This window comes from Lissotriton vulgaris, chromosome 4_1 (genome assembly GCF_964263255.1).
Source record: "Lissotriton vulgaris chromosome 4_1, aLisVul1.2, whole genome shotgun sequence".
Taxonomy (NCBI): Eukaryota; Metazoa; Chordata; class Amphibia; order Caudata; family Salamandridae; genus Lissotriton; species Lissotriton vulgaris.
The window spans coordinates 1,506,375,087-1,506,447,175 of record NC_141691.1 but is presented as its reverse complement, the minus strand read 5'-3'; positions in this window follow the sequence as shown (position 1 = coordinate 1,506,447,175).

The window sequence follows — 72,089 nt, the reverse complement described above, 5'->3', positions numbered from 1 at the left end:
GTTTCCACTTATTAAGTGTGTGGCATTCTGCAGCACACTTACAAGGTCAAAAGGCCTCAGAGATTGTTGTGGTAGGTATTGCCAGCTTGCAGATAAGTCTGTAATGTCTACAGCACAGTTACCTGTGCACATTACAATGTTGCTGTCACGCGGCCCATAAGGAAATTGTTGTTTTTCTCTAACTAGCATGAACACATTGCAGCTTGCCTGCTGCATTGCGCACATTACTACACATCTTTATTTTTTAAAATATTTTCTATTGGTGCTCTCACATGAGAGCTCATCACTGTGTTCATTCTCTGCATGTTCCTGGGATTTTGACTGAACATTATGTGCAAGGTCGAACAAAATGCCCCTTGTTATTATGTTCTGGCCAAGCCTTAGCCCTTAGACAAAACATAACAATGCAGTTGTTGTTTGGACAATGTACTCTAGTTTTTAGTGGGGTACACAAATAGAAACGCCACACTTTGAGTGGGCCTTTTCCAGAGAGAAGAGCAAGGCAAGGCTATGGTATGGGGTCTGCTGACAAAGCCCAGAGATCTTATATTATTTAATAATATTTTTTCTTAGCAAGGGGGGAGGTTAGACACTATAGTCTTTTCTCCATTGTCTTTCTATATTGACATCTCCCTTCATGATATTTGAACTAGCTGCTATGCTGAGTTTATTTGTACTATGCATTTTTCGGCTGGTCTGGCACAAATACTGCATTTTAGGGTATGGTACTTAAAATACATATTTTAAACTGTTGTGTGTCTCTGTCAGATCTTAGTGTGGACAAGTACAAGAGTGCGAGTGAAAGGGTGTGTTTTGTTACCGCAATTCCTGAGAGATATGGGAGTGTTGTGTTCTGGGGTGCCTAATCATTTGTCTCTCTGTGAGTGAGTAGACTCAGTCTTTATGCACCAGGGCCCTATATTCCTGCATATAATTCTGTGTTTGAGCAGAATCCCTGCAACAGTGCCTGACTTGGAGCTAGGCAGCAGTTCTTACACATGGAGGATGGATTTGCTAAATGATGCTACACATTTCAGTCCTTTCACCTTCATACAGCTCTGCCCTGCAAGGTGACTAGCTGTTTTACATTGGTCTAACATTTTTTAAATATGCTTCTAAGGATGCCAAAGTGTGACATTACAGTGGTATATCATAGTGCTTAGTAAGATTTAGAACAGTGTGTAGTAGCTCCATTTGTAATCTAATTGTACTGCACTTGTTTTTTAGGTGGACATTGCCCTTTTTCTAGAGGCAAAATAGAGGGCATTAGGGATCCTAATGGGGAAAGTAAGTGTCATGACAACATGGTTGTAGCTCTGTAACAAATGTGTGTGTGTGATTCATAATAGTAACAGTTTAATGTGCATGGCAAGTTATTCCTCAGCTAGAAACATATCACTTTGATTTATTAGGCAACTCAACACCAGGTATTCAGACATATTTTATTACAAGCAAGGAGCCCTGTTCACGTGACTAAAGTGTCAATATATGTGTTGGTAAATATTTCAGTTGTCCATAACTTGAAATATGGGGATGGTGTAACTCTACCAGAACCTGTGTGTCATACCAAACACAGACATTAGGCATAGTATCACCAGGTTAGTCATCACATTGCACTCATTGCACAACATATTGATGCAGGAAATGTACCAATAACATCCCAACTTTCGGAGTATCTTGATTACAACCTAAATGAAAAATTGACATGTGGTGGCGCAGGGGTGTGAGACAATTTGCTAATATACAACCATTCCCTTACTATAACTACTTACCTGAGGTACAGTTGTTGATATCCTGTCTCAGGTGTGTCTGACACTCCATCAGAGGTGCCATGTCAGATCTATGTGGAATGGAGTGACAGTGGCCCAATAAGACTGATGCTATGGAGGCGGCATGGATGTAGGGTGGCTAATGTATTGAATCAAAGTTTGCTACAAAACTATAGCTCTCAATCAGTCTTGTTCGCATAGTGGGGTATTTGTTCTCATGTTAGGGAACTTGTGCTGTGGCCTAGCAGATGTACCATTGCTGACAGCCTATATATCTCAGATGTTAATGTATTTATTTTGATAGAGAAAACAGAACAAGTGATGGACGGAAAGATGAACAAATCAGACATTCAAACCCAGTCACATATCTGGGTTTAATCCATCATTTTATGCCCACCACGCCACCCCAGTTTGGACCCAGCCACATCAGGATCAGTCTTGACCCTGCTCCCCATGGGAATAGTCAAGACTGAACCACTAGGCCAGATCCTCTAGGACCGAAAACAAATCTCCTGGGACCAGTTTTTAGGTATGAACCCTCATCAGCCAGGCTAGCGTGAATGGCACAGTGAGACCAGGATCCACATCAGGGCATACCCTTCCCATTTGTGGCAACAGGCCAGAGATCTTATATTATTTAATAATATTCTTTTTTAGCAAGGGGGGAGGTTAGGCACTATAATCTTTTCTCCATTGTCTTTCTATATTGACATCTCCCTTCATGATATTTGAACTAGCTGCTATGCTGTTTTTATTTGTGCTATGCATTTTTCGGCTGGTCTGGCACAAATACTGCATTTTAGGGTATGGTACTTAAAATACATATTTTAAACTGTTGTGTGTCTCTGTCAGATCTTAGTGTGGACAAGTACAAGAGTGCGAGTGAAAGGGTGCGTCGTGTTACCGCAATTCCTGAGGGATATGGGAGTGTTGTGTTCTGGGGTGCCTAATCATTTGTTTCTCTGTGAGTGAGTAGACTCAGTCTCTATGCACCAGGGCCCTATATTCCTGCATATAATTCTGTGTTTGTGCAGAATCCCTGCAACAGTGCCTGTGTTGAAGCTAGGCAGCAGTTCTTACACATGGAGGATGGATTTGCTAAATGATGCTACACATTTCTGTCCTTTCACCTTCATACAGCTCTGCCCTGCAAGCCAGGCTAGAGTGAATGGCACAGTGAGACCAGGACCCACATCTGGGCATACCCTTCCCATTTATGGCAACAGGCAAAAAGAAGAAATGATGGATGGAATGCTGAACAAATCAAACAATCACCTTGAGTCACTGATCTGGGTATAATCCATCTTTTTTGCTCACCACGCCACCCCACTTTGGAGTCAGCTATATGCAAATCAGTCTTGATCTTGCTCCCCATTGGAACCTTCCAGATCAAACTGCCAGGCCAGGTCCCAGGTCAGGTTCTGCCAGAAACAAGCATTCTGGGACGGGTTTCAAAGTATCACGGATCATTAGCCAGGCTAACTTAAATCCAGTAGCACAGTGAGCACAGGACCCTTATCTGGGCATACCCTTCCCACTTAGGGCAACAAAAGCAAAATGAACAAATGATAGACAGAATGTGGAACAAATCAAACATTCACCCCCAGTCACAGATCTGGGTTTAATTTATCATTTTTCAGCTCACCATGCAACCCCGGTTTGGACCCAGCCATATGCAAATCAGTCTTGATCCTGCTCCGATAGAAACAGTCCAGCCCACACTGCCAGGCCAGTTCTTCCCTGGAATAAAACAAGCATCCTGGAACTGATTTCAGGGTATCACCCCTCATCAGCCAGGCTAACTTGAATCCTGAAGCACAGTGATCACAGAACCCACATCTAGACATACCCTTCCAACTTAGGGCGACAAAAGAAAAAAAGAACAAATGATGGACATTATGTTGACTAAATTAAACCTTCACCCCCAGTCACAGATCTGGGCTTAATCCATCATTTTATTTGCTTACCATGCAACCTCTGTTCATCTGCAAATCAGTCTTGACCCCGCTCCCAATGGAAACAGTTCAACTCGAACTGCCAGCCCAGGTCCTTCCTGTCCCAGACACGAGTATGGTGTCTTTTTTCATGAGTGGGGTTCAGGTGAGCAGGGTCTGTGGGTGGCGTCGCTTGCGTTGGGAGCTGCAGCAGTGCAGAACTCTTGATTGTTGAAGTTTTACTAGATTATCTTAATCTTGAGGTGAAAGAAGGTGCTTAGTCTGTTGCAGAGGTCTTGGGAGGGTAGTACATCTGTTGTTTCGCTGCCGGGTTTGGTAAATTCTTTGATGATGGAGAAGAGTTCTTTGGAGTTGTGGACATTAGTTGAGATCCTGTCTTGGTGGAAATTCTTCTCTTTGGATTTCAAGAGTTGGTGGTGTGCTATGGTGGCTATTCTGTAGTCAGTGCATGATTCTGGAGTTTTGTTGTTCTTCCATGTCTTTTCGAGTCACTGACAGGAGCGTTTGGATTCTTGAACCAGCTTGCTTTCTTGATGTGTTGTCCTGTGTTTTCTTTTAAGGGTTGAGTCTACTAGCACAGTTTGTGATCCACTGGTGGAGGTTGTTGATTGACAATAGTAAGATAATGATATTCCCAGAATTTACTAGGGAGGGACAGAGACAGAGAGTCATCTTCCTGGCAGTAAAAACTCGCCTGTGGCAATTGGGAATAACCAATGCCATGCTTTTTCCAGCTCGGCTACAAGTGGTCACAACCTATGGGGTACAGTTCTTTGCCCCCAAACAAGAAGTGTGGGAGTGGAGAGAGCAGAATCTGCATGCAGAGTCCAGCGGGAGCTTCCCTAAGTGACAGCGACCATGGCATGGAACCCCAGGTCCGCAGGGCACTACTCCAACAAATGTGGAAATTCATACAAGCAAGTGGTGAGCACTGGAGACCGTTGCCTCCCTTCATGGGGACAAAATTAGCAACACCTCGATTTTGGCGGCTACGGGCAAAGAAGATGAAGTCCTGCACGCTGAATCTGAGGGGCGCTCAGTAGTTACTATATCTGAAATGCCAGTGGTGACGCAAAGAAATGCAGATTACGTGATATGACATGCACAAGTCCTGGTTTGGTAAACGGGGTGTACTCAGATGACTCTGCCTGGTTTAGCGCCCCAAGGGTTGTTTAATGCTTATTTTCTGTGGGCCGGGGTTCCCCACTACACATATGCTCTACATTAACTACTTTGTCAAAGCAGACTACTGATTGCATGTGTTGATGGTGGTGAGGCTTAGTGAAGGTGAGCTGCACTGCCTATCTTGCATTCCCCACCTCTAGTTCAGTGGGTGTACCCATTATAGATTTCTTTATTACATTGGTTTGGATGGGTGCTGTACTCAACTTGTCCTGGGGTTGGGGAGTTGCGAAAGTTTGATTTTGATTTGGTGGGGATTTTGTTATTTCTTGCACACCATAATAATACGATATATTGGAGGATGAATCAAGCCAGAAACTCTTCTTCATGCCTGGCTGCCGGACATGCTTCAATGTGCCCCCCCACACCTTCACAATGTTTGCTCATATGACATATATGATGATTTCATGGAAAGTGAGGGGCTATACAAACAATGTTTAAATGGTGAAAAGTTTTTTCATACTCAGCATAATGAGGGGTTCATGTAGTACTCCTCCAGGAGACCCATTTGGAGGTAAAAGAATTGGCACCCCTGAAAAAATTATGGTGAGGCCAGACCTACTACACACGCTACTCAAAATGTGCTAGTGGGACACTGGTGTGGGTCAGACGAGGGGTCTAATTTCAACTTACTGGGGACTGCATAGGTCTTGATGGAAGATACGTGCTACTTGCAGTTCGACTGGACAGGAGGGACATTTCCATACATAATATTTATGCCCCAAACATGGATCAGGTGGGGTTTCGCTCCAGAATTTCCAGAAAACTGTCTCCCTAACTGGCATGAGATGGTATTATAGTAGGATATTTCAACTGTTTAGCAGCCCCTAATGTGGACCACTCCAACCCACCCCTACATGACTCTCACATTTGGAAGACAGGCCGGGTCTTTGGCAAATGGCAAACAGATTTGGGTTTCATTCATTCCTGGCGAACTCACCACCTCTAGACCAAGGACTAATGTTTCATTTCTCCATGTATGATTCACATGTACAAATAGATAGATGCATTTCTTTGTACACCTGGTGTTCATAACTCAGTTCATATGGTAGAATAACTCACAGGACGCTCTATGACCATTACAGAGAACTTCTGCACTTATTCTGGTGGATTGCTCCACTCTGCTTTCCCACCTGGAAGTTAAAACCAGAATCCTTAAAAGACCCAATCTATAGAGACCTTATAGCCCAGGGTATTACTAATTACTTTGAGGACAACTTAGGCGCTGCAACTTCCTTGAGCATTGAATGGGACACTTTTAAGGTAACTCTGAGGAGCAGATGTATAGCTGAATCGGTGGTGATTCCTAAGACTTTTCTGAGGGAGGTGGAATTAGCTGAATCTGACCTGTGATCCCTGGAGATCAATAGACCAAATACCCTGGCTTTGCAACCCACTTCATTAGACGCATGGTAGAAGGTAGCTGAACACATAGAATGTGTTCGCTACTTTGATTTGAGGAATTATATGATTAAAGCTGATGCATAACGAGACTGTTCGGGACAACTCTTAGCATGGCTTGGACACCCTTCTAAACAGGATGTGGGTGCATTGTAGAACTTGTAACGGATCAAGGGATCAAGCTCCTAGGCAAATCGATATTAATTGGGAATTCTACACTTACTATCCTACTCTGTATGACAGTATAGCTCTTACCGAAGAATTTGAGCTTCGGGTCAATCTCTCCTGGCTGGAACTTCCTACACTGACCCCTGATGAAGCTGATATCCTGGGTGGTGACATTACGTTACCAGAAGTACGGGGGGCAATTAAGCATATGGCTCGGGGGAAAACTCCTGATGGGGACGGATTTCCTATAGCGTTTGATGCAGCATAAGCTGAAATATTGGCACCCATATGAGTGGATTTGTAAAAGGAAGCTTGGACTGCAAAATCCCTTCCAGTAAACACTGGGGAGGCCCTCGTAGTCCCACTGCTTAAGCCTGAGAAATCGCCCCAAAACAAAAGAGCTTATTGCCCCCTTTCAATATTGAATGTCAACTATAAAATACTCAGTAGGATCGTCTTCTAGATTCCTCCCCCCACATACCTAGACTAATACACCAAGACCAGGCGAGATTCATCTCAGGTAGGCAAATGGCAATTAATATCTGCCATCTACTGGCAATTCTGGAGGAAGACTCGCACACAACCTCACACTTTTGCAATGGACATTGAGAATACTTTCGATGGCCTTGAACCAGCCTTTCTGTACGAGGTCATTGTAGCCTTCCATCTGGCTAGGAAGTCCATGAATGTACTAAACTAATCTGCACAACCCCCGAGGCGAGTGTTAAGACTGGGAGATATATATCTGGGACTTATGATGTGAATTGCAGGACATGACAGGGATGCCTGTTGTCACAGCTTCTTTTTACTTTAGCTATGGAGCCCCTGGCTTGTTACACTAGGCGGAGACATGTATAGAGGGATACTAGCAAGCAGCAGAGAAAATCATATAGCACTGTACGCTGATTATACGCTGATGAGCTCCTAATGTTCCTTAAGGACAGGGTTGTTGATCTGATTGGTGCCCGACAGCTATTGCAACACTTAGGTAGACTCTCAGGCCTACGAGTGAACTGGCAGATGTTGTGGCTGTTACTCTCACACCTATAGAATTAGACACTCTGAAATAGGAACCTGCATGCATCCAAAATCTGGAAGTATGCATATTTCATGATTCTAAAGATTTATTGGCAATTTTAAACTTGTGATTAAATCACTGCAGCAGAGCATGAACTTCTGGAACACTCTCCCTGTCTCTGTGATAGGTAAAGTAGCATTGTTGAAAATGATAGCTGTACCTCAACTGCTCTATTATTTTATGGTCCTACCAATCAGAATCGCATAGCCACTATTTAAAGAACTTGAATCTATGCAGGTAGCATTCTTATAGAGCTCTGATCACAGACAGGTGGCTCTGTCCGTACTCCAGCATCTGACAGGGATGGGTGGCCTAGCGGTCCCAGGTCTAGCGGCATACTATATAGCTACTTGTTGGCAAAGTGGATAATCAGCAGTGGTAAATTTGCATCTACCACTGGCAATAATGCTACTAGCACAATACAGGGCTTGAAGTAGGTCTCAGAAAAATTATTCCCATGCTCAACCCTTGGTAGCTTGACTGCGAGCAGGCCCTCTTAACTTCACAGACAGGTATGGAAAGCATTTAAAAACACAAATTCAGTAAATAATAACAACACCAAAACAAAACAGAAATCCAATATAGGGAACCGGCTATATGATTTTTAAAAGATTTATCACTATATAGCACATAAAAACCAATAGGGCCTATTGGGACATCTGGTCATGCTAAAATGGGACAAAGTCAAAATGTTCAGGCCGACTGCGATGGAGCCTTGCATGGCTCCCCCTTGCAGTAGGTCTCGGTCAAAGTTTTTATCTTTGCCAGATTGCTTTTTGATGAGCTCCTGGTCAAACCTATCAAAGTCAGACCTCCTGATTTTTCCAGAAAGATAAACAGAGATCGAGGCTGGCTTGTGGTTGAAGGTGGGCGGCTTGAATCCCGCTGTTGGCCCCGGTCAACTTTTCTAAGTTCAGACTTAGAAACATTCACAGAGCCTTTTCTCTCAGGGTGCCTCAATGCTCTTCATCAGGCCGGATTAGGTGAGGGTTTGCCAGCTTGGGCTATGACCAACTCATGGTCAAAGTCTGGAAGTCGGACCTTCGGAGCGTTCAGTTGGTAGGCCCAATTACAGAGTTATTTTCTAAAGATGCTTCAAACTTCTTCAGACTTCTGGAACGTCTTCCTAAAATTCCCTTCAGGGTCCCAAAGTGTCCCAAACTCACTCCAAGGGTTTGGAAGTTCCGTGATGGGCCTTGTAAGTTTGGGACTTCAATTAAACAATCCACTTGGACAAAATCCTTACAAATCCACTGCTAGTACTCCATCCTGAGGATTCTTGGTGGTGATGGTCCAGGTGAGCTCTATTAACCTGTATCTTGTAAGGAGTCTACTCTTTAGTCCTTTTGTAGAAGGTTTGATCCACAGGGCTGTAGTTCCAGATTAGGCAGCAGGCACAGTCAGTCGGAGTGGAGGGCCTGATGGGTGCAAATCAAACTTCCAGCATGGACCCTTCTTCTTCATTTAGCTTCAAGCATCAGATTTAAGAGGCACTACCCCTCTCAGATACTTATTTATTGTTCTCTGGGGTCACACAGGAGGGCACTACTGTCTAATGAGGTGTAGGACAACACCCCAGAGCATGACCAGTTCCTCCAAAGTGTGGCACAAAAGTATCCCAGAAAGCACTAGTTCCCCAAATTACAATATGGCTGAGGTCTCAGCAGAGAGGCAAGAACTGGCTAAACCAACCTCCAGGATTGCTCATATCCATTTTCTCCCTCCACCTGGCATCTGCACATTCCTCCTTAAGCTGCCATCTGACTGGGTTCAAAGACTAGGGGTATAAAGAAACTGTCTTCTCCTGCCTGTCTTCTCCTTCATTTGAAGATCATTGTTCAGTACCCCTCCCCCTTGCTCTGACGTTCCTATGTAGAAGAGCCCTGTCCTACCAGAATGGCTCCTTCACCCCTGGGGCTTATCTCCTCATTAATGCAGCCTGGCGAATCCACTTAACTCTGAGCAATCAGGGCAGATCACTGGAAGGCTGAATTTTTGCTTACAGACCATAAAGTGTCATAACTTTGTGTTCGTATATTTTTAGAAAAATTCAGCTATATCATATTGTTTGATTTATCAATACCATTCTAGTGAGACCTTGAATGATATTTTTGGGGGTTTCCTGGCAGGAATTATTAATTAATAATTTCCTGCCATGTTAACCTCTGTGGCTGGAGATCTGCAATGGGAAACATGAACAGGGTTCTCTCTCCAACACCAGGGCTTATAACACATATTTTAAAAGGATTCTGCCTTTATCTACAGGCATCCCCCCACCCCTGTAACACAGAGGGAAGACTGTAGGAGTTCTAAATATGTAAGAATATTTCAGATCTTCACTTCACAGTGCTCCTAGCACATACATCGATTTAGGGAAGCACTTTTCTACAATGTGGGAAGTGAAATGTGCAATTTCATTAAACCCAAGGCATATACAACTTATTTTATAAGGGTCCTGCTTATAGATACCTCCCTCCCTCCACTGGGACACCTAGGGGAGACCCTGGGGGTACCTAATATGCTAAAATAGTGTAGTTTATTAATTTGTTAGTGCCCCAAACTCCAACTTCAAGATTAGGCACAATAAACATGTAACAAGCAGTTCTGCAACACAGGGCTGCTGTTAAACTGAACTCAGGCCTCAGCAGTGCACACATGCAAGTGCAGAACGGGTTGCTTGACTTTAAACTTCCATGCCCTATTATATACTACAGACTTAAAGGTGTTTTTTTTCCCCCTGATGTATCATGTACTAGGGCCTTACAGGGGATGTCATGCCAATCAAAGGGGTGCCCTTACCCATAGTTAACCCTAGTGCATGTGTGTGTTTTTTCACTGTAATATATTTGTGTTTTCAGCATAGCACTGGCCCTGGGCCTGGTTATGCACAGCCCAGGGATAATTACAACCAGTACCAGTCATGGGGGTCCCCAGGGCACAGGATGACTTTGCAATACCGCTCAGCTACAATGGTTCACTGAACAGCTTACAGGATGCCTGGGCACTGAGAAAGATGGCAGACATGCTCTACCCGGCACTATTAGATGGGTTGTACTACTGTTGCCCCTCCCATGTCCCAGGGTTCACGAGACAATGGAATTTGCTACTATAACACATTGTTGGCATGTATGCCTGCTCAGATCAAGAACAAAAAATGCCTTGCTCCTCAGAGGTCCGAATGCAAATTATGCATTCCCTTCCTCATGGGGGAGATTGGAGAGGAATAGATGAATGGGAGAAGGCAGGAGTGACAAACCTGGGACACCTCTACAGAAAAGGCATGCTTATTCTCTTTCAAAAATTCCAAACAACATATGATATGCACCCCAGACACGTCTTACTACATAGACCCCTCACAGCAGAGATTTGTACACATTGGAAATCGGGAGTGGTGGAGCCCCCATTACACCATAGCTGCAAGTAGATGTTAACATTTACTGGTACCTATAAGGCAGCTGGCTACCCTACACACAAGCTGGGAAGAGGACTTGCTGGTCTTCAAAGCGAAGAAAGACTGGGCACATATTTTAGAGACTCCACACGATCAATAGGAACGCCAGGTTTAAGCTCATTAATTTGTGTGTCTTTCATAAAGCATACCTTACCACTGCACGCCTTAATAGGTTTCTCCATTAGACAACAGCTAATGCACACGATGAGGGAGGAGGGAGTGGAGTTCCTTCATATGTTTTGGTCCTCCTCACACTTAAGCTCCTATTGATTAGACATTACCAAGACCCTGGTGACTCTGATCAACAGGGAGGTCCCCGGTGAGCTGGGCTTTTGTCAACAGAGTAATTTCCCAAAAACAGCTAAAACAAAAGTGATCAGTACATTTAAGGCATTCTTCCTAAGAGCGAAGTTACTCAACATTGAAAATCAGCATGGGCCCTGGGATGGCAGCAATGAGGCAAGAGTTGGTGAAGTGGACTGACTCTGAGGGGAGGGTCCTGTTCTGTGAGGCCCGACAGAGGTGGGGGATCCCTTGAGGCGGCCAGGGCCTTGAGATCCCAGCTGGAGAAATTCAAGCACCCACTTGATGCCATGTCCGATTTGACATCTGATATCCATGGATAATTTGTTACTTTGAGACACTGGTCATGACATAGGGTCCAAGGTGGCTACATAGCTGATAAAGTATTATGATACTGCACTGGAGACGAAGACTGCTATAAGTTTCACCTCACTGTCAGACATGTGTTTGCCTAAACCATCGCCTCCTGTGCACAAGAGGGGGAGTTATACATCATAACCACACATAACTGACCCACAAATTAATTGATGTTAACAAGCGTGATGATAATCTAGGTGCTGTAATCTTTTACTGGATGTACGTGTTTCTTTCTTTCTTATGACTTTCTTATGACTAAATAATATTTGTTTGCAAAAAAACAGTTCAGCCCTGTGACCGGCTGGCACAGTTTATGAGGAACACTTATGTAGGTGGGCACCTTGCACTGATCTAGACAACCCTTATGGTGATTTTAGTGTTCTTATATAACTTAGAAAGCGATCTGGTGGTTGTTGTGGAGAGCACCCTCCAGACTTAGTCCAGAAGGAGTGTAAAGCAGCTTATTTTACCAGAACATAATCTTATAAGTATAGAAGAAGTTAAAGAGAACCACACGGTGTATTTATAAAAATATGTATTTATCATAAGACACTTACTAACACATACAGATATGTACTAGCCAGAGATATACAGAATGCACACAATACTTTGCAATAGAAACAGGTATGTAGCACTGTCTTGACAGGGTTTTTGGCTCTATTTAGCAGTAGTATAGACTTTAATCTTGCTCACATCTAGGATATGTATTCCTAGCTTATGTTGGCCCTTTTAAGCCCTTTTTCCAGACCTAAAAGAGGATAGCTGCTTAATATGATGATAGATCCCTTATTCTTGACTCTAATCTGTCTATTGCCTATTGGCTTTGACATACTTGCTTATAGTAGAGGTTGGATCCTGTGGTCCTGACTTTATATTACACATTGGTATGGTTTATGTAGGTATTCTGACAGAGCTAAGGGGTATTTCATCCTTCTCAGGCCTATAAGCCTCAGAACTAGAAAGACTCCATCTTGATGGAGCTGAGAGGCTTGCAGAGTAAAGGTAATGTTTATAGTTAAAGTTGTTGTTCACTTGGAGAGAACCGGTCTGGGCCAGCGCTTATCGGTAGGCTGTATTATTCTCTGTGTGGAAGACTCAACAAAAGGCCGGCCGGCTGGGTGTGTGTCCTTGGCGCGGAGTGGTGCAGGGATCTGATGGGCGGCAGGCTGATGGCTGGAACTTTCCATGAGGAAACAGCATTCTATATCAGTGAAGTGCAGAGGCGGAGTCAGGGAATTGAGCTGGAGTGGTAGAAGAGAGAGGAGTTGTTGGAAGAGCAGAGAGAGAGAGAGCTGAGCTGAGCTGAAGTTGCAGTTAGTTGAATTGGAGAAGCAGAGAGTGTTGGTAGAGTTGGAGGAGTGGAACTGCAGGAGGAAAAGAGACAGAAAATGCTTGGAACAGAGAGAAGACAAACAGACAGTCAGTGAGCTGGAACTGAAGGAAGCAGTCAGAAGCAGTTACTTATCAGGAGGAGTTGTGAATAGCTGGAGTCTGAAGTAATGCCTTTTAGAATAGACTGAAGTAGAGGTTGGATTAACCTGTGGGAGCAGCTGGAGTTAATTGGACATTGGCACAGAAACCTTGAAACAGAGTGAACAAGCTAGTGGAATGAACGGTGATCAGAAATGCAGAAACCATTAGATTGAAGTTGGAATGTGGAGAGAGAGTCCATGGGGGAGAGAAATCCAGTGCAAAGTGATCAGCGCAGAGGTGTATCCAAGAGTGCAGGAGAGAGAGAGAGTCTGAGATGAGCCAAGACACAGACGAGAGAGGAGCCCAGATGACAGCTAGAACAAGACTCCACACTAATCAGGTGATATCAGCTCTGTCATATTAGTTTACTTTACACTTACATCTTAATCTTGTCTTTATTCCCTAGGCCATTCTATTGCTAATCCTTTTCCTTGCAGCGGTGTGTTCTATTTATAGTTTTTGTCAGTTACATGTGGATGTGTCTATTATAATACAGATCTGTGTATGTGTCTATATTGTTGTAATTAAAAGATAACCCCAGTTCTTAGTGAACTGACATGTGCCTTGTATTCTTGTTCAATCATGGTAACTGATCTTTCTCGCTGGAGCATTGTTTGCATGAACGGATGTGAAATCCCGATCAGGTAAGGAGTGATCAGGCAAATAGGAAGCGAGGGGACCTTTGATGCCAGGAGCAGAAGGCACATATTAGTAATTGGCTAACTCCTAATATTGTAGTAGCAAGCCCTTAGTGAATAGTGAGAGAGACTTCCCAACATATAGAGAGAAAACCATAGGTGTCCATAGGAAAGTGGTCGTCATTAGTATATGGCGTTAATGAGAACACTGGGGGGATACAGTGTGGAGGTTCGCTGGATTGTGGACCGTGTGCATAAGTGAGAGTGCATAAGTGAGAGCACTGGGGGGACACAGTGTGGAGGTTCGCCTGATTGTGGACCGTTTGGAAAATGAGAGCACTGGGGCTGCAGACCCATGTGTGTAGACACGCCAGATTGTGTGTCATATCTGCCCCAGGGTAGATTAGTCTGGGTCTGAGTGGCCGCGAGACTATAAGGTATGAGTGTGGTGTAGGGCATGGATATCCTTAGTAATCAGTGAGTATTCTTAGTATCCCTATAGATTTAGTGGTGTTTCTGATAATATGAGCTTGTATATTGCGAGTTCCCCATCCTCAGGTAGGTACCCAGGTGCCTGGATAGATGGTCCTGAGGAGGGATGTGGTTACGTTCTGGCTGGGTTAGAGGGGCCCCTAGGGGCTGATCCCATCTAAGCAGAAAATCCGGTCATTACATCTGGCGTAGTCGACTGTTTACGAATACTGTGTGTCCTGGCCATGTGCTTGGAGAGGTTCCCATGTGTTGTGAGGGAGTGCCCTGAACGCCTGTTCCATCTGGCATAGTCGACTGTTTACGAATCCTGTGTAACCTGGCCATGTGCTTGGAGAGGTTCCCATGTGTTGTGAGGGAGTGCCCTGATCGCCAGTTCCATCTGGTGTAGTCTTGCAGTTTATGTAGCCTGTGTGACCTATGGGCTTGAACAGTTGCTGTGTGAGGAGATTGCAGTACATCATGGCATTTGACTTACGCAGGGTGGAAGAAATGGTTTTCATTTTGGTGTTTGAACTGTCAGGGTTGAAGGATGACATTACATGAGGGAGCCAGTAACATCTTTGTGATGGTCCAATTGTACAAATGTGTGTAAAAAATGCTTTTAAATTGCCCATTTAATTGCTTGCTGCATCTGCTTATGCTGTGCTATGTGAAATGTGTTCAATGTAATATGATTTGTGGAGTTCTTTGTAAATAGCACCTTGTAAATATGGCTTGTGAATAGCGCCATGTAATTGTGGCTTGTGAGGAGCATGTTCTCATTCTGACTTGCTGTGTTCCTTGTGAATTGCGCCTTGCATATATTCCTTGTGTGGAGCATGTCATTTTTTGAACTTGTTGACTTTCATTGTAAATATGGCTTGTGAATAGCGCCATGTAATTCTGGCTTGTGAGGAGCATGTTCTCATTTTGCTTTGCTGTGTTCCTTGTGAATTGCGCCTTGGTTGTATTACTTGGGAAGAGCTTGTCTTGTAAATATGGCTTGTGAATAGCGCCATGTGGTCATGGCTTGGACAGGGCATGTTATCATTACGTTAGGCAGGAGAGAGCTGGATCTCTTTCGGGTGCTTTGGGATAACGTTTTGAAGATGTGCGTACGTGTTATGAGAAAACGTGGAGAGTTGTTATCTTGAATTTCCCATGTACTACGGTCATTGGGAATGATTTTGTTTGAGCTGCCAAAGTGTTAATATCTTGAATTGAGATGGCAGTATTTATTTTAACATGCTGTTTAACATGCATGGTTATTTGAGCTGACTATAAAAGTCAGTGAGTGTTTTGATGGTTGATGATTTGATTTGACTTTTCTTGGTTTCTGAGTCTGCCTATGTGCTTTGTCAGCTTCTTGATGGAAAGGTAACATCTTGTGCTGAGCGTAGGGCTCTGTTCAGTTAACATTCTTTTTGAATTGCGTCTACGAATTTGTGTGGGTTTGCCTTAGAGCTGATGTTTCATGTGTCTGACTCTTAGAGGTCGGTAAGTTATAAATCAACCAGTCGGAATGAGAGAAGGGTTTGCACGGAGAGAGCAGTGTTCTTTTAAATGTGCTACTTAATATGCATCCACAGACGTGTGGAGAATTATTTTTGAATGCACGATTTAAAATGAGTAAATGATTATAAAGATGGCCCAGTTAGAGTGCACGCTACGGGCTGTTTTCATTAATTATTTCTTTGAGGGTTTTCCACCTAGACCGGTGTTTTAGAATGATCACAGATTGTGAGTAGGTATTCTTGCCCAACAGTGCACAGTAACATGTGCTTTTAATTAGTGACAGGCAACCGTGTGCTTTTAAAACAAATGTGTTCTCATTATTATTTTTCCCTGATGCAAGCTGAACCTTTTTTTTTTCAAATGTAGTTGTTTTAATGTGCAGCAGACCGGCATACGTAAGTTAACCCACTCAGTTGGAAAATAAATGGCTGTTTAATAATATATGAATTTGGCCCTTTTACTAGGTTGAATTGAAAGGCTTGCACGATAAATTATGCTGCAATGCAAAATTACATGTTGCCCCTGGTTGGAAAAAATCAATGATGAAATGTGTTTGCATTTTATGTTGTTTTAATATTATTTCCCTTTCAACAGCTGCAAGTATATTGTGATTTCGTTTTTTATTTTTTGGATGGTAGTGTGTATAGTTAGGGTGGAGCAGGATATATTGTTCTATTTTGATTAAAAATGATAACTATGACACACTACCATCTTAATGCATTGCTATGTGTCCCTTATATTAGTTTAATTTGCATTTAGTTACAAGGCTCGCCTATGTACTTTGACAAGCTGTTGATAGAAAGGTATTACCTTGCACGGTAAAAGCAGTGTTCATTAAACATGCTGCCTGATATATATATGTGCAGAGAAATATTAAACCCAACAGTCCATGATAATTCGTTTTTTCAAATGCAAAATGCATAGTCTTGTGTGCAGAAGCAAATTGCCCCTTTCTGTGTGTTGATCTGCATGCTAAATAAATGCCCATGTTTCAAATGTCTTGCCCTCTAGTTGAATTAATTAGACAAAAGTGTTTTTTAGAAAGTGGAGCTTTTAAGTAGCAGTACACTGTACCAGAATTATTTTAAATTGCTTGCATATGACTGTGTTACAGATTACTTTGATTTTTACCACATTTGAATTTGCTTTCGTTAGTTAGAGAATCAGGCCTGGGAACAGCTTACAAAGAATGTGTTGTTCGACCTTGGCAGACCAGCTGGTTTGTAAAGGGGGGCTTTTTCCCTCTAGAGGCTCCGAACACTGCCTGTCTTGTTATGATTGGACAACATCCAATTTTGTTCCGCGGACGGAATGTTTATGTAAGGGGGGGGTCAACTCGCTCCTCCTGGCTGTCGGCGCAGACAGCTTCATTGCCTGCTGATAAGGGATCCTTGCACATGCAGAGTCGTTGGCAGACTCTTGGCCCTTGGAGTTAGTTAGATAGAGTAGCCTGGGTAGGCTTCCCTGATTAGAGACTAGAGATGCTTGGATCGAGTGCTTGGCAGTGCCTTCGCCTTGCAGTGAGATCAGCACTTGGCAGTGATTCAAATTACTTCACACTGTAGCCTGGCTCCTGCGTATTCTGAAGGGAGGGGCTGTCTCACAGAGGATTAGGGTATTACTAGGCCCTTCTGGCAGTGTATGTAAAAATTTGATTTTGCCCAAACAAATTTAAAAGTATATGATTTTAATTATTTCTTGACTTTAGACGAATGTTTTTAATTAATTAAGTTGTTTTTTTTTCGACAATGAAAAGCACTTGGGATGCTTTTTAAATGGAAAATTTTATCCTGCAAGATTAATGATACTTGTTTTCTTGTCCTAGGTTGCTGGGTTGTGGTGTTCGGTGTGTGCGTCGGCCCACCCCCCTCCCACTCCCTTTATTATTTTAGTTTTTTATTTTCATGTTTTTATGTTAGTTTATTATTTTTGGAAGATGGAACCAGACCAGACCAGACCGGATTGGTGGTGGATCAACGGTGGAGGACGTGCTTCCTTGGTACCGGATACAGATGAAGATGCAGGGTGGTGACCTACACTGATATCCCAAAAATTGACTGCCCCAAAAATTGACTGCCTGAACCCCAAATTTCCCCTGCGCCTTAAGTTGACCAATGTCAGTAGGCCTCATTTAGGCCCATTGTTATTCTTATCACTCAAACAAGGCCCTACACCAATAGATTTCATGAATTATCATTAGCTTAAGTTGACCATAGTAGGTAGGCCTCATTTAGGCCCTTTGTTGTTTTATCATTAGAAGTTGAAACACATTTAGTTCTTAAGTTGCTGTTTTTCATTCAACAAGTAAGTCCCTACATCACTAGATTTCACCAGTTATCACTAGAAGTTGAGGCACATTTAGTTTGAGGATGCTTTGGATAGTTTCTGTTCTTATCAGTTCACATCTTAGATATGTTTCAGCATTCAAGTCAAGGGTGCTTTGATTTGTTTTCAGTTAGTTGTTAGATTTGTATTCCCTACATTAACTTTCAGGTGGAATTTCTTTAAGTTGTCATTCATTTTAGAGAGTTTTTGGTTTTTGATTTGTTGATAGTTTGTGTTGATGTTTGTTTATATGGATGTTGTTGTTGTTAGATGTTCTCAAGATAAAGTCTAAGGGTGGAATGTCTTGACAGGGTTTTTGGCTCTATTTAGCAATAGTATAGACTTTAATCTTGCTCACATCTAGGATATGTATTCCTAGCTTATGTTGGCCCTTTTAAGCCCTTTTTCCAGACCTAGAAGAGGATAGCTGCTTAATATGATGATAGATCCCTTATTCTTGACTCTAATCTGTCTATTGCCTATTGGCTTTGACATACTTGCTTATAGTATAGGTTGGATCCTGTGGTCCTGACTTTATATTACACATTGGTATGGTTTATGTAGGTATTCTGACAGAGCTAAGGGGTATTTCATCCTTCTCAGGCCTATAAGGCTCAGAACTAGAGAGACTCCATCTTGATGGAGCTGAGAGGCTTGCAGAGTAAAGGTAATGTTTATAGTTAAAGCTGTTGTTCACTTGGAGAGAACCGGTCTGGGCCAGCCCTTATCGGTAGGCTGTATTATTCTCTGTGTGGAAGACACAACAAAAGGCCGGCCGGCTGGGTGTATGTCCTTGGCGCGGAGTGGTGCAGGGATCTGATGGGCGGCAGGCTGATGGCTGGAACTTTCCATGAGGAAACAGCATTCTATATCAGTGAAGTGCAGAGGCGGAGTCAGGGAATTAAGCTGGAGTGGTAGAAGAGAGAGGAGTTGTTGGTAGAGCAGAGAGAGAGAGAGCTGAGCTGAAGTTGCAGTTAGTTGAATTGGAGAAGCAGAGAGTGTTGGTAGAGTTGGAGGAGTGGAACTGCAGGAGGAAAAGAGACAGAAAATGCTTGGAACAGAGAGAAGACAAACAGACAGTCAGTGAGCTGGAACTGAAGGAAGCAGTCAGAAGCAGTTACTTATCAGGAGGAGTTGTGAATAGCTGGAGTCTGAAGTAATGCCTTTTAGAAGAGACTGAAGTAGAGGTTGGATTAACCTGTGGGAGCAGCTGGAGTTAATTGGACATTGGCACAGAAACCTTGAAACAGAGTGAACAAGCTAGTGGAATGAACGGTGATCAGAAATGCAGAAACCATTAGATTGAAGTTGGAATGTGGAGAGAGAGTCCGTGGGGGAGAGAAATCCAGTGCAAAGTGATCAGCGCAGAGGTGTATCCAAGAGTGCAGGAGAGAGAGAGAGTCTGAGATGAGCCAAGACACAGACGAGAGAGGAGCCCAGATGACAGCTAGAACAAGACTCCACACTAATCCGGTGATATCAGCTCTGTCATATTAGTTTACTTTACACTTACATCTTAATCTTGTCTTTATTCCCTAGGCCATTCTATTGCTAATCCTTTTCCTTGCAGCGGTGTGTTCTATTTATAGTTTTTGTCAGTTACATGTGGATGTGTCTATTATAATACAGATCTGTGTATGTGTCTATATTGTTGTAATTAAAAGATAACCCCAGTTCTTAGTGAACTGACATGTGCCTTGTATTCTTGTTCAATCATGGTAACTGATCTTTCTCGCTGGAGCATTGTTTGCATGAACGGATGTGAAATCCCGATCAGGTAAGGAGTGATCAGGCAAATAGGAAGCGAGGGGACCTTTGATGCCAGGAGCAGAAGGCACATATTAGTAATTGGCTAACTCCTAATATTGTAGTAGCAAGCCCTTAGTGAATAGTGAGAGAGACTTCCCAACATATAGAGAGAAAACCATAGGTGTCCATAGGAAAGTGGTCGTCATTAGTATATGGCGTTAATGAGAACACTGGGGGGATACAGTGTGGAGGTTCGCTGGATTGTGGACCGTGTGTATAAGTGAGAGCACTGGGGGGACACAGTGTGGAGGTTCGCCTGATTGTGGACCGTTTGGAAAATGAGAGCACTGGGGCTGCAGACCCATGTGTGTAGACACGCCAGATTGTGTGTCATATCTGCCCCAGGGTAGATTAGTCTGGGTCTGAGTGGCCGCGAGACTATAAGGTATGAGTGTGGTGTAGGGCATGGATATCCTTAGTAATCAGTGAGTATTCTTAGTATCCCTATAGATTTAGTGGTGTTTCTGATAATATGAGCTTGTATATTGCGAGTTCCCCATCCTCAGGTAGGTACCCAGGTGCCTGGATAGATGGTCCTGAGGAGGGATGTGGTTACGTTCTGGCTGGGTTAGAGGGGCCCCTAGGGGCTGATCCCATCTAAGCAGAAAATCCGGTCATTACAAGCACATAATACACAGAGGTCTCCAGTGGGAGACCGAACCATATACTAAAATAGTGGAATGCAAACTATGACTCCAGTCAAGACAATACTCAGAGGACTGAGCAGTGCCAGGGACCCAAGGAACCACCCAATGTGAGTATCTAGGAGCCCCACGGAGGTCATGTGCAGTATAGGAACACATCAGCCTTCTCAGTACAAATCAATGTGTAAGTCTCAGTGACAATTTTAAAGAAAGATGACCCTTCCCAGTGGACCCTGAATAAGCCCCATGGAAGAAAAAAGGTTGGAGAGCCACCCCACCCATGGATACCATTGGAACCAGTTTACCTGTACCAGGGAAGCCAGGTGCATAGGAGTGAATTGGTGTCAGAACTCAATGGGAGACTTCAGGAAGATACCGCTGCTGGAGAAGGTAAAAGTGTCCGGTGGAACTCAAAGGTGGATTCAAAGTGGAGAGTACCTGCAAGCAGCGGGGACATAGTCTAGGTCACTCAGGGGTGACCAAGGGATACAGGAGATGAATGCCCATCGATGTCAGGTGTTGCAAGAAGGATGCAGGTGACCTTGGAGCTGCAGTTGTGAGGACCAGGCAACGCCGTGAAAACTAGAAGCTGTTCACAAGCTGTCCCACGTTGGATGTCAAGAGTTGAAGGGCTGTGTTCGTCTGGAGCACGAACAAGCCTTGGCAACTGCAAACAACGGGGCAAGAAAAGAAGGTGCAGTGTCTTGACCAGCAAGTAGGGGAGTCAAGGCAGGCCCAAGCAATCAGGGAAGCCCAAAGAATTCAACGCTGACCCTCAACAGGACCCACAGACTGGAGGCACTGGAGTCGCAATAGGATCTCAAGCATATCACCAAAGAAGCAGGCCCACGGTGCAAGCAATGAGGTTTGGTCGAAGATTTTGATAATTGGAGATGCTTGAGGTTGAGGCTACTTGGAGCCTGAAGATCTTCATGGAAGGAAGCCAACATTGGGTCCTGCGGCTCCAATGAGCGATACATGCCTCAAACTTGGTGAGAGGACAGAACAGGCCTTGAAGGATGTGAAGAACAACCACCTATGTTGCTGAGCCTTTTGCAGTCCATGGGAGCCCCGGATCAGCAGACCGATCAGCTTAGTTGCGGTACCTGCAGATGCAAGGAAGTGACTCCTTCACTTCAAGAGAGATTACTTCAGGTGTCTTGGATGCCAACAGGCCTTGGAAGGTTTCCTGTATGGAGCACAGACATTGCAGCAGACAATCAGGGTGAATAGATCAGGAGCAGCAGGAGTCTTTCAGGTTGGGTAAATCCAGCGAAGATCAGAGTGCCCAGATGGTCGAAGTTGAAGTAATGTTTGAATTGAATCATGTCCAAGGACGAATCTAGGGGCACACCCTCAGGTAAGCCCTTGAGTACCCTAACAAAAGGTTTGGGACAATTCAGCGTTCTTCCCAGGGGAGGGGTTGGACTGTGGGGAGGATACTCCCTTGTACTTTGTCCAGTTTCGCGCCGGAACAGGAGCCAATGGCTCCCTATGCTGGATTGAACTAGAGAGCACCTAATGTGCCCTTCAAGTAGCCTAAGTGTTGCTGGACAGCACTTCCACCCAGCCCCAATACAATAAACCCTGTCTGAGAGGTGGTCACACCTCCCTGTGACAGGATACCTATTGTTCTGCCTTCCCCTGCTCGAGCTTGGCTCAGTAGCAGGAAGGCAGAATCATGTCTCTGGTCAGCAGCACCCATGTTGTGCTGTCTGGGACTAGAAGACTGGTACTGGGAGCACTGAGGGCCTAACGGAGGACCTTTGCTGTGCTTCGAATCATACCTCCCACACTGTTTACGATGTGGGCGAATACACCGTTTACGGTGTGGGGGTATGATTCTAACATTTTATACCAAACATGACAGGGTTTGTTACAGCCAGTTTCAAGATGGTCGTCGTATAATGACGCAGTGCTATGCTATCTGGCTGTCTCACTTACAACCCGGGAGAATGAACTTCAAAGGCTTTAGGGATGTCCTGCTCATGCAGGGGCACCCTCACACTTAGAACCAAGCACCCTGCTTTCAGGATTGAAAAGACCTGCTGCAGGGGTGGCCTACAGGTTTTAAGTGCAGTGACCCTAGATATAGGGAACCTATATCTGCAGTAAGTGGTGTTAAAACCAGCTTACACAGGCTGCAATGTCAGGCCTGTAGTGACAGTTTGAATGGTCTCCCATAGGTGGCATAATGTATGCTTCAGTCTATCGGGGACCCGGGGGTACCTATGCCCTGGTTACCTTAGTACCATATACTAGGGACTTATAAGAGTACCCCAGTATCCAATCTGGGATGTACCTAAGTACTTACTAAAACCATTTTAATGTGGGAAGCAGAGAGACTGAGGTCCTGATTAGCAATATCCCAGTCAGACTAGTCAGAAACAGCATAACACCAGGCAAAAAGTGGAGGTACCATAAAAGCAGATCCTACTTTCCTACAAGCCCTAACTGCCAGAACAGATGGATTTAACCAGGATCTGTGAATGGGGGTCAATGCTTGACAATGTTCAGCATTCCATCTATCATCTTTTTGTATTGCTATTTATTAAAAAGGGTGCAGAGTGGCAATATAATTTATGATGAACCTATGCAGCTCCATTAGGACTCACAGCATGGATACTAATGTACTACCCTAGGTTTGTCCAGCAGGACATATGCACTCGAATTGCCAAAATTTGATAGCTCAATGCCAGCCTCTTGGGCAGTTTCTAAACTATAGGTCATATTTCTCAATCTTTCATGTAGCGCTAGGTGGCAAGCCAACTTGCTATGCTCCGTGAAATGGAAAGTCGAGGAATGCACCGTAATTCCATTTGAGAGCACAATCCTGTCCTTAACCAATGGTGGCGTACTTTTGGTTGCCTAGCGCCAATGCAGGTTTTCTTGAATCATGAGAACTGCAAGGCTCTACTAAAGACTAGAGGAGGGAAGAATCTCCCTTGGGGTCAAGGAGTGACTCCCGTGCTTGGCAGGCACCAACAAAGCATTTGCCGGTCTGCATCTCCGAAGCTCCTGCCGGACTCCGAAGTATTTGCAGCCCAGGAAGAGAATTTCCAGTCTTCTCAAAGACCGACCCAAGTTTCCAGCAAAGCTGAGACCCGCAACCCTCACGAGTGATGTGGAACCGGAACCCCTGGACACCGTGCACATTTGCTAGTGCATTGAGTTCTCGACATCTCTTAAAGTTGTGCTTTGGGTTGCTTGTAGCACATGCCCAGAGCACCATCTGCCTTGAGGATTGTGGGCCTACACTCCACGAGTGTTCCATGAGCCCGCTTCTTGCATTTCCGCTTGAGGCTCCTTTGCAATCCCTGGTCTGTCAACTGGTCGGTTCCTACGAAGGAAACTCTGATTTTCCTTCAGCTTCCCTGGTTTCTCCAGATGGGCCCTGACTCCCCACTGCGTGGAGAGTCCCCTAGATCTTGTTGGCCCACACCAAAGCATTTCTTTGAATCCTGCATGGGTTGCTGATGCCAAGGCTTGTTGGATCCAATCTGGGCACCAATACCGCAGCACTCGACATCCTTTGTGCGACAGCTCGATTCCAGACCCTGGTTGTTGTCGACGCCTCCTGGCCCTCGTGGCTGAAGAGTCAAGCTTCACATCTTTCACCTGAAATCACCCGACATCTGTGGGCATTCGACTGTTGTGCCCCTGGTCACTGGTAAGTCAACCAACCTCTGTCCCCTCTGCTTTCACATTCTGCTCATCTTTGATCCATGCTTGTATCATACCAGACACTTTCCACTTGGACGGCAGCAGCACTTTGCAGCAGATCGCTATTGCAAATGACGACGAAACCCGACATCAAAAGACACCTATGCACCCGGCTTCCCTGGTGAGGTAACTCTGGTGCTCCTGTTGGTGTTGGCTATAGAACCCCTTAAGTCTAAAGGCGTTTGCTCAAAGTCCTCTCCTAAGTGTCCTTAATCTTTAAGTTTCCAACAGCGACTTTCCCCATAGAAGCTAACGCGTTTCGCAGCAGTGTTCTCAGACTGGAGGAGTCCCCCGTGAGTCCCCTGTGTCACTACCTTGGGTGGTTCCTTGTGGCCCCAGCGATTCTACATGCTCTAGTCCTTGTGTTAAGTCAAGTCGTGGTTCTTATACCACTTTCTTAATATATGGTTTGGAACGCCCTTTGGGCTCAACGTAGTTTGTGCTAATTTACTGTGTGATAATAAGTTTACCGTACGTACTTTTGCCTCTTAGCCTCATAAAGAGACTAGAGGGATGTGTTTAGAATAGATACATATACCTGGTGTGGTTCCCCTTTCATTTGCACATTCACAAGATTTGCTTTACATTCCTCCAAGACTTAGCCTGAAGGCTGCTCACCACAGCTACCACTAGGATAGCTTTCTTTAAAGGTTGTCTTTAACCTCCCACCAATAAGGGTTGTTTGGACTGGTGCAAGGTGCCCACTAGAATAGGGAACAACATATGTCAGGCCAACTTCTCACATTAGCCAACATATTAGTTGATAACTGGGCAAAATTTCCTAACAATTTAATCCCTAAGTTTGGAGCAGGTTCTGCTCCATACTCATTCTGTATCTGTCTCCATACATCTAGTGTTACTGCTATTGAAGAGATAACATGAGTGCTGGTATAGATAACAGCGAAAACTGTACCCCAAGAGGTACAATCCTCCATCTTGGGAGCTATCCACATCGGCAAACAGATTGCTAGCATTCTATGTTTATCTTCAAGACTTGTGGGTGGAAACACTGCCTCTAACTGTGTTATTTTCTGAGCTATCCAGAATGAATCTGCTTTCGTTTAGTGGGCATTTTACCCGTAGCCGCGTTTAGTGTCTGTGGAGTTATTTTAGTTGCAGACCCCTGTTTTGTCCTGCTGGTGTAGCGCTTGTTGGCTGAAGTGTGTGTTCTCATAATGAACTGTGTCAGATTTCTGTAGTAGAGTTTTATTATTTCTTTCTTTAGTGGACATAAGTCTGCTATGGTCATTGTGTCAATGTCTGGATTCAATAAGTCAGCCGATGGGAACTGTGAAGTGGTTCCATCTCTGCCAAGCGGAACGAGTCTTGCTTTGTCTGTTGTGTGTGGGAGGGCTTTTTTAAACCAGTTTATGTGTTCTTGGTAGGTGAGCGGAACTTCTATATCCTCCTATGGACAGTATTCATCTAGTATTTCATTTTCAGTGTAAAAATTAAATATGTTTGTACGTGCATCTTCCAGTGGGAATTTAACCCATGAATAGAATGCCTCTGTCCAGTATGACTCTAGTCCCTCAATCACAAATCTTACTGTCCCACCTCTAGCTGTGACTCCATAGTCTGCAAATTTTTAAATGTAAGGGTAGTTCTGACATTTTCTGAAATGTTAATGGTACCTTCCTGCTCCGCATCCTCCGCTGCATCTCCTTGTCGTTCTCTTCAACAGATATTGTTGAAAGAGTTTTAAGGAAACTTGAAATAAGGTTTTATGCACAATAGGAACTCTTTGTCCTTTTTCTTATTAATCGTCTTTATTGATTTTCAGCAGGTTACTCATATTTCAAACTTCACCAACTTTATTATGCAAAGCATCACAGTAACAATTACTAATTCAACTCTTGGTGGGGTACCAAGCAGTGTTGTATGCTAATTTCATTAAATGTAATTAGCATTTTGTGCATGCCATGGAATGTTATTTTACAAAAAACTGCAAACTACCTAAAATTATATGATCACATCTAATGTACGCTTGCATTGTGGTCTAGACCACATATGGACATGAGTAATTATTTATGTAAGGATGTATATGAGACAGAAGGGAGAGGAGGGGGTGCCTTGTATTCTACTTAAACGTGTATATATACACATCCCTGAGCTCATATTAGACTCAGCTATACCTGACATAAGGCATACCATACATGCAATGATGTGACAGCGTGCTGGGTCGGGTGTACGGAGCGAGGACCCGCCTCACACCCCGGTTGTATTTGATTAATTCAACCTGTCTTCTATGAACGACAGGTGATCCTGCAATTGCATAGTACTAGTCTGTGAGGGGGTACAAGGAGTATTGAGGGCATTTGCTGTATATTCTGCCACTAGTGCCCTGCTGAGATTCAAGAGCCGAGTATTTGTATTAGGACCAGTCTCGACTTACATGTCATAGCTATTCAATGTTTTGCCAAATCCAGGGCTAAATCTAGAAATGTATTAAGGTTTTTAGTGTGGCAGAGCGTTTAGTAATACCAAGTAGGAAGTGTGGGTCTTGAGCAGTTACTAACGTGTGCATCACTTCCGCTAATATTGCCGCTATTTCATTCCAATAAGTGCTAAGGTGAGGGCAAATCCAGACCATATGCAGGAATGTTGCTTCTGAGGCTAAACCACGAGGGCAGACATCAGTAGAGGTAGGGTACATGTGAGCCAGTCTATGTGGCCTTAAATATGTGTGATATATGTAATTGAATTGAGTATATTTCAGCCTAGCGTTTTTAGATATGATTTTAGGATAACGAATGCTCCATGAGTGTGGCCCATAGGCATTCCCAGGTAATTTGATTGAAGATCTTGTCGGCATCAAGCAGACCCAAACACATTGTAGCCCTGGCTTTTTTAAATATATATAAATCCACTATGTTTTTTATGAATTTACATGAGCTGTAGTATCCCTGCCTAATATGAACTCATGTTGCTGACTTGACACAAGTTCAGGCATCAATGGTGCTAATCGAGTTGCCAAGATATTAGAGAAGATTTCAGCGTCTGCATTTATGAGAGATATAGGGTGGTAAGATCCACACTCTTCTGGGGGTTTGTTCTTTTTCAGAAAGAAGACAATGTTTGTCATGTCCCATGAGTCAGGTAATTGCACGCTGGCACTTATATATTGGAAGACCTTACTCACTTGAGAGACAATACAGACCTTAAACATTTTATAAAATTCAGCTGGTATTGCATCATCGCCTGCTGCTTTGCCAAAGGGCATAGGGATTGCCTCTTGAATCTCCCTGTGTATAATCTCTTGTTGAAGAATGTTCGTCTGCTCCTCATTGAGCCTTGGGAGTTCACACCTCTCTACATACCCAGTGTACGTTTCAGCATCAAATATATCAGATTGACTGTATAGTTTTTGATAGAACTGGGCAAACTGTTCAACTATAAGGAGAGGTTGTGTATATAATACTCCTTTATCCCCTTTGGTAGGCTTTATGTTACTTTTGCATTTTTTTCGGTAAATTGATACGCTAAAATTTTCCTGACCTGTTTCCCGTATTCATATTGCAGAGAGCGATGTTTATTATATCTATCCGCGTTCTTTTCTTTTAGCACCCTCCCCAAAGCGGAACGCTTCTCAATCAGAGAGAGATAGGTTGGTGTTGCTATCTACGTTTGCATGTGGCCTCTCTGCCTAGCCTCTACAGCCACATCATATATCCAACATGAAGTTCATTTTCATTAAATTAACAAACAATGTTTTGCAGATAATTTCTCATTTTTCCTAATATACCCCATTACAATATCATATTTTTTAAACGCCACAACCTGCTCATTTTTTTTAAAGCATTCTTTAGTTGTTTACTTTTTTTCCTGAAACCTATGTTCGGTTATCTGTTAATAAGGCAGGCTTTCAAACTCAGAACAATTCTTAATAACTGTATTCAGGTGGATTGCTTATTTCAAATTCTAAAGTGTCAATTACTATTCATGATAAACCTAACTAATGCAAGTATTCAATTTGCGAATTGTTTTGAGCTTTTAAATTCCTAAAACGTATGTATTAAAATTCCACATTCTTCTTGTGCATGCCAATCACAGACTACATTCTTGCATCCCAGTTCTTTGCTTTTTCACTGTATTAGATGTAGCTATTATAGTCGTGTAACCTTTCTCATAATTAAATATGCGGTCATTCGCCCACTTCAATATTTTGATTACATTCTTGTACTACTAATTTTTCTGAATACTCTGCACAGTCATAAACACATTTCTAATTATTCTATATAATGCTGAAACCTACGGGACCGAATTACTAAGTAAGGGAATGCTTGTTGCAGACATCTTTTGTCATCTTGTGGTGGCAATGCGGTTTGTTGTTTTTGTGTTGTTTCTTTTGTGATGAATTAGCTCTTTCTGCATTTCTTGTGTTGGACTGTGGTTGATGTGTTGCATTTTGTTCAGACTATTTTGCTGTGAGGAAACATCCTTTACAACGCAACTTTTACCACCCAGTGCTTTTACAACGCAAACCATTACAACGCATTGCGCTGGGGTGCGCTCTAGGATAGGGAATAGATTAAATTTACTTTCCAACACCTTCCCTACTATCCACGGGGACTGGAGTTGGAATAGTAAATTAAACTATTCACTATCCAGCACCCCTCAACACTATGCGTTGTAAAGGGATGCGTTGTAAAAGTTGCGATGTAAAAGCATGCGTGGTAAAAGCATGTGTTGTAATGTCATACATCCTTTGCTGTGCCATTATGTTTTTAGCTTTTTGCTATGTTATTGTGTTGTGTTCTGTTACGCTCTTTAATTACTTAAAAAAAAATCATTAAATAATGCTACATTGTCTGACAACCACTTGAACAGTCTAAGGTAGTAGAATAGCATTGCTCCACCTCTTCAACTAATTAAGACATCAGTTGTTCGTTGATACGAAGTTAAAGCAGTGCTTGGCGCAGACATCTTTCATCAACATATATTTAACATGACCTTTCCTGAGGAAGTTAAGTTAGACAAGAATGTTTCTGAATATTTACTGAGTGGCATATTTTGTTGTGGTGGTAATGTGTTTAGTTGTTTTTGTGCTGCATTATTGTGAAGTTATGTTGTTCTGTTTTGTCATCTTGTGCCTGTTATGTTTTAATAGTTTTGTAATGTTGCTTGTGTATGATGTTATGTTATGCTCTGTTGTATTCTTTAAAAAGGTTAACACAATATGTAATATTTCTATCCCAAAGAAGCATGCCTTCAAAATGCACATGGCAATCAACTGATTACCACTGTATAAGGCGATAAAAGACGTTTGCTTCAGATCTTCAACTATTTGAGACATCTGAAAAATGTGCACAGAAGGTGTCTTTAATTATCACTTGCAGCGCTCACATCATGCGCTCTGACTCGATCTTTTCATCAGTCTCCTAATAATGTCTCTCCATGCATTGCTACATGATAGGACCCATATTTGGCCATAAGTTAGCCACGCAATATTTCATATTTAGTTTTGTCAATGCATCATAAATGTTACCTGCACAAATGTATTAATCTATTATTCTCATGTAAATAATTTATACCAGGATCATTTTCTAAGCTATACTACACTTTGAAATATAAAAGATCGGCGTCAAATCACTTAGTTTGCCTGCCACTTCTTAGTTTTTATTTTTTAGTCCTCATTGTCCAGGTTTACAAAACATAATTATCCGACCTCCGTGGTTTCCCTTGAGATGGCACCATCCGGTGATCTTTTGTTTTTTTAGGCCCAGGATGCTACACTCTACACCTTACTTTGTATACCCTAACATAGGTGGCTAGTTTCTCTAGACCATCTGTAAAGCCACAACCAGAGTATTTATCAATACGTTATAGAGGCCTAATCATTGGATCATTATATAAATGAATTTTCCCAGTTCTCATAGGGGAGCCAGAACTCGTTTTGTATACTTTTACATGCTCTATCTAACCGATTAATATATTTTATTGAGGCCAACCATTCTATTTTTGTTGGGGAATTGTTTTTGCCCAATTTTTAAATATTTCCCTACGGGCAAGCAATATTAGATACAATATCAATTTTTTTGTATTTTTTTAACAAGGTTTCATGATTTCCCAGGATCCCAAAGAAAACCATTGGTTTGCTTACCTGGAGCGTTTCTCCAAGTATTAAAAGTAGTGTCTTACTCACATCCAGCCAGAACCCTTGGATCACCGGGCATTCCAAGAACATATGTATATCATCACCTTTTTCTTTACTATATTTGAGACATCTTATCTCCTTTCCCAAGTTTTGATCATTTATGTGGTGTCCAGTAAACCCTGTAAAGACAAAAAAGGTGGTTCCGCCTTAAATTTGCGGCACGTACTGTGGAGTATAGCATGTCACAAGATACTTGCGATAAATCTTCCATCTGCTCTCCTGGCAGGTTCTTTTCCCACAGTACTGTTGGCAATTTGAAATCGATGTCTGATTTCTCCATTAACAGCCGGTACCGTATTGCCACCTCTTTTTTTCTTATTGCTCGACTTGTCAGGCAAGCTTCCAATTCCTTAGACAGTCGCACACCAAGACCATCCGTAAGGCTCCAGCTCTTTAATTGAAGATACTTAAATCTCAACAGTCGACCGTTAGCTAACTCTTGACCTTTTTCCCAGGAAATTAAAACTCAGTTCTCCATCAGTTGTATCCATACTGTTATTCCTGCTTCTTTTAATGGATGGGCCGAACAGTTCTTAGACCACTCCGGAGATCCTGGAGAGTCAATAATAGGAGCCATTCCACTATAGTAGTTAAGTTTTAGTTATCTCCTGACTTTATACCATGCAGTTGCAAGGCCTTGTAGGTTTTCAGATGCAGCTTTTTAAAATATTGTGGATCTCCATATTTATATACAAAGCCACACTCTCCCCCTTTTACGCCACTAAGCATTGCTGTAAACATCTTCCCGACTTCTGAACTATCTGGTACATTAAACAAACATTTCCCTTCTTTTAACAAGAAGACCCAGGCATAGTAGGATAAGTCGGGCAACCTTAGCCCCATTTGTCATATTGCTGTCTTAACTTTTTCCAAGGAATTCTTACACCCTTAGAGGCCCCAATAAAACTAGTGATTTTTGACTGGATCTTTTTTAGCCAATCTTCCTTAAATTCCATGGGGATATTTTGAAATAGAAAGGTATTCTTTGGAAGTATTGACATTGATGAAGTGGATATTTTATGATATTAAATGCCTTTGCTTAAAGGCCTGTAGCTCTCTTTGATCTACTTGAAATTGACACCAGCAAGAATGCACAAAATGGTCACACGTTCCATTTTGTGTCAGCCAGCTGCAACGTGCAAAGCAACACAAGGCTTTCCGAGAATACGCGTGCCAGCTTCCAGCTAGCTATTGCAGAAACAGCACATTTCATAATGGTGTCGACGTGACCTGACCGGTCACGTCCGTGTCATGTCCACATATACTAGAAACACATATTTCACCTTGGTGGGAAAACCCCAATTCTGCCTTATCGATGACATGAGGACCTATTTCGGTCCTTAGAAGGTATCACATCAGGATTAGCCTTCACTGTTTGGTCTAGCAGGACATAGTCTGATCTGTATTAAGTATTTTGTGATGCCCACCCTCTAGGGCTTGTATCTATAAAATGTCTCTGCACTGTCATACCAATTGGGCACTTAGAAAGCTTTGCGACGGTCTCCGTGCTGCACGTTTATTTTGCATTCTGATTGGGTTCCCACTAAATCTTGCAAACTTGTGTGCTGAGAGAGAATTGTTTCAGTGTTATTATTTATCCTTTATTTTTCAGCTTCAACAACATCTTAACAAGATTAACCCTTCCATAAATCGACAGAGGCAAATGAGACCAACCAAGTAAAAGTTTCCCCACTTCCTTATTGATCTTCTGGATGTTGGTTTCATGTATTTGCTCTATTTTTTTAACTATCCTAATACCTAGGTATCTCATTTCCTCTTTAACACAGCTCAATTGTGCAACAATATTCCATGCCATTAAGACTGTTTTGCTTCTTTTTTATTTCGTAACCTAAGATCTGCCCAAAACAAGCTGCTATATCATGTACTACTGGTAATGCAAGAACAAAATCTGATGTGTATATCACCAGATCGTCGGCATATAATCCCACTTTCTTTTCCCAGCCTCAAGTTTTAAAGAGTATTATACTTTCATGTTTTCTTATTTTCTCCGCCAAGGGATCAATATAGAGGTTAAAATGTAAGGGGGATAGCGGACACCCCTGTCTTGTCCACCTGTGAATATTGAAGGCTTTAGATAAATTCCCAAATAAAAGATCGGCGCCAAATTACTTAGTTTGAATGCCACTTCTTGACCTACACAGATGCAGCTCCACACATTCTACTGAAGAGCCGACTGAGAAATGGGCACAACTTCTTTTACTTGACCATTTGAGTGGGGAATTACACCTGTAAAAGTAGCCTCAAGTTGCAACCCCAGCATGCAATTCTTTATGGTCACATCCTCAATTCTGCAGCATGGAATAATTCTGCATTGCAATTTTTTTCACAATTTTTCTGAGCATTCACATGAAGTCCATGGTAAAACAAAGCCAGCTGTACTCCACCAGACACAGCATTCCCATTAGGGCACATCTGATAGCCCAATCAGGTCTAAATATACCCATGAGCACAAAGTCTCAAAATCCATCACATACAGACTGTTCTCTTGCTGCAGATACAAAACTAAGTTACTGACAGAAAGAATTAAAGACCAGTGATAGAAGAGGATCGACAACCAACAAAGGAGAATCACAAACAGACCTACTGTACAAGCTGAAACTACAAAAAAAGAGGGAATATTTTTATGAGTTCAACCCAGACTTAAAAAATTTGACAGATGTGGTAAGAGTTACGTGAAAGGGAGGCTTCTGGCAGCTACAATTAATGAAGGCAGAAACAATGATGGGAGCATCTTTTTGAGTTCAAAATTAAGTTTATTAAAGGAATGCATGGTAATAATACAGAATAGGAACAAATACGAAAAGGGAGATAATAAAGGGGAAATAATAATAAGGGGATAAGAGGGAAAGGGAAATGGAAATATACAATGAGAGAGTAATAAAAGGAAGAAGAACAATGCAAATTGAAATAAGCAATACAAAATATAAATGTGAATCATAGATAATAAAGCATAAAAAATAAAGGGTACAAGAAATATGCAAGAGAATAAAATGCAAATATAGCTATGCAATAAAATAGTTTAGTTGAACATGAAGAAATGCAAAGGGTATCAAGGGGGTTTAGGAACTTCCTGCTGAGCAGGTCGGGGACGAAAGGAACGGGTCGTACAATTGTTGAAAAGGGAGATAATAAAGGGGAAATAATAATAAGGGGATAAGAGGGAAAGGGAAATGGAAATATACAATGAGAGAGTAATAAAAGGAAGAAGAACAATGCAAATTGAAATAGGCAATACAAAATATAAATGTGAATCATAGATAATAAAGCATAAAAAATAAAGGGTACAAGAAATATGCAAGAGAATAAAATGCAAATATAGCTAAGCAATAAAATAGTTTAGTTGAACATGAAGAAATGCAAAGGGTATCAAGGGGGTTTAGGAACTTCCTGCTGAGCAGGTCGGGGACGAAAGGAACGGGTCGTACAATTAGAGCAAATTTCTGAGAATAAATAAAAAAATATGAGAGACTGCCCAAGCTTTCTGCGAATTCTAAAGCATTCAAAGTGGCGTGGGCGTAATTGACTACAAAGTACAAGCAATTTTCCTTTCAACAATAAAACTCCAATATTAAGTAACACTAGACACAGCTGCTTTTTGGAAATATATAAGAAAAAATAAAATTATAAAGCCATCATTAAAGAGTTTGGCACAGATAAAGTATAGGGAAGAATGACTTCACAGGTCGACTTTACAAGCTTCTCAAAAATATGTTCAAGGAACTGCAGAAGCCAACGCTGCTTCTTCAGAGTTCAACAAGGCGGGGAGAAAATTGGTCATACCTCAATCACTTGTTGTGACTCAGAGCAGAGCCAATTTACTATGTGTATGCACTTCTAGGATAGTACACACCTATTCTCGCATTAAATGCAGCAACTGCAGAGAGAAACAGAGAGAGGGAGTCACTGCTCAATGTGTCCAACTTGTGGAAATATATGTATATATATAAATATTGGCCACATGGCCATCTAGATAAAGAACATGGACTCTGAAGCGTCAAATATTAGCTATTTTCCAAAGCTGTTTTCTGACATTGCATGTAAGTATTGTGTTCATGTCATATGCTCACATCCTGCATAACATGATCAAGTGTTGTGCCCTGCTGGCTCTGGGACCAGGGTATCAGGGCAAAGAGGATAGCTAAAGGTCAGATCATGCGCTCAAATGTTTATTTGGATGGTGCAATAAGCCAGTATGACTGGGTGCAGGATGTGATTGAAAGGTATATTGTTTACTCAGAGCCTGCTGTTCACTTTCATAGCCCATGGACTGTATGATCTATGACCAACATAACCGAAGACCTAGCCATGTGGTCTTCAGGCTGGTGGAGGAGTGGTTGATGAATGTATGGTCTAAATGTAGGTTATACCCTACAATCTGTTTGCATTGGATGGCTGAAGGACTTTCTTTGTATGCTCGAGTCTTAGGGTGCTGGGCCTGAACAAAAGTTGTGTCTTATTGACCTCTGGAACTAGATGGACTGATCTGTCAATATTGTCCAAGAATCATGCATCCTCAGTCAACAACTGTTCCAAGCTTACTTTGGAGCCAGATGATCTGGCTACATGTTGTGGCAAATGGTCATACCTTATACAAAAGGCCAGCAGGGTGTAACCACAGCACCAAGAGCCCTTTTAGGGTGGCTGTTTGTCATGCTCAAAATACTTTTGACACAGACAATTGTGACATAAGCATGGCATTGTTATTGGCCACACACTGCAGGGAGAGTCCATTAGATATGTGAATGCTCTGGGCCCTTTCTTCCAATTTAACTCTGTTCAATAGACCTTTGTTTTAGCCTCAAAGCAAAAGAGGTTACTGACAATTTAAATCTCAAGGAACAGTGTGATCATTAAGACCACACAATAAAAGTAGGAGTCGACAACTTGAAGTTAAACTGTTAATTGAAAACTCAAAGCCAGAATGACATGTATTAAGCTCAATTGATGTATAAAAATAAAAGATTACCAAAGATCAAGGCATCATACAATATTGGCCCTCGAACAGAAAAGAGCATACAATACCTTCTGTGGCAGCAATACAGAAACTAAGGGAAAGGATTTGGTGACTAGACAAATGGTTTCAATCATTCTCCCCATACACAGAAAAGATGTGCAGCCTCTACTAAACCCTACACTAAACTAGGAATAGGGTTTACCCTATTGAATCATGGAGGCATGAAAGGTGTCATCAACGGAACCCCTCGAGAAGTTCTATAGGTAAGGAATCATGTACAGCATGAAGCCACACAATGAGAAATGTCATGAGAGATCTGTACCTCTCCAAGTCAAAAGGAAATTTATCCAAACCCAAAGTTGGTTTGCAAATTGAAATGCATAAAGAACATCCAAGAAAGACTACCACATATACATCGCTGTACTTTTCCAGCTCTCAAAAAGGAACTTAGCACCTTCAACACTACTCACATATTCCTATATTTACTTATGAAGCGTCCTTGGATTCCTCCCTTTGTTTGATAGTACCAACTGGTAAAACTCCCTTTGTTCTTCATTAAAATTATTTGACATTGACAGTAATTCCTCGCCTCACTATCTCAGAACATGAATGTGCTTTTTACTAATGAATACGTTTGGTCTCCTCCTGCAGAGGAGAAGAAATGCAGAAAACAACTTTCCTGTTAGTATTAAATGTCTTAACTGTAAGCTTAAGGTCCACAACCATGCTAAAGTAGCAGTACTCTTTAAATGCATGTTAATGCTGTAACCTACACATAATCCAATAAATGGAATCTTTAATAAGGAAAATTAAGCTATATTATATTGTACTCTTGTATGCAGCATAATACACTATACCATGTATTATTAAACAGAAATGACAACTGGTCACAATTTCTAAATAAAGCATTGAACACACATATGATTTATTCTTGCTAAATATTAAACCACAAAAATACTCCACAAGGGTGTGGAGAAGGTCCACGTTTCATCTAAGAGTAACCAAAGAAAGGTACGGTAGGGAAGCTACTTTGAGAAGTCATGATTTGGTACCCACTAAGGAGTGGAGAAGAAAATAATTCCTTTTGTTTTAATTACCCTCACACACCCTAGTGGTGTCATGCTTCATCATCAGCAGACCTTGTCCACGCCCTCGTGGAGTATTTTTGTGGATTAAATTTATACACGGGAGAACGTACTCCTACGTGAGAATCCCTCTCAGCCCTTACAGCACAGGGTAAATATTCTTTCCCTGTTTGCCATAGTTATTGTCATTCTCACGAATCTCTGGTCAATGCACTTCATTAAATGCATTTTAGCTCACCCCTTTACAATCTACAACTATAGAAGATTAATATCAGCCATCTAGATGTTTCTAAAAAGGAATAACGTTAATATGTACACGTATATATGTAAAAAAACCAGATTTAAGTATATATGTGGCCTACCCAAACGTTGAAGGATGGAGCCAAAATTATACTACTCCAGATACAAACACATGTCTTACCCAGCCAGCATTGAGAGAGACGTGGCTGAGCTCATTGAGTGGTAAGAGACTCTGCTACATGTCAAGAGCCTACTGAGCATGGTGAAAACCCATGTCCCACAGTTATTGGGGACAGTTGATGGAGCAATAATATGCTGAAGGCCACATACTGTACCCAGAGAACTCAGCAGGAACAAAGTCTATGCTAGTAGAATAACGGGAAACTCATTGCCTGGTTCCTTCTATTTCTGAAGAAATGGCTACAACTTGCATTCAGGTCCTGCTGACCCAGGCTGAAGACCAGGCCTGGGCAGAATTGACAGAGTTTCATTTCGTGGAAATCCACCCAATTACATTAACATTCCTCAGAATTCCATGAAGATGCAGAGTCAGCACGCAGCAGAGACATAAACAACTGATTCCCACACGCCTCAGTGTATCCAGTGCAGGCTTGTGCTGAGCTGCACTCACCTGATTAAGCTGCTCCACCTCCTGTCAGACAGTCTCATACTGCAGCTCCAGCCAACATGCACCTAAAATAGAGGCTCTTTTGCTCGGGAAGGGCAACCACGGGCCTAGACAGGGGGAGCCACTGAAGATGGAGTAGGAGATGCTGGGGTCAAGGAGCCTTCCAATACACATCAGCTCAGTGTCCCCTCCGTCTGCTGCCTGTCATGAATGACCCAGCAGGACCCTCACCGAGCCCCCTTACTGCTGTCCGACTGCCATTGATCACACAAACCCACACTGCTGAAACAGTAACACGTGGCACCTAGGAGATGCAGCCCATAATGTGTGACTCAGTTCTGTCAGAGATGGTTGAATGGCTACATGTCCCATGGTGCATGTGGTATCAAAGCACACACCCATTGTGGAGGGGTTCTAGTCCTAAGGTGCAAACTGAAGTTGTCTGTGTGTGAGTCCTCTTTTTCAAGTGGAAGTGAAGAATAATCTTTTAGTAGGGCCTTTATCTTAGATAGATTCTTCCAAAGTCCAGGAATGTTCTGAGGAGATGGTGATCACATAGTTATCAGTGAACTAGCCACTGATTGGAGAAATGCATTCTCCCAGTCTGTCTTAGTTATCCCAGTTATTTGCCCTCGGTCCCGACCTCTTTTTGCAGCATTTCATCTTTGTCTTACTGTAAAATTACCCTGGTGCCCAGTTTTTAGATGGAAACTCCAGCTGCCATCACAGGCATATCATCAACTGTTTAGCTCTCCCATAGTTAGATGTGATCTCCTTACACCTCACAGGGGCAAACCATTTATAATATAAACCATCATAAAAATGTAGATTTAAGCATTGGTTTGGGTACAGAGTATGACTCCCCATACGTTATTGTAATATTTGATATGCATGAAGAATAACACACAAGTAATCCACATCTGGTGAGTAATTTTATTTCTGCATTAAAAAACAGATATGATGGACAAGTGAGACTAGGTTTCGCAGAATGCTAGGACACCACCCGAAGGTGAAGTACAGCTTTTGACTACGCCAATCATGTTCTCTTTTTTAAATAACTTGACTTGAATAGATGATGTGAGCAAGCAAGAAGCGTCATGGATAAATGTAGGGGTTAAAAGGTGGCATGCACCCTTGACCACATGAATAACCACATACAATGAATCATGGGTGAGCAAGTAATGTTTATCATTTTCAAAGTAAATCTAACCATTCCATTTTTATTCTTCCTGTTCCTCTACCTACATTGGAACTCTCCCTCTGTGTGTTATTAACCATTGCAGTGTTGGATTACAGATACCAGTGATTATGTACAACACAAGCAATCATTTATGTGTTTGGGCTTGTAGTGGAAAACATGAAGTAATTACACCTTATATGTCATTTTTTACTTTCTATTTATATTTTGTGTTAATGTCCCAATGACGGTGTCCCAACTGTCAATGGCTCAAGTTTTCATTTACAAATAAGGTGTGTATACATATTACTGTGAGTGGTTTCCATGTGGAGTGCAGCATGAGTATATGCTTGCACACAGTGAAATAAGGCCAATTTAGACTCATGATGATAATCTATAATGGTATGATACACATGATTATTTTATTTTCCATAGGAAAACAGACTGGCAAACTGAAATCAATGGCAAGTAGCCCCTTTGCATATTCAATGTTCTATGTTGTGTGTCCTGACTGATTGAGTTAGGACAACTGATTGAGATCAGTAGGAAGTAGGCTAGCTATTCTTAGGCCACCAACCTAGCCCTGATGAAAGCTCTGGACCCATAAATTCATTTTTCTAGTAAGAGCTGAAACTTGTTGACATGAATAAGGGTGTGGGCCATAATACCAGGACATGGCCTCAGATATATAGCTTTTGGTCACACTGAAAATACCCACTATTAAAAGGAATACCTGGGAGTTTTGAGATATTTTAATTATCTAAAAGGCCTCTGCAGAGAATAATCCTAAATAAGTCCCTGGAATATGGTTGAGCCCTTCCTAATAATTTTAAGGGACCAGGTTGACACCAGGTGATAAATTATTCCACTACTGACACGTGGCCCATAGGGATATTGTAGTTTTCACTAAGTTAGCATGAGCGCGTTGCAGCTTGCCTGCTGCTTTGCACACTTCACTACAAGTTTTTATTTTTGGAATAATTTCTATGGCTGCTTTCACATGAGAATTCATCGCTGCGTTCACTCTCTCCAAGTTCCTGGGATTTGGACTGAACATTGTGAGCAAGGTTGACCAACAATGCCCCTTGTTATTTTGTTCTTGCAGGCCTTAGCCCAAAACATACCGATGCAGCTGCTGTTTGGACAAATGCACTTTGGTCTTATTAGAATACATGATTAGGTAGCACACACTTGGTAAGGGACCTTTCAGGGAGAAGAGCGAGACAACACCTATGATGTAGATCTACTCTTTATAGGCTAAGGTATGGGGTCTGTTGAAAAAGCCCAGAGATTTTCTAATATATAATAATATTGCTTCGTAGCAAGGGGGGGGAGTTTAGGTTCTGTTGTATTTTCATTATCACCCCTCTTTTCATGATATCATGACTAGCTGCTATTCGGACTGTATTTGTACCACACATTTTGCTGCTAGTTGTGGCACGTATACTGCATGTTACTGCATGTTAGTTAAAATAAATATTTTAAATTATTCTGTGTCTTTGTCAGATCTTATTGTAGCCAAGAACAAGAGTGAGAGTGAAAGGGTGTGTGTTGTTACCGCGAGTCGTGAGAGATCTGGGAGTGTAGTGTCCTGGGGTGTCTAATCATTTGTTTATCTGTGAGTGAGTAGGAGAGCAAGTGAGATACTATAGCTAGTTGGTCCAGGGCTCGTGGATACTAAGGTGGTAAGAAGACTCAGTCCCTATACACCAAGGTCCTATAATCCTGCTCATAGTTATGTGTTTGTGCAGAATCCCTGCCACATGGCGCCACTAACGGTTTGTCTGGTACATATTCACAAGTTGCTCTTGCGCTTGGTCACAATTTCCCTCTCGCCAGTTTCCGGAGCCGTCCATGGTGAGGGGGCTTAGCTTTCTATATTTGTATATTTATAGGTTTTCAAGCTTGAGATTTAAAAGGTTCTTCTTTACCCAGTTTTGCACTGCCGCTTTCTTTGTTTCTTTCTTCCTGTTTTTATAGATATGGCACAACCGGTTGCTGTTTTGGCAACTTACCGCACGGCGGTTACAGCTCGCTTGACACATCATAGATTCCCCAATTTAGGGGCTTAAAATATTTTTGTTGTCGAGGCAGACTCAGCTTACTGCTTCCAGGTTTTCTATTCTTGTGTTACATTCCCTGCGGTAGATGGGAATGATAACTAGTTTAATGGATATACGAGGGCAGCTGCTCCAGCAGCTTATCGTCCTCATGCATTACTTGACGTTCCGTTGACGGCCTGGGAGCATACTATTTGTTTCACTGGGGCTCTTCCTCACCTGCCCACTATTGTTTACATGGGCCCCTTATCAGTTGAAGGGGCACTTGGCCGGTTTTAGCTGGTTTTACTCCACATTCCAATTATCTCAATGTAACTGTCGCAGAAGTCCGTCTGTTATATACACAGTTGTTTCATTTTCATGGAAGTGTCATACAGTACATGTCACATGTACTTCTAGTGACTCCGGCTTGAGCTATTCCTAATTAATCATGAATTAATCATGATGAGACTAATCACCATTCCACCACCATGTCTTGGTGGTGGAATGGTGATTAGTCTCATCATGATTAATTCGGTGATGGGCAAACGTCCACAAAACAGTGATGACTTGCCATTTTGGCTTGCAGGAAATTTGAGCAACTTGAAGGTGTTTTTCCACACACAACTCCAGTTGGTCTGATCCCCACTTCAGCTGACTGCACTAGCTGGGGGACAGTGTTTGCTACAGTGTATACACTGAGCTTTAGAACCAGCTCCATGAGCGCTCCTCCAAATGTTCTGAAAAAACTACAATATGAACACTGGGCTGGTCCAGCCCTGGATCCGGGGATGAAGTTAGTGGGAATTTTCCCTATTGTCTCCACTATTATTCTGGCCAATATTAAAGGTGAAGCAGTTTGCTTACAAGTATGTCAATGCCTAGTGGCAGTGCCGGACAACGATTGGCAGCGACAGTTGCAGATTATAATTGCGGATTCGTGTACATCTTTGGGTCGCAATAGCTTGGGGATTTGATAATTTGCACATGCACAAAGTAAACACCCTCCTGAAAAGGAGGGTTGCCCAGTCTTTCCTAAAAAGACTTGGAATAAGACTCAGCAGCAGCAACAACGGAAGCCTGGTTCTTTTTTTTTTTTAAACCATTTTATTGAGTTTTCCGGATTACAGGTTCAGCATCCAGTGTCATACATAACATTCACATGCATTTGAATCAACCAACTGTAATCCAGAAATGGTGGGAAGGTTTAAAACAAAAATATTTAGTCACAAGTAGAAACAAAAACAAGAGAGCATACATAGCACAGAAAGCAAAAAGAGAGGAAGAAGAAGAGAGAGAGAAAGAAAGAAAAAAAGGAGTATTGCACATCAAAACATCAACAAGGATCATATGCCAGACAGTCATATACATAGTATTTGTCCGAGCCAAATCAAAATAATTATAAATAAATTACTATAAAGACAATCCATAACAATAATAGAAACATAGACAATGAGGCAGTTAGTCCCACTGAAGACTTGACTAGACCCTCCCAAATTTCACCCTTTAACGTAAACCCCGGGCTTTAGCTCATGCTAGCTCCATTTCATAAACCGCCCTCAATAACCAAAAATCAGTAATTTGGGGAATGAGTACATCAATCCAAGCCCTAGCGTTGCTCAGCGGAGCAGAGATAATAATAACTGAGACTAAAGATTTGGATAAATAGCCTGGATCTGATACAAACCCCAATACTATTTCTCCCTCAGTTAATTGGATCACCTTGCCGTATTACCTGCTCAGCACACATGTGATATCGTACCAGAACGTAGTTAATCAAGGACACGTAACAAACATATGTCTGAAATCAGCAGCATACTCATTACATTTAGGACAGTATGACTTTGAAGAGACCTGGAAGGTGTCCCATTTCGAAATAACCTGCGGGGTGTAATATAGCATGAACGTGGTGTGATGTTGTTGCAGCTTTTAGTTAATTGAGGAGACAGCAGAGTTTTTTATAGCCATTTAGGGCCCGATGTAGGTAGGGCTTTACCGATCGGTATCGGCCGAAAATACCGATTTTTGGCCCTTACCGATCGGTAAACAGCCATCGAGATGTAGGGAACCAAAAACAGAACGAATCGGATAGAAAACCGATTCGGAATGAGTACCGAATGGGAAAGAATCCGATACGTACATACCAAAAATCGGATATGTAACGAATCGGAAAAACACCGAATCGGTTACAAAGACCGAATCGGTCCATGTACCGATTCGTTAGTGACACCGAATCGGAAAATCACCGATTCGGTCCTACTACCGATTCGTTAGTGACACCGAATCGGAAAATCACCGATTCGGTCCTACTACCGAATCGTTAGTGACACCGAATCGGAAAATCACCGAATCGGTCCAAGAACCGATTCGTTAGTGACACCGATTCGGAAAATCACCGAATCGGTCCATGTACCGAATCGGAAAAAATACCGATTCGGACATGAGCCGAATCGGAAAACATGCCGATTCGTATGATTCTCCGATCGGGAAATTCCCCAATTCCGACAGTTGGGGAGATGTAGGGAGGCACAGAAACACCGAAATCGGCTCAAAATCGGTAGAATTCACTCGGTATTTACCATGGATTGCAATCAGGTGGTAACCAACTCCAACCCATATAAACAGTCCCAAAATGCATTGCAACTTGCAGGATGGCAGCTTTCTATGTCATTGCGAGGCGGCTACGGCTACAGCAGGAAGGACAGAGGGAATGGCTAAGAAATGAACAGGTCTACAGACAGAGGATAACCCTGTTCATGCTCACTGAGGCTGAGATCCTACAGAGATACAGGCTGGACTCTGACACCATACTTGAGCTCATCAGGGACCTTAAGCCATACTTGGACCACCACACCCCAAGGGCACACGCCATCCCTGCGCACGTCCAGGTGCTATGCAGCCTACACCTGGTAGCGTCTGGCAGCTATCAAAGTGGAGTAGCAGCAGCAGGAGGGGTGAGCCAGAGCAGCCTGTCAAGGTTCTTCCACATATTCCTTGACGCCATGATAGACAGGATGGACCAATACATCTCATTCCCTGCAACCCACGCAGAACTGCTACAAACCAAAGCTGACTTCTACCAGATGGCACAATTTCCCCAAATCATCGGTTGCATAGATGGCACGCATATTCCGATTTGCCCACCAGCGGACACCGAATACATATACCGCAATCGGAAATCTACACACACCATCAACGTGCAGGTGATCTGCAATGCCAAGTGCACCATCACAGACCTGGTAGCAAAATTTCCAGGAAGTACCCATGACTCCTATATATTCCAACAGAGCGGCATATATGCACGGCTGATGGCTGGCGAATTTGGAGAAGGATACCTCCTAGGTGAGACACATCATCAGACCCCCATAACACATAGTAGGTAGGTGTAATACATGTATGCATGTGTCTAATGTGACCCCTTTCTCTTCCAGGCGACAGTGCATATGCCCTCCGCTCATTCATACTCACCCCCTACCTCAACCCCTCCACACCCAGCCAAAGGAGGTATAACCGGGCCCACATACGCACCAGGAATGTTGTTGAACGGACCTTTGGCATCTGGAAAAGTAGATTCAGATGCCTGCACAAGAGTGGAGGTGCAAGGCAGTATACCCCCATCACCTGCTGCAAGATCATAGCTGTATGTGCAATGTTACACAACCTTGCGGTCAAGAAGGGCACTGAGGTGGAGTTGTCTGACTACGAGGACTATGACGACGACGAAGCTGTGCCACTGACACAGCCAGCTGGGGTGTGTACGCCAAGTGATGGCAGATACAGACGTGAGGAGATCACTGAGAACTATTTCTGACTGAGTACAGATGCAAAGACAGCTAAATGTTGCTTGCAAAAAATAAATTTTTAATAGTGATGCACCACAGTTACAGCACTGATGTGCATCAAAAAATGGAGATTGTAAACTCAAATAAAGTCCAGTGTTCTGGTTTGCTCATCCCCCCTTGCCAGGCTATTTTTTGGCCCGCTTTCCAGACCCACTGGGGTGTCCCTCGGCCCCCTCCGAATGCCCAGCAGCATCAGCGGATCGCCTGGTGCTCCTCCGTGGCTCTGATGCAGCGCTGGCTGGGCTGCTGCGGCTGCTGCTGTCTCCAGCATCACCCAGGTCCAGGGCAGGATTGGAGGCGGTGTTTGATATTAACATGGCCTCCATGGCCGTGGTGATCCTGGCCATCCCCCTAGTCAGCTCAGCCGTATGCTGACTGAGCACAGACTCTTGATTGGAGCTGCGATGGCACAGTTGTGCGGTCGCCGCTGCAAGGCGGGCCATGGCCCGGTTGAGCACCCGGGCATCCCTCCTGCGCGCAACCTCATGCTCCTCCTGTCGGGCAGATGAGTGGGTGATGGCAGTGGTCAGCCTGCCTAACCCTGCTGCCACCTCCTTGTTGCTGTCCACAACAGCCTGGAAACCCTTCACCAACTCCCCCATCTGCATGTTGTGCTGCAGGAGCTGGCGTTGGCAGGCCATGGTGGATCTGGCCTGTTGGCGCTGGATTTTGACCATCTGTCCCTCCAGGCCCAGGAACACACTGCCCTCCCGTGCTGGTGCAGCAGTGGTGGTGGTGGTGGCACGGCGTCGGGCACTGCTGCTTCCGGCCTGCTGAGTGGGCTGGGGTGCCACTGGTGGGGGTGTGGTGCTGGCCGGTCCCTGAGCCCCTGCTCCCAGGACTGGTTGGACAGGTGGCAAGGCCACGATTGTGGCAGGAGCTGCTGTAGGCGGAATGGTCTGCCTTGTAGGGGAGTTTTCTGGTGAGAATAGCAAGGGGGGTGTGCTGGACAGTACTGGGGAGTGCACTGCTTGGAAATCAATCACCAGGTCTCCCTCCATTCCTAGCCCTGGGGTGTCTCCTTCCTCATCCTCCTCCTCCTCCTGGCCAGCCGGGCAGGTGCTCGGCCCTGCGACTGCAGTGTTGTACGTTGCTGCTCCCTCAGCTGTCACAGTTGTGCCGCCTGATGGTGCCCCTAGGTACAAAGAAGCATTTGTAAACTGAGTGCCGATGTATTACAGTCAGTACAATTATGGCATTCCACATGTCCTTGCATCTCCTTACACCGTGTCACACTGTTTCCTGTCTTGTGATTCTGCACTGACATATTTGGCTAACTTCTGCTGACTACATGTACCATGATGCTTGTCTCTTGTATGTTGGTGACAGTACAGTGCTGGTGTTTGCCTATGCATTGTGTCTAATGGGGAGGTGTCTGGTAGGGTGTGTCATGATGCGCATGCTTCTTACCTGTAGCTGTGGCTCTCGCAGAGCTGTCCAGGGTCCCGATTCCTACGATGCTCTCCCTCTCGATGGTGCTGGAGACAATTTCCTCCAGCTCGGTGAGGGGTGGCGCCGGGTTCTTGCCTCCTCCGGTGTGTCCAGCCTGCCTTTGGATGTCAGCCAGCTTCCTCTTCGTGAGGCTGCGGAGGTCGTAAAACCTTTTCTTCAGTTCCTCAATGGACCTGGGGGTGACACCAGCAGCATTGACCTTCTGGGCGATGTCGGCCCACATTCTCCTCTTGGTGCTATCTGGCACGTTGAGGGACAGCTTGCCAAACAGCTGGCGGTGCACCCTCACCACCTCCTCAACCAGCACCTGAAGTTCGGTGGTGGTGAACTTGGGCTTCCTCTTTTGGGAGGACTTCTGGCTTCCTGCCTGATCTGCCATTTTCTCCTGTTCAGTTTGCAACCTCCTTCTCCCACTGCTGCTAACTCTGTGTGTTGGGCTCAGGCAGGCTTTCCAGAAACTTCTAGTAACTTCTTAATTAGCTGCACCTGCCAGGGTTGCCACTCCCTGTTTGGGTGGGGGAGGGGGAGCCACCTCATTGGCTGAATCGCCTATTGCCGAATCGGCTTTTACCGATTCGGTAATATCCGAATCGGTAAAATCCGAATCGGTATTATCCGATTCGGTAAAAGCCGAATCGGTTCATTCAATGCATTCCTATGGGCTTTTTCGCCATGGGTCTATGATTGCCGAATCGGATTTTACCGATTCGGCTTTTACCGAATCGGTATTCGCCGATTCGGGAATATCCGATTCGGTGGTAGCCGATTCGGTGATTTCCGATTCGTTGTTGGCCGATTCGGTAATTTCCGATTCGGACCGAGCTGAATCGGAACGTACCGAATCTCATTACCGATGCCGACCGAATCGGTATTCATTCGGTATTTTTTTCCTACATCTCGTTTTCCGATTTCAGAATACCGATTCGGCCCGCCTCGGTATTTTGAAATCGGAAAATCGCGTTTACCTACATCGGGCCCCTAGTCACCAATCTCTTCTATATTAATTCCAATTGCAGACATACGATTGAGTTTCACTACAATCTGTGATCTGTAATTTCTCTTTACAGACAGGAAACGCTGATAAACTTTCCCAATCTGACCCTGATTTAATGCTTTAAAGATAGCCCGCAATACGTCTGAGGTATGAGGGAGGTCTAACAAGCCCTTCCCTTGTATAAAATAATCCCTGACTTGCAGGTACTTAAAAATTAATTGTGGGATATCCCAAATTCCTCTTTTAAAGAGTAAAATGACCTAAATCCACATTCATCATACATCTGCCCTAACCATGTTATTCCACACTGTTGCCACATTCTACAGACCGAGTCCGAGAATATGCCCGGGAGCCTAGGATTGTCCCATAAAAAAATTAATTCAAGTAGATCTGGCACAGCAAAAGCTTTACAGATATCTTGCCAGATACAATAAATGTGTCTAACTACCTTGAAGCGGGCTCTCTTAAAATAGTTTGGGTCCAACATACAGTGTAGAAGAAACCCAATGTTTGGAGCAAATGCGAGCTGATACGCAAACCATATTTTGACCACAGTGGGTCCCAAGAGTAGACTCTGAATACGATTAAGAAAAGCTGCCCAAATATAAGTTTAAAATCGGGGAGTTGGAACCTAACTTGCTCATATGTCAGCTTTATATATCAAGGAGCTCTCCTGACTCTACGATAGCCCCAAATAAAACTTCCAATAATGGAATCAAGCCGTTTCAAAAATTACATTGGAACTCTTAAAGGAATTGAGCGAAACAAATAAAGAAATTTAGGCAAAGTATTCATTTTCACTATGTTGCATCTCCCGATTATTTTTTTGAACAGTGGTTTGTAGTTGAAGGCCATAAAATCATCAGTACAACTACTGAGACAGACACCAAGATAAGTAGCAGAGGCAGTAATACCCAGCTGAGGTAGAAAGGGTACTGGTACGTAATTAAGGCTAGACTGCATTATATTTAGATTAAGCTTATTGACAGAAAAGGAACCAAAATCTTGTGCCTCATGTGTTATTACGGCTATAGTCACCACTGGCCCAGTAGTGAGTACAGCGATGTCGTCTGCATAGGCAGTAACTTTTAACGTCAAACCATTGAAAGATACAGGCAAGATAGAGGACATTCTGAAGGAGATGCCTAACAAACGGCTTGATGTAAAGAGCAAATAGTAAGAGGGACACCGGGCACTCCTAGCGCATGCCCCGCTGTATACTAACAGCAGTGGATATACAGCTGTTAAGTTTGATTACAGCAGAAGGATTGCAATACAGTCGCTGAACCGCCAAGACAAACCTCCGACCAAGGCCTAATGAAAACATAGTACACCATAAAAACCTCCAAGCAACTCGGTTGAAGGCCTTCTCGGCGTCCAGCATTAGGATCCCGATCTGCTGACCCAAATGACCTGCGACATCAAAAGCTGCAAATGCAGTGGTTATATGTGCTACTATGTCCCTACCTGGAACGAAACTGTGCTGTTCGTCTGAAACCAATAGATGAATAAGTGGGGCAAGGCGAGAAGCGAGAAGCTTGAAGAAAATGTTGGCATCCTCATTAATAAGGGATATCGGTCGATATGACCCTAAGTCATCCCCAGGTTTGCCCTTTTTGGGGAAAACCACAATATTAGTTCTATTCCACAAAGGGGGTGCATCCCCTCCCTGCAGTATGTTGTTAAGCAACTCAAGGAGAACTGGCATCAACACATCCCTAAAGGTTTTATAAAACTCAAGTGGGATGGTGTCCTCACCCACCGCCTTGCCACTGGGCAGAGCCCCAATGGCTACGTTCAATTCCTCGAGGTCCGCATTACTCTCTAAGCCCAGAGCATGAGACACATCCAAAAAAGGTAAGGCGCTCTCTTGTAAATAATTCCTTGCAATTTGTTGGGTATAATTTCCGGCTTCCTTATTTAAGCTATCGTAAAAAATCCTAAACTGCTTGGCTTTATCTTCGGACTTTGTATAGGTAACACCATCCACGCCCTTGCTTTTCTTAATGTGTGAATTAGCCCTCTGGTCAGCAAGTTGGTAAGCCAGTACCCTTCCCACCCTCTCTCGAAACTCATACTGCTTCGTTCTAAACTTAAGGAAATTATTGGCAACTTTATTCTTCAGCCTTCTATGAAGTATCGCTTTAGCATCAATAATCTGAGCATATATCTGTTGTTCACTCATGTCCTTGAATGCTATTGCACGGGCGTGTTGCTGCTCTAATTCAATATATTACCTTTGTTCATTGCCCAACTGATTACTTTTAAGTCTATTCTGCTTGACTATATACTGGAAAGTATCCCCTCTCACACATGCTTTTAAGCAGTCCCCTACCACAGCGAGGTGTAAAGATTGTTCAGGATGTATTCCTTCAAAACCTCTTGCATTTGAGTAACAAAGGCAGAATTACTTAATAGGTGCTGAGGGAACGAGAATTCCCTAGAGTGATATTATCTAAATTAACCAAGATATAAGGTAAGCATGATGGGATAATGGTCCGAGGTTACCTTTGGACATACGACTATTGATGCATTGGCCAACAGCCCATAGTTAGTAAAAATCATGTAAATCCTGGAGTACTGTTTATGGGGGTGAGAAAAAAAAGTAAACCCCGATGTTGTAGGGAACAATGTCCACCAGGCATCATCCAGTTGGTGGATATTTAACAGATCTCGTATGGCAGCCCTTATCTGAACCATTCTAGCTCTTGCAAGCGTGTTTGTGGTACGGATTTTTAAAAATCTAAAATGCAATTGGAGTCTCCCATAAAAATGAGATCACCTGCCCATTCTAAAAGTTCAGAAATCAAGAGTAGTACAATCAACATTAGGGCCGTAAACCATACATATTGTAACCTTATTTCCGAAAATGAAAAGCTGCGCAATTGCCCACCTACCCCGACAATCAGCAAGGGTTCGCAGTACAGTTATTATGGATTATTTATCCTTCAATAGAGATGCAGTCTGTGAAGTACAAACAATCAGATCATAGCCAAGTTGTTTGAAAAAGCTTCTATCTTTATAGGCCAGATGTGTTTCAGCCCATCCAACTATTTGGGGCTTAAATCATTTAAGCTCTTCAGCTACCAATCACCTTTTACTAGCCAGGTTCAGCCCACGGACGTCCCAGCTTATAAATTTGACTCTAGACATTACCAAAGTTCTGAAAAGTCGAATTGTGCTCTATCCATAAACACAAACATAATTTCCCCCAATCAATGCTCATGACTATTTTCAAACCTTTTCTGTGCTACTTTAACAAAGCTGTGACTGTTTAACCCCACCCTGCCCCCAAACCCCTCAGACCGCCCCCATCCCCCCACTCCGTTTCTTGGAAAAGGAATCACCCCCCTTAAAGCTGTCCTGGCCTGACAGCAGATGAAAGAAGCCGCAACTGCCCCGCCCTAAATACCCCCAACAAACCCACACACCATGCCCTCTCTGTCCACACCCACCCAGTGGATAAACCACAGAAAGACCCATAAATCTTTTACTAGAAGTGAAGAAAGATCATCTTTCATTATTGTATTATTGGATACTGAATGACATTTCCTACCTCCCTATGCCCAGGGAAAAGAAGAAATTGAGCCAGGACGTTTTATTGATCAGGGATTGGGGGTGGTTTGCCAATTAGCCAGTGCCTTTTTAGCCTCCGGCTCACTTAAAAAGAAGAATGAACGACCATCCTTAATAAATGTAAGCCAAGCAGGCTCCTGCAAAAAAACCTGAGAGCAAACAGACTTAAATGAATCCATGAGCTGGCGAAGCTGCCATCTCTTTCCATAGATGACTTACACAGATCAGATCTTAGAAAGATTGAAATAGAGTCAACTTGAACCGGAGCCATTGGCCGGGCCTTAAAAAAATAGCCTGGGGAAGCAGGAAGTTTTCCAAGAATACCAAAATAGACCTTGTATACATTTATTTTTGGCTTGAGAGTTTGATGACAGTAATAATGGAAGACGATGTGCTCTTTGAACTGCATGTCCATATCCCAGTCCTCCAGGTCCGGGAAGGCTTTCTATAACAAGACCACAACAAATGCACGAGGATCAGAGCCTTCCCTCCCTTCCAGTACACCGAAAATCCTCAGATTATGACACCACTGCCGATTTTCAAGATCGTCAATTTTTAGCTGCATTGCTACCAACTGTCACTCCTGTGCTGTAACCTCCTTGACGGTATGAGTATTGACTTCCTTCACGCCTGCCACTCGCTGTTGCAGTTCAGAAACCTCAGCTGTTAAGTGGTAGACCTTGGTAATAACCTCAGCTAGTTTTTTTTAAATTTCAATACAGTCCACCCTTGCCTGTTGGAGGCTTGTGCTTCCGCTCTCCGAGCATTTAGAGCCTGCATAATACTGGAGAGTGAAGGCTTGTCACCCTCTCCATTTCTTCCAACCAAATAATTCTGCTCTGCATTGCACCTTGTTCCCGCCTCTTCAGTGACCAGAGGACCGTGGGGGGGAGAAAAAGGCCCAAACACTGAGGGTGGAGTGTTAAGTCCAGCTGGTGTTGACCCCTTAGAATAGGAAAGCACCCTATCAGCAGCGTTTTGACCATGACCGGGGCCAGCGCCCGTGTCCGGAGATTTTGCACATTCCATAATGTGTATGCAAGTATCGGCGGCGGTAGAATTACTAGTTGATTGACGGACCGCAGAGGTGACATAGGCCATGGTAGCCAGCGAGTCTGAGCGGCTGTTCAGTGAATTGGGAGCCATTGGGCCCCCTGTGACCCTACATTAGAGAGTCTGGAGGCAATAGATCATACTTCCCCCTTTGATGATGCCCATTTCCGTAGCGGACTAATCCCCGGACTGGCCTTGGAAGGGCTTGATGCACCCTTCAATCGCTCAAGTGTGTCTATAATCTGAGCCTTATTTCCAGTGACCCCGCGGCCTCTACCACTTTTCCCAGTCTGACCTGATTTAGGGCCTTTTTCTTTCGGGGTTTCCCCTCCTGGGGGGTATTACCCCCTGGACTACGCACCGCATCATTCTTGTTCCTGATATTAGCACTGCCCAAACCAGATAAAGAAGAGTTAACAGGAGAATCCAAACCCTTCCCTATTTCCACAACGTCGTTTGCCTGCTTCTTGCTGCCTCCAGTTCTATCACCAATACAATTTGTCCGGCAGCTCCCAACAATGCCAGGACTAATCTCCTGCGCAATTCCATGTTAATGACCAGAAGAGTCTTCGTTATTCCACCTCACAAGTTGAGGGAAGCTTTCCAAAACAGGAGAGATAGTTCTTGTCTTGTCACCACCAACATTGAGTAGCAAAGAAGGAGGAAAGGGTTCAGCAGGGACCTGATCCGCCAAGCTCACTCCCACAGGAGAAACATCCGTTCTTGGGATATTAATGAAACCCTCCATGCTCCCCCAACCCTCATTGACTGCAGCATTCAGTACTTCAGCCATATGGGCAAGGGGCACAGCAGATTCAGATCCACTGGACCAGAGAAGCACTGTAGCCTTCCCTGAGCATAATAGTTTAAGAATGGGCTTCCCCACTGAGGTTCCAAAAGACAGCCTGGCACCTATCGGAGCTCTCCGAGGCATTGTAGCATTGTCAACAGGGAGATCATTTTCAACAACAATCTGACCTTCCACACCTTCCTCCTTCCACCGCTGCAGGGAGACCTCCGCTCTCTGCTTGGACCTCTATGCGCCCTCAACGAGTTGTCCGTGGCGGGGTCATCACTCCCAGCTTTTTCCTCAGCTTATCCCTCAGCAGGAATACAAATCTCAGCGTCTGTCTGGTACTGCCTCCGCTCCTGACCTCCACTCCCCCAGTAAGACTGCTGCGCGCACACCTTGGAGCCAAAGACTCCAACAACGGGAGCCGTGCCGGTGTTTGAAGCGGCCCCTTAGCTGTGAACTACCTCGCTATGCGGGCGGAGTGAATCACACAGCTGGTGCGAGTAAGCCGGTAGATCCGTCAGTCAGCAGGGCCAGAAGGAGAATGGAGGAGACTGGTGTTTAACGCTGAGACCACGGCCACAGCCCACGCCACAAAAGCAGAAAACCACAGGTATCTGATGCCATCTGCAGTATTCTTTCAGTATTTCCCAAAAAGTCAATAGCGGCTCACTCTGCCCTCTGGATAAATCTGTTTAGCCCTGGTGTTATACGGTAATCATGCAGCTTGTTGAGACAAGGGATCCCCGGTTCCTGCAATCCCTTTGCGTTCTACACCTCAGCCCCAACCACAGTGTCCAATCAAACGAGATGCTAAAGCATCCGTAAGTGACATTTTGACCCAATTGGAATATCAGGGTGTAATTGAACTCTGTTTTTCACTGATGAATAATCCTCTTTTTCTGATATTGAAACCGGACGGTTCACATTGTATAGTTTTAGATTACAGACATTTGAACCGTCATGTTTGTATCTTTGCGGTTTAGAACACACATAGCTCTGCGTTAGTAAACACCATAGTTCATAAAAAGTACAAAACCACTTTGGATATTTCCAACGGCTTCTTCAGCCACTCTTTGGCTCCTGGGAGCAGTGATTTGACCAAATTCAGTGTGTTGGGCAATCAGAGCGGATATGCGAGATTGCCTATGGGTTATAAGAAAAGCACTGGAGTGTGTGCGGCACGCATAGTGCCCCTTTTGCATGAGATCAACCCAGACGACATCTTGTACATCGATGACATATACTTGATGGATGATAAACTACAACCGCATCTCTTATGTGTGGACCACATTATCACAACTTTGGCGAACTTTGGTTACAAATTCAATTTTGATAAGTCTCACATCGCCTTCTTGGTGATCCTTTTTCTTGGTTACAAACTCAATAATGAAAGTAGGGGGTTGACCCCCCACTTCCTGGAGAAATGTGCACAATTGCAGCCTCCATCTACACTTAATAAATTGCAATCTTTGCTGGGTATTTTAAATTTCAGACGGGAATATATTTCTGATGATGCCCAGGATATCAAACCTCTTTACTCATTGATACAACCTTCTTTTTTGTCTTCCAGTTGGCTTCCGGAACATACCAAAATTCATCGGTCTCTGCCATCTAACCTGCTTGCGACTACCTTCTTGTTAACACAAGACAATTTTACAAATTTGGTCATAAGGATTGTACCAGGGGCATTAGGATTTACATACTTGACCCCCATTGCTTATAACTTGCTTTGTTTACTTCGGCTGAACTGCGTTTCTCTTCTACAGAAAAAACTTAACGGCTGCTTAGATGACAATTCTTAAGGAACTCTCTCTGGCTCATGGAAAAAGCATTTTCATGGTCTTGCCAGTACCTGCTTTAAAAGCAGTTACAAAGTCGAGTGTCTCGAATTCTAAAGCCTTGCATCCTCGTTGGATGCAATGGGCTAGTTATTTGACGTTGGCTGATGTCAATTTGGTCTTTGACCCTTCTTTGCAAACACAGGAGTTTTTACAATATCAACATGTTGATCCTCCTCCTTTATCCCTACTTCCTCTTGATCAGAACAAATGCATTATTTACACAGATGGATCTAAGCAGCCAGCCATTGGTTCTATACATGCTCATTCTACAGCCTGCGCAAATGTGGCGGGTTTGATTGTTGACGGGGATTCTAAATCGTCTTTGGTGCACACATAATCTCGTGGAGAATGCACGGCTCAATTGGCGGAGCTACGTATTTTGGCTCTTGAATTAATAGCACGTAAATACTTTCTTTCATGTGACATTTCACCACAAATTAAGCCTTCAACTGTTTCACGTCCACCTCAGACTCAACTGTACATCTCAATTCAACTATTTGGTTGCATTTATCTTGATTACTGTGGTCCTTTAACATCTGATAATGCTTTCAAATATATCTTGGTTGCAGTGGATTTGTGAACTAGGTTCCTTCGGGTTTGGCTGCATGTAGTGCTGACGCTCGAACTGTTATAAAAGATTTGCGTATCTTTGTGGGGACTTTTACCTGTGGCACCTTCCATTCTGACCAAGGTCCTAGTTTTGCCTCTAAAGCTTACCGGGATACGATGAAGTCTTTGGGGTTGCAGGTACAATTCTCTTCCCCATAGCGACCTGGGGACAATTCTGTGGTGGCGCGGATGAACTGTGACTTTAAGCAATCTTTAACAGCGCGAGAATTTGGTACTGGTCGGGGCTGGTTGACTCTTCTTTATGGAGTTCAACATGCACTAAATAATCTCCCAAGAAGATCTCTTGGTGGGCAGACCCCATACGAAATGCTCTTTGGCATTAAAATGTTTGTGCCAGACCTTGATGATCTAGACGTTGTGGCAGCTGCCGCAACCTTTGAAATAGATAACCATTGAGCTGTGGTACAGGATCTACAAATAGCTACAACAAGCAAAATCCCATTTGCCCTCTTCCACGGATGCAGCAGTGCTGATTCCAGATTCTGGCTGGCTTTCTAAATTTGGAGATATGGTCTGGGAAAAGGTGGAAAGCAAAAACAAATTTGGTACATCCTACCGTGCACCAGTCAGAGTCCTTGGCTTCAAAGGCACACATACTGTGATTCTACCTCCACTACCTGGTTGCAAGGAGAATCTTTATATTTAAATTGAGCATGTCCAGCTACACCATATGGCCAATACAGAATAGTATGCCTACAAGCATTCCACACCATGATATTTCCATGAATGCTTTGGCTTCTATTTCCTCGAATTCTCCCCAAAACATTTGAGGGGGAGATGGAATCTTCAATTGATTTGTTGCCTGTTTTTCCTTCTATTTCTACAACTGTGGATCATGAGTATGCTTCTCCTCCAGTTGAAGTTATAATTGACATTCCTGAAAGTACAATACTTTCACCTTCCAATAAAGAGTAACCTACGGTGTTTCAGCTGGAGTCCAGTGGTTAATATATGGACCATGAAAGCTTTTCATCTGGTATGTCTCTGGTGTCTTTATCTATGGCGGAGACACCTACACGTACCAGTTTCTTCATCTCCTGGTTCAAAAAGGCTTACCTGGTCCCACCCAGGACACACGACTGGATGGTCCTGACGATGGTGTTCCTCTTCATGAGGATTTGGTTTGTGACTGTGTTTTTCCAGTTGATTAATGCCCATTACCTACCTGAACGCTCTGCTGTGTACTTGGTTAATGGAGTTTTAGCCCCTCACACTTCATCCTATATAATGAAATGAGATAAAGCCCTAGTTAATATTTCGGCATTCCCAGTTGTTGATGGCATTGTTTAGGATACAGTAGCATTCGATATCCATGGCCTGACCGAATTTTTAAACATTCCATATGTTTTTCGCATTTCAGTGGGAGATTTGATTTTGCCTAATATACACTCTGATGACTGGGATATTCATGCTGGTCATTCATTGTTCTCTGATTTTAAATATTATACTTCTTTTGATACTAAATAATTGTATCAAAATTATGCAAACTACGCTGATTTGTTCTGTTGTCAACACTATGGCCATAATGTTTTGCACAAGACCAATATTGAAAGTCAATTGTGTTAATTATACACAGTGGGAACATTACCCTACACTGTTAAAGAGAAGCTCCAAAACCCAACTTACAAAATGTATGTATTTTACTGGCTACAATCTTTCTGTCCCTCAGTCCTATATTTTCAAATTGAGAATACCCAACCATAGCAAATGTATGCTGACCCACACTAAATTAGTTTGCTCCTTGTCCTTCATTAATGATTTAGCCATTAAATGGTTATGAATACTGGAAGGACACAGTTGATTTAAAGTCTACTTGGGGAACAAAAATATGGCAAGTGCAGGGCACTAACTCATTGCATCGCACATGTTTGATACCAACTCAGCTCATATTTTTAAATGAGACAGTACAACAGACTACTTGTTTGGCTTAGGAACGGCCAAAAATCTAATTACTCCCTCCATTCCATTATTGGCACCTTATGAAACAGGACAAATAAAGACAAACTATACAAGTGCAGACATGGATGTCCTGTTTGAGAAAGAAACATTTAACTCTTCCACTACTGACTCTTCGGACTTTGGCCAACAAGCTCCAAAACATGCCAATTATGTTTTTTGAATACCTCAAAAGGATTTACACAAAGTAGACCTGACCCTCATTTCTCTCATTCCCATACAGTTACTACATACTCTGTGTGTAAATTGTGTCAGCAATGGTTGGAGCATTCCACACTGTCATCCATAAAACAACATCTTTCTCATTTGTCTAGTGACATAGATCTTAGAGCAAAACGTATTGCTTATGTTGCATATCCTGAATTTTTTAATCTATCGCAGATGGAAGCTGCGGTGCGCCTGCGCCAAAATGACCGAGCTAATTTAGAAAAAGTTCTTGCGATTGTCAATAACAGCATTAATACACTGTCTTCCTGTATATATACTATGGATAATAGTGTATCATCAGTCATTGACATTGTTCAAAATGAAGTGTCAATTTTGTACCATGGTTAAAATCAGTTACGTTCTTTATGTAATTTGCTTGACCTTACAGATGCTCAAAAGTGGAAAAGTACCATGGGATTATTTGAATGCTTCAGCACTTGTTTTGCCATTTAAGCTAACTGATAAACTGAAATTATTGTCCATGAAAGATGCCACATATACATTGTTACATATTGAACAATTAAAACAGTTACCATTTTCTGTGGCAGAGACTGATTTGCTATATGGTTAATACATGGGTATATTTCACAGCATATCTCACTCTTTCATTTTATGGCATGCATGAAACACTATCCTGTAGGTAGGTCTGAGCCCCTGGGTAGTACCTATATTCATGAATTATGGTTGTTGCCTTTCACTTTTAGATGTCAATGTGCGGATACGGAAATGTAGGACATTCCCTAGTCTGTAAACAAGTTAAACTCCATGGCACCTGTAACATTTCAGCCCCTAATCTGGCTTGTTTTTTGAAAGGTATCCCTGTCCCAACTATTATTCCTGCATTAACTTTGATTTCTAATGGCAGTTATAATATTTTGAGCAACCACGACTTCTGTGGCTTGTGGGCAGGCATCCGGTACATAGTAACAGTTTCCCAACGTGTTACATGTTGCAGCAATATCCTGTTTCTACCCCCTAATGAGATTGTAGATAGTTAGCTTTTGCCTTCCATTTCAAAAACAAATTTCAATGAGCTAAGCAGACTCAAAGCACTATTGTTTCAACAAGAAGTTGCTCTCATATCAGCTCAAGCGCCCTTCGAATTGCAGGTGGCAAGAAACGCAAGTGAGATTCACTCACTGCTAAACACGAATCTTCCACTCCATTCTGAAGAATTAATACACCAAATATGTAATGCATCTGATACAGAGGGCCTTGCCCATTCTTTTGAATTTGTGTGATCTGGTCTTGTCACCTCCTTCCAGACTATTTTTGGAGTAATACCAGCTTTTATCCATTTTATTTTTCCAGCGCCTTCGGAGAGTTTCCTGTGTTGCTCCTGCTAATTTGTGGTGTACTTGTACTTTGATTGCTGCTGTGCATGCAATGGGTGCCAGGGTTGTGGAGCTGCCAAACCCGGTCCAGTTGCAACTGTATCATGACCAGATGCACCAGATTTTTTCTACAATGCCATTACAATCTCTTGACATCGATTACTGGCTCACTTTCCTTTATGCCTACTTCACCTGCGTGCAACCTGTGTTCCACTGCCTCTGGTGCTCTTTTAAATGGGCCCTGGAAAGCTGCCTCTCTAATACAACTCATGCTGCCCTGGATTATGAGGAGCTGTTAATTGGTCCGTTAAAGGCCCATGACCAGGAATGTTCCATGGGTAGGTACTTGGTGTGCAATCCTCTACTTCGACCAACAGCAGACTTGAGTACCTGTGCTCGGGGACAGCGCCTCTTGGATCGGAGTTTCATCGAAGTTAGCATGGGTTGCCCTGATATGCTGCTAACGGCCTCTGGATATGAGGAGCATGTTTACTCATTTTACCAGCACAATTGGATGGCATACCTCTTTTCTATGGAAGGTTCAGACAACATACTGGGGTTTATGGCATTTTGCATTTCCCGCAACAATTCTCAATCTGAAGATTAGCTATAAATGGATATGTTTTTGGGTACACTATTGGCTGTTTTAAAAAAGTTTCATAATTGGAATAAAACTGGCCCATAGGGACATTGTCTTTTCAAAAAGTTACAATGAGCACGTTGTAGCTTGCCTGCTGCTTTGCGCACTTTACTACTTGTTATTATTTTCATAATAATTTCTATGGCTGCTTTCACATGAGAACTCATTGCTGTGTTTAATCTGCAAGTTCCTGGGCTTTTGACTGAACATTTTAAGGTCGAACCACAATGGTAAACAGTCTAAATATCGAGTTTTTAATTTCAACCTACAAGAATATTGAGTTGGAAATATTGTAGGGACACAATATCAAAATCATGAATATCGACGACCAGAATATCAACCTGAAGGTAAGAAATATTGTTTTTTTTAATATCGAAGTTAGTAATATCTATAGCAATAATATTCATGTTACTAATATTGATATTAAAATTAGTGTTATATATTTTATTATGCATTTCATGTTTATGTTTATATTTGTTGTTAATTATTGTACTAGTTTTAGAATATATGTATTACATTTTCAGAAGTTAGTAATATTTTGTTTAAGTAAATCATGCATTTTAGTACCGTAGCAGGTTGTAAATTTATAGGGGAAAAAAGGGTGATATGTAATTTAATTATAGTAAATTATTTTAAAAAAATTAGGAATTAGTAATTATTTATAAATAAACTTTTAGTTCTGTAGCGGGTTGTGGGTTTATAGGGGAGATGGGTGGGAATTAATTTAATTGTAATTAAGAAATTATTTATTTTTATTTATTCGCATTGATAAATAATTTAATGTTAAATAATTATTATTTGGTAACTCATTTTTATTAATTGTCAATTACTTTTTATTAATTGATTCATTTGTATTTATATTAAGTGTATTATTTATTATTGAAGTGTGTTGTGAGGTTATAGGGCAATAGGGTTGGAAGTAACTTATTTGTAATTAAGTAATATTTTTTTTAAGTTGAGCATTGAAAAGTAATGTATTATTAATTAATTGATAATTGTTAATAAGTTTTTAATAACCATTTTGGGGGGAAATTAAGTTATGGTGAATTAATTATTAATTGGTAGTTACATTTGATTAATTATAATGTATTGGTATAATGTATTGTGAATTAATTAATAATTGCTAAATATTTTTAAATAAATATTGGAATTGTATTATTTTTTATTTAATTATTATTTGGTAATTAATTTTTAATAAGTATTGTTTAATTGTATTCATCATCAGTTTAATTGTTAATTAAATATAAATTGGTGATTATTTTTAAGTAAATATTTATTGGTATTATTAATTATTTATTGTTATTTAATATTTAAACTATTATTATTATTATTTTTTAATCACGTATTAGTAAGTTATTTTAACCCCTACGCTATCCAGCATTGTCCCTATTGTTGCACTCTCTGGAGTTGGAATAGTAATTTTAACCCCTACGCTATCCAACACTTTCCCTACTGTTGCACTCTCTGGAGTTGGAATAGTAATTTTTACCCCTACGCTATCCAACACTTTCCCTACTTTTGCACTCTCTGGACTGGGAATAGTAAGTTTAACCCCTACGCTATCCAATATTTACTGTTTCAGTTAATGAAGTGTGTGTATAATTTATTTACTATTTTTTGTTAAATATAGTTTTATAGTTTTGAGTTATATTATTCTTGTATCTGTATGTATATATTTATAATTTATAAAAGTTTTTTTAACAATGTATAAGTTAATATAATAATCAATTGTACATATTATTAAGTAAGTATATATATTATATTTTATGTGTATATTTTTTTACATTATATGTATTACTTATAATTTTAAACATATTTAACTTATATATATGTATTATTTATTTTGTTTTACATTATTTTTAACCATTTTAAAAAAAACTATTGAACGATATTCTTGATATTTTTTTTCGATATTTTTGTACTTACCATAACGTAGATAGGACTTCGATATTTTGACATCGATATTCGGTCTCCGATATTTTTTAAGTCAATATTTTTGACGTCGATATTCTGTCAGTAATTCACAACAATGCCCATTGTTATTTTGCCCAGGCCAGGCCTTAGCCCTTAGACAAAACATACTGATGCAGCTGTTGTTTTGACAAACACATTTTGGTTTTATTGGAATACACAAAAAGGTAGCACACACTTGGAGAGGGACCTTTCCCAGGAGAAGCGCGAGACAGCACCTATGATGTAGATACAATCTCTGTGAGCTAAGGTATGGGGACTGCTGAGACAGCCTAGAGATCTTCTATAATATAAAAACAATGCTTCGTAGCAAGGGTAGGTTAGGCTCTGTTGACTTTTCATTATGACATCTCCTGTCATGATACATGGACCAGCTGCTACGCTGACTGTATTTGCACTACACATGTTCCTGCTTGTTGTGGCACATATATTGCATGTTAGGGCACGTTAGTTAAAATAAATATTTTAAACTATTCTGTGTCTCTGTCAGATCTTATTGTAAGGACAAGAGTGAAAGCGAAAGTTTGTGTCTTGTTACCGCGATTCCTGATTAAGATCTGGAAGTGTTGTGTTCTGGGGTGTCTAATCATTTTTTTCTCTGTGAGTCAGTAGGAGAGCAAGTGAGACGCTATAACTAGTTGGTCCTGGGCTTGTGGGTACTAAGGTTGTAGGTAAGACTCAGTCCCTATACACCAAGGTCCTATAATGTGCATAGTTCTGTGTTTGTGCAGAATCTCTGCAACACTACTGGGTGAGTGAGGGTTCTGACATTTTTAAAAACTGGATTTTTTTGCCAACATTTGTTGATTACCAGAGGTTCTAAGAGGACCTACATTTTGAGTCTTTAGGAAGCAAGGTTACAGAGTACCTTGAAGTGTATTGGATTCAGTTAGGGAACCAATATCCAATAGTCCTTACTTTTTGTCTCTCCATCCGGCTCAACAAATCGTGGTTATATTAAGAGTTGTTAAATGGATTGATCTTGTTACCCATAGATGGATGTCCACTTGCAAGGGGATTCTATATATGGCCTTTTTTTTGTTCAGCTTGCAGTTGTGCAATGAGAGGAGATGCATTTTTTGGGTGGCGCTGGGAGGTTGTATGTAGGGCTTGAGAAATGTGTGATCCTTACCTTTTAGTGTTGTGCAATAGTTGTCTGAGGCGTAAGTGTTGGCCTTACGGATAGACACAGGTACTTGTTTTTTTAGGTCCAGCATCATTTGCAAACTCAAGCCATGTTGCCTGCAACTATATCTTGCCATTCCTTGTCCCGTCACTCACACTCTCTTTATTATTTATTTCTCTTTCTTTCTCACACTCTCTTTCTTGTTTTCACTATCTCTGTGTCTATCTCTTCCCCACTAATCCTCTTGTTCCCTCCATTTTACTTTATCAGTCTAGATCTTTCCAACACTCTCCCATCATCTCCCTCTTTCTTGTACTCTCTCCTGGTCTCTCAATCTTTCTCTCTATATCTCCCTCTCTCATGAACCCTGATTCTTTCTTTCTTTCTTTCTTTCTTTCTTTCTTTCTTTCTTTCTTTCTTTCTTTCTTTCTTTCTTTCTTTCTTTCTTTCTTTCTTTCTTTTTCAATGTTCTCTCTTTCTCTTCCCCACTTTCTTTTTGTCAGTTCCCCTCGTTCTCTTACTCGCTGTCTCTTTCCCTCTCTGTTGCTTTGTCTGTCTCTCTCCCTGTCTCTCTCTCTCTCTCTCTGTCACTCTCTTCCTACCTTATCCATGCTCGCTGTATGCACTGTACAAGTATTCTATTTCTTTTTGTTTTAAATTCTAAAGCATTTTTTCTATTTATGTAATAATATATTTCTTTGTTGTGAGCAGTTATGTCACCCAGGATGTCAGTTATGTTAGTGATGACTTCATAAGTGGTGTCAACAATGATGTTGAATGTGATGTCATCAATAATGTCAAGTGTGGTTCATATAACGAGCAAATGGTAGGGTGACGTGGTGTGTGCCAAGAAAAACGTGACGGGGGAATTGTAACCGGAATCATAATCCAGTTTCTAACTATGTTTTTCTCATTCTCACTTTCTCTCTCTTTCTCTCTGTGTAGTTATAATTAGGACCACGTTTCCATAGGAAATAGGATTTTTTGGCATTGCTAATAACTTTGATGCCGTTTGACAAATCTTCACAAACCCTCCCAAACAACAACGTTTTTCCACCTCGACTCCTTCCTCTAAAGGTTTTGGGTGATACCTCAAGTGGGATCTGAGAAAAAGCAAGGTCCTAAAATAAACTTTCCCCAATCCTTTTTCGATAGGAAAATTAGAAAAAGCTATAGCCCAAATGGCTGACCGTAATTACATCAAATATGGTAGAAGGCAAGACGTTGGTCCAGCAAGTTTTCTTTGTGATTTTGTGTAATTCTGTTCAGTAGTTTCAGATATACTAAGTTTAAAAATACAAATATTCCAAGCTGCGCAGGATCCATAGAGCCAAGAGATCTTAAGATAGAAGCTAATTGACTGCAACCACATCAATAAAGATGTGATGTGAGCAAATTTAGGGCTTGGGGGCTCAGTCATCTATCCTACAACAAAGTAAAAAAAAAACATATATAGGGATCAGGGTAGGGGTGGAAAACAATCTTTACAACGTAGTCATTACATCCCACTACCTTTACATAGCAGTCATTACATCGCAACATCCTTTACATAGCATGTCATTACAACGCTGCCATTACATTGCATGTCACTAGAATGCATGTCATTACAACGCATGTCACTACAACGCAGGCATTACATCGCAAGTCATTACAATGCATACCATTACAATGCATAGTACCCTTACACCATCCAACACTTACCCTACTGTTGCACTCACTAGAGTAAGAATAGTAATTTTAACACCTACACTATCCAACACTAACCCTCCTGTTGCACTCACTGGAGTTGAAATAGTAATTGTTACCCCTATATGATCCAACACTTACCTTAAATGCTATGTAATGGTATGCACTGTAATGGTACGTGTTGTAAAGGTATAATGCGATGTAATGGAATGCGTTGTAAAGGTAGTTTTTGAAAATGCGATGCAATGGCATGCAATGTAAAAGAAAGCATTGTAAAGGATGTTGCGATGTAAAAACTGCATTCTAAAGGCATGCATTGTAAATGTATGTGTTGTTACATCATACATTCAGTAGGGATACCCTAACCCCCGTAAGCTTGATGGCTAGGGGAACCAGAGGGAGCCTCCCAGGCCAACATTTTTTTACAAACAGTGCACTGAATGAAAACATGTTTGGAGATGACTTTCTTTCAAAAGGAGCTCCTTTTACATTTGAGGCACAACGAAGACCAAACTAATAACAATAGAGTTTATGCTCAAGATATGAGCTGTATTGGTATTTATTGGACCAACAGAATAAGTCAAATACAGTGGTCTCTGAATGGAGGTTTTCACCTGGTGCAGTTATGTGTCTGAAGAAATGTATTGAATGAACTAGAGAAACTGGAGGGACTTTTTTCACAGTATCAATGAGCCTTTAAAATTATCTTTGGATTTTTGATCTGTGTAACACTAACTTAGAACTGCTTCTAAGCCTTGAAAAGAAGACAAGGTTAGCCATTCATTGATCTAGATCACTAAAGGACAATTTAAACTCTTCCATTCCTCATTCAATCAATATTATTTTGTAATATGTCCTATTTATAATGCATAATATATGTTCCTAAAAATTATACATGTTTTGGGAAGATTATTGCGATACATTGGGTTGTTGTTTAAAGGGATGAAACCCTACAGAAGCAACAGCCAAAATCCTTGTCAGGGTGAACCACAAAAGGTAATTAAACGAGCATGTGCCTAGCAATCTGGCAGCCTGGCATAAATGCAGTCAGGCTTAACATAGAGGCAATGTGTTAGGTATTTATGAAGCACTCAATCAGTAATAAAGGTAAAACACAACACAAAAAAACCCTCATTAATTTAGAAAAAAAAGTACAATTGAATACATTATTCAACACCAAAATGTCACAAATCCATGTATTTTTTATGATTTTTTAAAGATTTTAGTGCAATTTAGTACACAAAGATCAAAGCGTAAACTGCAGACATTTGGTCGAGCAAGACCATGGCAAAGTTGAAAGTTATGGATGACCTCAAGGGAGCGTAGTTTTGACTCCCAAGGTGAGTTAAAAGAAATTTCACAGAATTTTTTTGGAAAAGATAAAATTCAGTGGGGCAGAGGCAGTTGGTAGTGTCCTGGGGGAGCCGTGTTTGTAGGGGAGCTGCTAAACAATGTCAAGGTCAAGGTCTCTTCATCTAAACTTAGCCTGTTTTTGGGAATTTGAATATCACCAGCAGGATGGAGATGCAGGCTGAATCAGATGTAGGCTCTGGGAGGCTGAACACTGTTCCAGAGACAAGAACCTGAAGAGGTTTTGCTGCTGCTGAGAAGAGAGTAGCGGAAGCTACCACAAAGTCAGGCCCACCAGCAATGTACCTTGAGTGAATCACCGAGCAGGTTGGTCCTGGTTTTCACTCAGTTTTCGAGCAACTTTTGGCAGAGAAATATTCAAGCCTCAAATTTGGGATTTTGGCTGGGTGGTCACCTTTACCACCACTTCCAAGAGTCCAGCACTAGAAGGACAGCACTTGTAGGCTCAAAACTCACTTCAGGCTGGTTCAAAGTGCATTTTAAATGTTGTGGAGCTTTTTGAGTCCCTGTAGCTCCTAACAGGAGGCCCACTGGTAGCATTTATTTTACTGGTCCTGGGTATATGGTATATCAATTTACTAGGGATTTATACATAAATAAATATACCAATAAGATCTAAGCCAGTTTTACCATGATTTAGGGAGTGAGCACAGGTGCTTTAATACTGGTTAGCAGTGGTAAAGTGCACAAAGGTCCTAAAGCGAATGACAACACGAATTTGGCTAAACAGGAGAGAAGAATGTAAAATGTTTGGTTGAAACCAATGGCTGACAGGTATAACAGTTATAAATTTGAAAGTCATCAAGAAGATGGTTTTAAAGTATTTTTCCACTGAAACACATCAACAAAAAATACTGACATAATTCATTAGCATTAAAGAATTGTACTTAAAAAATCAATTCATAATTGGACAGTGATATTCATAGATCTATATATAATAATTTGGGAACTAATGTGGGAGCTTGATTTTAGTGTCTATGGTATGAATACTATTCCTGGCATCATTGACTTGGGCCTCCCCTGTATTTTTGCTTTTTCCTCCTGTGTTGGGCTGTGTTTTGGATTTCGTTTTTTGCTGATCTCGGTGCTTTGAGCACATTGCCACTGCTGTTCAGTGCCAAAGTGTAAGTGCTTTCACTGTAAATTGTGTTTATGGATTGGTGATTCCATGGTTGGCATATATGGTTTACTGTTAAGTCCCAGTACAGAGCACTGTGTGTGCTCAGGGCATGTAAACCAAATGCTGCTAGTCTGCATGCAGCACTGATTGTGCCACTCACACAAGCAACCATTCAAAGGTAACTCAGACCTGCCAATGCAGTGTCTGTGTGCAGTATAGTACTGCCATGTCGACCTGGCAAGTGCACCCTCTTGCCAGGCCCTAACCTTCCTTTTTCCTACATGTGAGTCACCCCTAAGGTAGGACCAAGGTACCCCTTTCGGGAGGGTGCAGTGTTTGTGAAAGGTAGGACATGCCATGGTATGTGTGGAATGTCCTTACAGTGAAATACTGTCAACTTAGTTTTTCACTATGGAAAGGCTATCTGCCCCATCGGATACAATTATGGGAGTTTATTTATAACATCCTATAAATATACCTTCCCGTTGGGACTAGATGGAAAGATGGAGTTTAGTATGCCTGCACTCAGAATATAAAAATGCATCTTTTAGTAAAAATTATTTTTATATTGTGTGTTTGAAAATACCACTTTTAGAAAGTAGGTCTTTTCTTAATTAGCCATCCAGTGTGCCTCTGCTAGGTTTGCGTATTGACTGTCTGGCTTGGAGTGACAGGGGCCAGGGATGTGCATTCTGTTCACACAGCAACTTGGGTGGTTGAGGTATGTCCCGCCTTTCCAGGGTGAGTCAGGGCTTCAATGAATAGACCTGGGCTGCTTTTAGAGTAGGGGGAGGAGATTCCTTTCACCGGAATGGACCTGGTCTGCTGTGGACAATGCTGTACCCACCCTCTGCAAAGAAGCTGCACCAGAGACAACAGAATTGGTTTGGGCTGGGTAAAGAGCTTCTCTGCCTCAAGAGAGAAAAGGATTTTGTACTATAAAAAGTTAGGCCCAGACCCATGAACTTTAGATCACCTTTGGCCTTCAAGAGGAACCTCTGCCAAGGGGAAGAGCTCAAAGAAACTGGAGGAGTATTGCCCCTTTGCTGTGTGCTGCCTGGGGTTGGCCTGCAGTATCTGTTTCTGCCAAGGAGAGGAACTGTGTGGGTATCCTGATGAGAAAGTAGTTCCTAGGGCTTGTAAGTGGGGCTTGCCCCAGTTCAAGAGGTCTCAGGAACAGCAAAATCCTCACCATCATTCTGGGCACCGTCTCTAGAACTGCTGGTTTTCAGTCGCTTCAAAAGAACAGGGCAACTGAGTCTGTCACCACGTCCATCGCTGCAATTCGCACTGCGTCCTTGGTCTCACCAACGTCATCCTGATAATAGTCACTGAGCGGCTGCTTGTAGCATGTCTTTTGGACACCGCATTCTGCACCACCTCGCTTCACCCTGCCTGGACGTCACCGACACAGTTGCTGCCTGACCCAAACATCAACCGGCTCCGTCGCCTGCACCACAACCTGCCAGCACTGCATAGAGCACTGCCTCACCAGGCACCATAAGCCTTGGTCTCACCAACGCCGTCTGGGCGATCGTCACCAAGATGCTGACCATGGTTACGGAAAGATTCAAACAAAACATTTGAATCTAAAATTACAGCTTTTTTTATTGATCTTAAAGCAGCATTTCACAGCATAGAGCGAGGACTACTGTGGTGTAAATTAAAGAAGCTGGGCCTCCCAGAATCAATGTTGCGTGTTATAATTAAATTGTATACTGGAACTTGGATAGGAATAAAAATCACAGAGGGCACGAGAATATCAAGGGCAATCCACACTGTGATAGGGCTAAAACAAGGATGTGTACTAGCACCCCATGTATTCAATCTCTTTGTGGCGAACCTCTCAACAAGATTGAATGAGAGAAATTCTCATCCACCACATCTGGGCCCACTACTCATAACACATCTCTCCTACGCCGATGATATATTATTTCTCAGCCTAACAAGATTCGGGTTATGAAGATCATCCAATGAGCTTTCAACATTGGCAAATGACAACAATTTGGAAAATAACATAAAAAACAATAAATACCATGACTAGTGCAAAGTGGTCAGGACGCAAATTCCTGGTCATGCTGGGAGAAATAAGATTAGGGGTAGTTAATAACTACAAATATCTAGGGCTGTTCATAGATAATCAACAAATTACATCACTAGAAAGGCAATACAACTTGACAGGTGTACCCTTTATTCCTATCACACCTCCAATACCATACTATTCACCATGTTGGTACTCGCCTGGAGTTTCAAGCCTGACAAATCATGAATATTGAGTTTTGTTAAGTTTTTTCCAGTATTGTACATCGAGCCACCCTTTTTTCATAATCTAAAACAAACAGAGTGACATGGACCCGAAATATACATATATTTAATATGCGTGTGTATCCTGCTTGCACATAGATTGAAATACATGAAGAATATGTGTTTTACCACTGGTAAGGAACGCATAATCATCTTTGTTCCCTTAACCAACTCACAACCTGAAATCAGCCCCATTTTCTACAAATGTGGTATAAACTCCTGTCCACGTACACATTATTCTATACCTCCATTATGGCCGCCGGTATTGCCATTTCCCGGAAGCCATCTTGATTCTGTACCGCCCTAGTCAATGTAACAATGACTAGGCGGATACAGGAATGTATGTAGTGGCATCCGAAGAGAGACGCGTTAATATGCGGTCTCCAGGGGAGCTAGTAGGTGCATTACCAGTGAGGTGCCCTTTGCCAAATTAAGTTCCATTGACATTTTCCTTTACAGTGGAGGCAAAATCTGGCGGTTTTTAGACCGCATGGAGGCATTGAGCAACCCCTGTTTTTCACAGCGTTTTTTACAGGGTCAATAATAACCACACTTTTGTTACCATTACTATTGCAAAGTGTGACTACGAGCCCCTCAACCCCTTGGGCACATTTGAGCCTCATAAAAAGTATGTGACTTTATATGTACATGTTTGTATTGTGGTGTTGTATGTCATGTGGTTTTATGTCTTTGTAAATAGCACTCAGTCACTATCCCCACAGGAGACACTGATCAAATGTTTTTCCTTCTGCAAAGCACAACAGAACACAAGGTAGTTGTTAACTACATGCACCATAGAGGAGCATTTATACGAATTAGAATGACACTTATATTTATGATGCCTGCCAGAATCCTGGGAGGCTGATGTTACTCTAACAGTGTTCTGTTTTATTTCCTACAGGTACTATGTACCATTAAGTAAATCGTATGCATTTAACCATTAGTACACGCATATTAGGTGTGGCTCTTTTTATTTCACTTTCACACCATATTTCTCTTTTTACCTGATTTATAGGTCACCTAGGAGTGGTATGCACTCCTAGGCTGGTCCCTGTGTGGTCCTGAGGAAGAGCTTTGGGGAGGCTCGAAACATGTCAACTTATATTAGCAACGCCTAACTCAACATGGTTATGTTAATTTTCCCTAGTAGTAACCCCTGTTTTTAAATATACCATCTAGGAGCAAGAATAAAGTATTTCCCCCCCTAGTTAGGTATTTTAACCCATTGTTTCCCACTCCACACCACTGCACTACACATTTATTTCACATAAGTGCTCCTACGTAACTCAGCAAGTCGTAGCACGCCTCAATCTACAGCGGATTGAGAGGATGCCTATGATGAAGCATGTCACCAAGGGTAAACCCTGGTGAGTGAGGGGACTATGGAAAGAAATTCTTATTTCTAACCAGTAGACTTGTTTACTCCACTTGAACAGAAGTCTCTCTTCTCCAATAGTTAGGTTCTAATTCTGGTATTCCATGTTTTTTGTGTTCATAGATGATCGTTTACATTTCAAAAACACACTATCTGGAACCAAAAGGTAATGGCCTTATCTATGCATTCTGTGCCCTTTCAAAAAAGTTAAAGGGTCCATCCTTAAAGCCACTGTTAGCATTAATAGTTGCCAAATTGATGCCAACAGTGGAGGATCCAAGCATTGTTTAAACAGTACAGATGCAAAACTGTTGGACAAGCTCCAAGTGAAAGCATACTAAAAGGTTCTTAACTTACCACAGAATGCGTCGGTAGCTCAGGTGTCACTGGAATTTGGTCTTACTCAACAAGGTATTGGGAGAACCAACGTGAATGTCCAAAGCTGGTACAAAATCTGGTTAAGTCAAGGGAATGACATACATGATGCCTTGTGGCTAGCCCAGGAAGTATTATAGTTATGGAAAGTTTTTGAAAATGGCCTTGGAAGAAAAAAAGTTCGAAGATCTCTGGGCAGAGTCGCCCACTTTCCTGTTTTCCACAGGGTGGTAAATATAATGGCAAAACTTTATTCACTATTAGAGGACAAAAACAAACTTGCAAAGAGGTCTCAGGCCTGGATGGTCCTGCAGTCCTATTCAAAATTACAACCGGCTGAATATCTCAATACAAGATATCCATACTACCTAAAACAGAAACTCATGTCCACCAGGTTTGGGCTCTTAAAAACTTAAGCGGATCAGCCCAAATGGAGATACAATGGTCCCACAATATTCATTCTATGTGGCGCAGCGAAATAAGACCTCATTCATCTTATTTGCATATGACCTTGTTTAAAATTAACTCGGCATGGCTTTTGAAAAAGGCATTTAATGATATTCGGTCTTGTAGAGGTGCAATACTCAAAGGTATGGACTCAATGGATCCCTTTCTAAACTGTAAGGTGATGACATTTTTGATAAGGTACGAACAGTTAACAATGAAAATGGACAAACAAATCACTGTGCCAATGATTGTGTAGTGATTGCAAGTACCAAAATGCTAAGTCCCTCTGTTATTAACAAAGTTGCAGCAGGAGTTGCATTAATGAATTCTATATCGGGATTGAAATAGGTAGTAATGATAATGCGTTTTTTCTTTTATATGGCAAATAGGAATTAGCCCATGCAGCTTGGTTTTAATATGTTAGGTAGGGTTTTCAGATTGGTTTTAAATGGATTCAATGTATTGCATTTTATATGTGGAAAGTCAGCAACACTGTACATTTTCTTATGAAATCTTTTAATAATTTTCTTATGAAATCTTCCTCTGGAAATTTTAAGATGTGGTTTATATAGGTATTTTCAAAATTATTGTGATTTTTATAAACTGAAACAATAAAAACTTTCATTCGGGTACCAAGCTGCTGCCTGCACTGCATTGTGAGGACTCCTCACCCTGCACTGCTTCCATTTTTGCAACGCAACCACGATGGTTGCCCCGACCAACTCACACCAACGTGTTGGCCGCAACAAGAAAGGTACTGTTTTCATGGCTTCCGATGCTTTAGCTGATCCGTACAGATACGGTCGGCTGGAATTGTTAGACTCTTTTATTTTCAGCTTTGCTGTAGCCCAGGACAGATGTAACAACTCAGAAGAACTGTCTTTTTCAGCTATTTCTGCAATTTAAAGGTTATCTAGCAAAGTAAATATTTTTACAGTATTTTATGTTTTTTTGTCATTTTTGGTTTTATTTGGTTTAGATAAAGATTTGATTATTTTTTAAACTGGTTTGGTGTCCATTTGTAGTGTTTTCAAAATGTTACTGTATGCATGAACAAATGCACTACCTCTGAGATAAGCCTGTCTGCTAGTGCCAAGCTACCAAGGGGCTGAGCAGGGATTATTTTAGAAGTATATCCCCCTTACCCTGACAAGGAAGAAGGTCCCTATTTGGACAAAGGTGCAAACCATTGCCAACTAGAGACCCATATTTCTAACATTGGTGGTCAGCGGTGGGGTTGTGGACTTGCATTTATGCGTACATACTGTAATTGGGGTACACTATTAGTATAGTGCAGACCATTACACAATCACATACTATTGGTGAACCTTTCTTTTTGGTTTTTCTTCAACTTGAAAACTGCCAATTTTCTCATAATGACCAAGCCAGCATCTATTGCATTTATTGACAATGAATTTGAAGAGGATAGG